General features: G+C 40.2%; 1 pseudogene; it reads left to right on the top strand.

Moving 5' to 3' along the window:
* Positions 1–40,080: 40,080 nt before the first annotated feature.
* Positions 40,081–41,456, top strand: LOC117070630 (annotated as a pseudogene).
* The last annotated feature ends 30,633 nt before the right edge of the window (positions 41,457–72,089 follow it).

Below are 72,089 nucleotides of genomic sequence, written 5' to 3' on the forward strand. Positions count from 1 at the left end.
CAGTGTGATCCTGTCTCTCACCTCTTCGCCTCTCTGCTCTGCTGCCTCCTCTGTAATAGCTCCTTTGCAGAATTTCTTCCTACAAAAGCCCTGTCCTGCTCCCCTCCCAGCTGCCACCCTCTCCACCTTATTGTCTTGCTCTCTGAGCCCCCATAACTGAAGTTTCTCCCTCACATTTTATCCTCCAAATGTCTTCCTATATTTTCATCTCCTCCCCAATATTCACGGTAACAAATTGGAATTTGTCTCTGAATAGCAGCAGACAATAGTTTCTCAAGAGAGTTAGTGAATAAACGAATCACTACGTTACTAAGTCAAGATGCTAGCAGTGCACATAGGAGAACAGGCCAGACACTGAACTGAGAATTTCATAGCAACTTTCAGTACAATTCCTGAAGAAAATTAGATAAACCCCACAGCCTTCAGGAATCAGCTGAGTTCCGATGATGTTTGCTAGTAAAATGAAGTAGAAAGCCCCTTGTAATTCTTGTGACCAAGCACTATGCAATTCCCAGAATCTTCTCCTGGCTTCAATTTCCCTAAAAGAAACTGTCTCAGTAATGTACACAGTACAGCAAGATTGCTAAGTGCACAGACATTAAAATAAAGTTCAGGGAGGGAAATATGCTTCACAGGATGTCAGTGAAAATGAGGAATTGTCTTGTGTTTCCCTCTTGGGCAAACCACAAGGATTTTGGAGGAGAAAGGTCATGCAGAAATGGATGTAAGAATTTTTTACATTCTTTTCTTTTGGGGTGGAGGTAAGGGACTCCCAATAGTTAAGAAGGGCCTATTGAGTGTAAGGAGATATTCCAAGTGCTTTACATATTAATTTATTTAATCTTACTAAAAACGTACAGATAATAAGTGGCAATATTTATTGAGGCAGTATTCTGGACACAATGCTAACCTTACTTCAGTATACAATCTTGCTCAATTCTCACAACACCACGTAAGATAGGTACAATTATTCTCTTCATTTACTCATGCATAAAGTGAGGATTTATTATGGTCTATAATCACCCCAAAATTACACATCTCACTTGGAACCGCTGGTTCAGGGATCCACATGATTGACCGACTCTGTAAGCCATTCAGTTTCTACTGTATCTCTACTGTCATGTGGGCAGCCCCGTGATCTTTCACCCAGGAATCTTCTCTGGGTGCCACCAGTGTCATGAGGTAAGGGAGAATTTGGTTACCTTCAGAGAAATCAACTTCAGAAAGTTTGGGACATAGACCACCAAAGACCTTGTTTCTTTATTAATCCATGGATCTGGCATCCATGAATATCCAAGGCTTGAAATTTTACACACCAGAAGGTCACTTCTGGTCTTCATTGTCACTTTTGCAATTCCACTAAGGTGAAGTCAGTGAGAAGAAGTATTTTCCTCTACTTCTGCAAACCATAGTCTTCTGCTGGAGGCAGGATGAGATCTGCAGAATCCGCAGAAGTAGCTTTGTGCATAGCTCTTAATACCGGGCCCAAGTCTGCAGGGACTGTGAAATGAGAGCAGCGCAAGAAGGCACAAGAGAAGGCCCAAGATGCACAGGTAGCTCAGGAGAGACATAAACATTTCTTACCTGAGGGACAGATGGCTAAGGCGGTTTTGTGTTGACCCTGAGAAAGCCCCAGCTCTAATCAACAGAGCCCACAAATGCTGTAATAGTATAGCAAACAACTTTGAAAATAAGTTGGGTCCAAAACTCAAAAACAAAGCTTTCTGGATTCTTGCTAGTCTCACGACCTCAACATGGTGGAAATTGAAAGCCCACAGCCCTAGCCATCTGAACCATTCTCTGCTTTTAATTTAAAGCATGTGCAAACTTCAAATTACAATCTGGATAGGCCTCAAAAGGTGATTTGGACTTGCATTTCCCAAGGACACAGCATTGCTAGTAAAAATTATCAGGGCTGCCAATGAAAGCCAACTTAACCATCATCTATTGCACACAACTTCCTTAATAGCAGATTTCGAGCTTCCATTTGGGACAATGAGAATATGTCTTCTGCTGACCACACCCCCAGAGCAGACATGCATAGAGCAGAGCTCCCACTGTAGACTGAGGGTTCACCAGTGGGTCCATCAACAGCACCTCCTCCCCAGCAGCCGCCAGGTTCCACATGCAAAGCAGGGAGTGGGAAGGGTGGGGAGCAACCACCCCAGCATGTGGTGAAGAGGCACCTGAGGGGTCACAGAATTGGGAGGCAAATGGTGGGAGGTGGATGATTTCACCTCTCATTTGCAAAATGTGGGTGATGTACAGGGCTCCAGTGAGGATTAAACAAGAAAGTGGATGGAAAGTTGTCTAGCATGGCATATGGCACTTGGTATACAACAAATACATGTTTATTAAGAGCATATTTGCATTGCCAAAGGAAAATTTTATATGATAATCATAATCATAATGCTTTATATTCATGCAGCATTTCTCATTTCATAAAACAGTTCTGAATATTTGAACTCCAACCTTTGCAACGGTCTTCAGGGTGAGTATTAACATGATTACTATTTTACAGATGAGGAAACAGAAGCTCAAGGTGGCAGGCACCGTGACTTGCCCAAGGCCACACACACATGGAGAAAGCCCAGGTACTTCTGAGTCTACCCTGCAAGGGAATCAATCATACATTCCTTGGCTTACTACTGTAATGACTGGAAACAGTACCATGTGACCTCTCATTGTCAAAGCAAGAATGCAATGGGCAGTCACCACCTTCCCGAGTGCCACAAATTTGCCTTGCAGAGAAAGCAGAGTTAAGTGAGAACAATGATTAAGTGGAACAAAGGCATTCGCTAGAACTCAGCCCTCTGGCTTTTTCTTCTACTCTCAATCCCTACATAGCAGTAAAGATGACTGACCCTGACACTCACCTCACTGGCCTTCTGTTTACTCCCAGAGACAACCCAGCTCGTTATCTGAACACCCACACCTCTTCCTTCAATTTCCAGGCTAGGAAAAAAAAAAAAGCTTCAGAAAATAGTTCATCTGCTAATCCAACCCTCTCCCCACTTTCTAGAAGTCAGCAAAGCCTGCAAATTTCTCCAAGAGCCTATTCCCATCTTTAATTTTCCCAGTGTTTTCCTGGCTGTGCCACAGGCAGACAAGGTTGGGGATAAGGGTCAGGGATGAACAGAGCCTCCGGTCATTATCCCAGACCACAGTACTCAGCTTGGTCACCGCCTCTAGTCTTGCACATATTTTAAAGCCGAGGCTCTTTCATCCATTTGACCTTTCTGTTCCCATCAGCCTCGGACCATTACCATGCCTGGCCACACGTTTACCGAGGAGGGAAACAGGAACCTCTTTTGTCTGTCTGCTTTATCAACCACAGTCACAAAAAAGTCTACTCAGAACAAAGATGTTCTCTATACCCTTCACCTGGCACATAATGCTGGCAAGAAAAGGTGTATTTAATGGTGAGAAAGGAAAAAACAGAGCTGAAAGAAGCAGCCGCCAAACGAACGCCATCCCACTTTCCCTTTCTGGCCCCTTACTGCAGGCCGCCCTGCAATGGTCGACAACACACACAAAGAGGGAAAAATCGTTTCTGGGGCTAAACATGAAAACAAAGGCAGTCCAAAGCTGGTTAATTCTTTGAATGAGACAAACATAAATGGTGCATGGATGTGCAGTAAGGTGTAAAAAAGGAAGTGAGATGCATTAGAACCAAGAGTGCATAATGTATTATCAACAGCTCTGCGGCTTTGATGGGCGAAGGCTTTTATACAGACGCCGTATTGATAGGTATTTCAACCAGCAGTAAAAAACCGTTCTTGACATTCATCTATAGGGAAAAATATCCATGTACTCTTGGCTGTAGGACCAATTAGTCTGTGAAAGCAGCGGGGTGGGGGGAAAGAATATAAATGCAGGATGCATCCGCACTTGATTACTCTAATGAAATGTCCATTGATTCCTATAGATTAATGTGAGAAGAACAGCAGCTGCAGAGTGGCTAACACCTCCAGGTCAGCGGCTGTGTGTGAGGGTGTGCGTGTGTGCATATGTGTGTGCACACCCCCACAAGTCTTATGCCTTAGAGAAGAGAGAAATTAGAAAAGAAGGGTGTGTGTGGGTAGGTGAGACTGATCGTACTGGACAGAATCAAGGAAAGGAAGAGTCTTGTTCCTTTTGAGGAGGGGAGAACGAGGAGTGACTGTGTGTGTCACTGGACAATAGGAACCTAGCTCGGCTACTTTCTGGGACAGGGAATGCGAGCTCCACTTCCCTCCCCTCTGCCCTCTTTCCCACCCACATTTGACTTTGCTGTAAGGGGGACACGGAGTTCACAGGTCACCTAGTTTGGTTCCATTAATTTCATATGGCCTTTAATCACCCAGAGCAAATGTGGAGTTCAAAGATGGCTCTCTGCCAACTCTCTGGTACTCACCCCCCACCCCAGTGCTGAAATCCTGCTGCTTGCCCAAGCCAATATTATGCCTTGGGTAAATGTGCCAAACTACATAATAAATACATTCGCCAAGCTCAAAGGACCCAACCCCTCCCCGGGTAATTACTGGAGCACTATTCTACCCCTCCCGGACTTGGCGTCAATTTAAATTCTAGATCGCAAGAGCAAGAATGTTTAAAGGATGCTTACCTCATCACGAAGCAAACAGCTCTCCCATGGCTACAAAGACCTCCTTTAGTAAATGCTACCTTTACCACCTTGCAACAAAAGGCCTGAGGTCTGCTCAGTGTTTTAACTAAAATCTCCCCTGGCAGCATCAGTGCACAAAAAAAAAACTTTTACATACAAATTTCAATTTGCTAGTATGTCTTTGCCTCACCTGGTTCACAACAATTTCTATTTACAGAAAAGGGAGTAGTGGAAAAGTCTGAGAACCAGGAGACCTCTGTGCCTGCAAGCATTCAGCAGCTTCAGAGGTGCTCTGAGAAAAACCAAATCTGCTGCATATTCCCCAAAAATGATTTTGAGGTTTCCGGACACACTCACAAGGTTATCTGCAGAACAGCAAAGACAGAAAAACTAGTGAGAAGCAGTCACCCTGGCAATCTTTTCACACCCAGAGAGGAACTTCTCCAGCAAGAGAATTCAAGATCCAGTGAAGATGAGTCCCATCTAAGCCCGGTAAGTTAGGAACTAGCAGGTTCAATGTTCCCAGTCATGTTCTTCTGGCTTCTTTAGAGGACTTGAAAGGCTAGTCAGAACATGCTGATCACTCTTATTTCTGTTTCTCTGAATCCTTATTTGTTAAAGATAAGAAGAAAAGAGACTCTTCACTGGGGAGTTAAGAAAATGAATGACCAGCGCAGAATGCATCAGCAAAGCTGCTAGTTCAGTACCAAGCATGGATAGTTCCTGCATGTTTTACCACAAAATGTATATATTCAACGTCTGTATAATTGCTCAGTTTATTATATTAACTTGGTTTTAGGTATGGTCGGACACAGATCCCTGAACTGGAATTTTATGGAGAGAGAGAGAGAATAAGTAGATGCCAAAACTCTGTGTGTGTACCAAATCTGATGGATTAATATATAGATAGACGCCTAGTTTAAAAAAAAAAAAAAAAAAGTCTTGTTCTGTCACTCGGGCTGGAGTGCAGTGGCACTATCTCAGCTCACAGAAATCTCTGCCTCTCAGGTTCAAGCAATTCTTGTGCCTCAGCCTCCCGAGTAGCTGGGATTTTCGTTTTTTGTTTTTTTGTTATTTGTTTTTTGTAGAGATGTTGTTTCACCATGTTATCCAGGCTGGTCTTGAACTCCTGGCCTCAAGTGATCTGCCTGCCTCTGCCTCCCAAAGTGCTGGGATTATAGGCGTGAGCCACTGCACCCGGTTTAGATGCATAATTTTAAGTGCAAATAGGCTGTAGTCATCTTCTGACTGCTCTCCAGCTGAGTCTTTCCAGTTTTCCAAGTCTCCTTCACCTGTTGGCACCATATAAGTCTGTGTTTTAAGGAGTACAGGCCTAACGCTCTTTTTTTATTGAGAAGCTGCAGAACTCTAACCGGTGGTTCAATAAATTGTATTACATCCCCCTCGCACTGAATGCCCTACATGCTATGGCTTTCCATGTGTAATTGCAAGCTGTTATTAGCCCTGAGCTGTGTCCGTTACTGGCCACACTCTTGCTGAGCGGTCAATTTTTTCCCCTGCCATTTCCTTTGCTCACACCATGCTGACCACGTTGGCCAGAGGCGGCCCGAGGTTTATAGTGCAGCATTGATTTTTCTTTTCTCTCAATACTGACAGAATCATAGATCCAAGGCAAATAAAGAAATGCATTCTGGGGTGATGAAATGTCTTTCATTCAGGCTGGATTGAATCAAAGCCCATCACAGAAATGTAGGGCTCCGAAAGGCTAGAGAAGCTCATGCCTTAAATTGTGGAAAAATAAATTTTATGTTTTCTCCACTTTCCTTTGGATTCGTAAATCACTGGGGACACAGATAGTCCAACCAGTGACCAAACTTGGGAAATGGGGGCATTGTAAACAAAGAGTCTCTGTTACCACCTTCATTAATTAGGTTATTGTCTGCAATTCTGTTTTGAAGGATAGTCATTTATTAGCTTAAGTAACACCCAGAGTCTTCCACAGAACTGTCCTACTATAAAAATATTGACTGAGGCTCAGCCTTTGCTAAGAAATGCAAGATAGCAATTCACATAGATTTGTGAAATTCAAGCTCGTTGCCTATTACGGAGGGGCAACAATGACTGACTGCAATAAATTGAGGCAATCTTCTTTCAAATAACTCAAGTTGACACTTGGTGAAGTGTAAATATGACCTTCACTAATTAATTTGGTGATATTCATACCTTGTTTATAGACATTAATCCAAGTTTGATCTTTAGCACACACCAGAGTATATGCTCAGAGAGACGGTAAGATATTCAACGGAAAGACTCCTAGAGCAGGAAGTCAGGACAGCTGAATCTTCATCTTTACTCTTTTCTATTAACAACAAACCGTTAGCCTGAACACATTACTAGACCTCTCCTGGCTTTGTTACTTCATCTGCAAAATAAAGATGGTAATATTGACTATGGGTGGTTTTGGTGGTTCACTGGAGTGATGTATGGGAAGTGACTGGTGCAGAGCCTGGCACATGTCGTTCATTTGTGTCTTGTGTGTGGCTGAGTGCTAACTGTGTGTAGGCAACAAGGTAGACACTAACCATATAACAGTAAACAAAGCTGACTTCTGCCTTTGTGGAGACTATAGGCTGGCGGACATCACACTCATATAAGGTGCTCAAAATGACTGCTAGATTATGATTATTATTATTAGTTGTAGTGGTGAGTTTTATAAATGAAGGAGGTGGGATGCATGAACTTAGGTCCTTTCCAGCTCTCAGGCCCTATAATCCATGATCAATAATAACTATCTGTGTGTGTATATTTGCATGCGTATCTGATTATATGTATAATTAGTATGCAGAAATGGTTTGCACTTAAGCAGATCTATCTGCCAAATGGCTCATTCTCGATGTCCGAGTTTGGGACCATTCAAAACTCATGTGTGTATTTATTTGTTTTCCATTCTGCCTAATTCGAAAACAAAAATAGTGCTTCATTTTAAATGCAAACTGAAGTTTCCCAGAATGCACAAAAAATAACCCACATTATTTTAATCCATCTGAACATTAAATCCAGGTCCCCAAAACCTGAAAATACTACAAGGATAGCCATTAAGTTTGACTATTAAAGGTATGTAGAGATATCAAGTATCATCTGTGGTTTCTGGTGATCTTAAAGACTAGCCACCTTTCTATGACATTTAAGGTTTTTTTCTTGACCCAATCAACATCTTGTAGACATTTAAGTTTTAGGGAGAAGAAACTTTATGTTATTTTAGATTTATCCCAGGTGGCTGGCACATAATAGGCGCTTTATCAATGTGAGTCAACCAGTCAATTAATGTCCCAATCAGTCAGGCAGTCAGGCTCTGTTTTAGGTCCTGGAAAAATCTCTATAATTCCTTGGGCTTTGGAAAACATGAATGCAGGAACCCATGGGAGAGGAGAAATTCCATAAGTCAGAAATGCCTAGTATCTTCTCTCTGTACCAACTGGGAATAAAGAAGGAAGCAAGGCTTTTCATCTTTGCTTCTGACTGACTCTGTGTCTCAAATTGTCCTCTAGGAAGAATGGCCTCTTTATTTTGTTTGGTTTTTAAATATCAAAGGAATATCTCTTTCAATGTTTATTGACACATACACTGGTTTTGAACAGCCTTTACCATTTTTCTGAATTTGGACAGTGACAGGTCACCCCTTTGAACATCTATTTGATTTTCTACATGTAACATAATTCCAATGACTGAAGTAGAATTATAAGCTTAAATTGCAATGCTTATAAAATGCTAATATGTATCAAATGCACTTCTTCTGTTTTTCAGATGATCTAGTCAATTATAAAAGCCATTACTCACACAAGGTACATATGTCAATTTAGCACTGTTCTTAATTCCAGACTCTACTATTCTTAGGTAATTTATGTAAAGTGTATGTTATAATCACTTAAGCCAGGAAATACTCTGCTCAGTTCTACCTTTGGTCCTGAGGAATGTGCATTCAACAAGCATTTTCTAAGCACTCCAGGACATGACAGGGTCTGGATCTCTGCCTTCCTGGAGATCCCTGGGGAAACAAATCCAGCAAAAGTTCAAGATTCAGCCAATGGGGGCCATGATAGAGGACGTGCCCAAGAATGTGGAGGCCTAAGGTACAGTTTGCATCTGGAGTGAGAGGCATGGGCCAGAAAAGACTTCCCAGGCATTTCTGAGATGAGATTTGAAGGAAGAATAGGACCAAGGGGCAACGGAACTTGAAGCAATCTGCAAAGGAGGAGGAAGAGTCCACAGGAGTCAAGGGAATATGTTCCTTGATTTCAAGGTGGGTATTCTTTTGTATTCACGCCCTAGAATGTCCCAGAGCTGCTCAGAAGAGCATTCAAAAATGTTACAGTGCTGGGAGGGGGAACATTCCAGGCTGCGGGATGGGAGTGTGTGAAAGAAAAGACCACACATCCTGTGATTTCTGCTGCTCAACACAGCAGGACTCTATGAGTGGGTCCCTCCAACACTTCCACATGTGGAGAGTTGCTCACCCACAGTTCAGAATTTCAGGGGTCCACGTCCCTACAAGTGTTTCCGCACAGACCCAGCCTCACCCAGCAGGCTCTCAGAATTGTGGCAATGGCCTTGTGGGGCATCCGAAAAGACAAGACCCATCTGTGACTGCTCAGGGTGAATGAGACTCAAGTGGGCGCAACAAGGCTCAGCTTCCATCCACCTCAATGGTCGGGGCTGGGAATGGGATGAAGGGAACAAGGCAAAGAGAGATAAAGTCAGCTCTGGTAAGGAGAGAAAGACAGACCTAGAGTCAACCTGAGGTCAGGAGGGCAAAGAAAATTCACCCTGAAAACTTACCCTGTCGACTCCCAGGAGCGGTCTAACAGTGCACGTTTATCATTCACCTTAATTCAAATCAATTCTGATTTGCGAGAACATCAGCTGTTTGAAGAGATAGGTGACTTCGCCGATACATTCTTGCTTATCTTTCTCACTGACTAAATTAGTAAATTTAACTACAACAGGAAGAAAAAAACTTCAGGGATTTGGCAAGTAAAAAATATTTGGGTGGATCAAAAGATTTGAACGGAATATTCATTTTGTGTGTGTGTGTGTGTCTAGGGCTGCACAGATAAAGCATTTTCCGACTCTACAGGAACCTTCAAGTCATCTAAGGCATGAATCAAGCTGGCATATTAGGTGCCAAAAACCAATGCAAAACATTAAAAGTGTATGAAGGATTGTTATTAATATTATTATGATAATACAGTAACTATTTAGGAGAAAGATGGATTTAAATTTTTTAATTGCATGGGATTATTCTTGCACTGGTCCCTTTTAGAAATTTTCAGAGTTAAGAACTTCCCAGACACTACCCAGTATCTGGAAGGGCAAACACACTCTGTTTTGGGTAAATTCATATGAATCTTAACAGACTCAGTGATCTCCCCAGTATCAAAGGAGAACATTTAAGAAAAGAGCATCTGGGCCAGGAGTGGTGGCTCCACCTGTAATCCCAACACTTTGGGAGTCTGAGCCGGGCGGATCACGAGGTCAGGAGCTCAAGACCAGCCTGACCAATGTAGTGAAACCCCGTCTCTACTAAAAATCAAAAAAATTAGCTGGGCCTGGTGGTGGGTGCCTGTAATCTCAGCTGAAGCTGAGGCAGGGGAATCGCTTGAACCCGGGAGGCAGAGGTTGCAATGAGTCCAGATCACGCCACTGCACTCCAGCCTGGGCGACAGTATGAGACTCCGTCTCAAAAAAAAAAAAAGAAAAGAAAGGAAAAGAAAAGAAAAGAAAAGAGCATCTGGTGCCTTCTTCTGGAATCAGGAATTCTACATACAGGTGAAATCAAGCCTTGAGGGACAGACTAGTGTGGAAATGATTTGTTTACTGCAATATTCACAATACCTGAAACAGTGCCTGGCACATCAGAGCTACTCAATAAATATCTGTTGAATGAATAAATGATTAATAACTGAATTAATTAATTACTGAATTAATGAACGAACGAACAAACACTTTGTTTCTGATAAACTCATACCAAACCCTTTTGGCGTTACAGCACAAGCATAAAACACTGGACAACTCCCTCATGACTGCTGTGGTGTTTCCTCTGCCTCCAACACTGTCTTTCCAGATTTCCACCTTCTTATTCAAGTTTCTGCTGATTACCATCTCCTCCAAGTTGCCCTCCCTGAACACAATATCAGAGTGGGAAAATACACCATCCCACAAATAGTTGCCAGCTATATCCTTCTCCTGTATTACCTTCTTCAGAGTAATTATGACTCTCATAAAATACATTAGTGTGATATATTAATTTTCTATGGCTGCTGTAACAATTACCACAATCTTAGTGGCTTAAAACAACACAAATTTATGATCTTATAGCTTTGTAGTTCAGCAGTCTGATACAGGTCTCACCGGGATAAAATCAAGGTGTCTGCAGGGGCTGCGTTCCTTTCTGGAGACCTTAGAGGAGAATCCGGCTCTAGGCTTTTTCCAGCTGCTAGAGCCCACCCACATTCTTTAGTGCATGACTCCCTTCCTCCAACTTCAATGCCAGCAACATTCACTTTCTCAGACCATTCTTCCATAGTCATATCTCCCTCCAACCACAGCCAAGAAACATTCCTGCCTTTAAGGATCTCTGTGATTAGATTGAGTCCACCAGGAAAATCTTTGATAATCTCCACCATCTCAAGGTCCTTAATTTAATCACATTTGCCAAATCTCTCTTGGCATGTGAGTTTACGTATTCACAAGCACCAGGAATTAGGATGTGGACATCTTTAGGGGCCATGATTCTGCCTACTATATATGACAATAACTGTTTTCTTGTTTATTGTCTGATCCCAACAGGCTATAAATGCCAGCACAGCCAGGACTTTGCCTTATTTGCTATTTATTGTATCAGCAGCACCTACAACCAGGCCCAGCACATTTTTGGCACTTCATAAATATTTGTGGAGTGAACAAATAGATGAATGATCCTCTGGGTATGACATAGATTGTTTGGTCTGATCTTTTGCTGCCTCACAATTTTCAACCAGCTATAAACTATTGATGATCCACCTAAGCCATCCTCTGTATACTTACAAGAGTGCCATAATTACTCAATTCTTCAAGACCTAATATAGGGCAAGAACCTTTTTGTTAATGTTCGAATGTCTCATATTCATTTATTTACTCTTAATGAAAAAGCAGTTTCAGAAATTATTAGACTCAAACTTTACTAGCATCCCCTTTCCTTTAGGAAATTCTTGCTATATAGAATAAGACTGGTTTGAGCAAGAATGCATATACACTGTGAGAGATGGGAAGATTTACATCTAGAACCCTTTCTTTCCAGTTAAATAGCCTATGTAATTTGGTGCAAAGGAAGATAGATTAATAAATTGAAGTACTTGCAGCCCACTGAGGGCACTGTGGTATCATACAAAGGACATCAGAGCCAAAGAGGCCTCAGTTGGAGTCCTGGCTCCACACTTTCTAATTGTCTACTTCTGAACAAGCTCCTTAATTACTAGCTTCAGCCCTCTAATCCACAAAAATGGGGGAAACAGTGCTTTTCAGGGATTAGGTAAGAAGAGGTCAAGCATGTGTGTGGTACACATCAAGTACCGGGTAAGTATTAGTTCCTATTTCCTCCCCCTCACGGATCTCATATCCTAAAATATTGGAGTATGTGGGGAGGGAAGCTAATAACACACAGAAATAGGACTAGAACAGTTGGGTAGAACTGAGGAATGAGAGCTTGCTGGCAGCAGAGCTTACTGTTTCAAAGATGAAAATAATAATGCATCACCTGGATATTAATATCCAAGGAAAACATGCTGGTTTTTCTTCTCAATGAGGTGGAGGAAGAGAACTTCAGCCTGACTTTCAAGTCTTCCATCAGCTAACCTTTTCTAATTCCATTGAACATGTGCTTACCTTCCTGCCACAGGGAGCATTCAGAACAATTGCCCATCAGAACAAATGAAACACTGAAATTATTCAATGTTTGTTGAAAGATTCATTGCGTGATACTATACATGGATTGTTATTCCAGTATAACCAGCTAGAAAATAAAGAGTTGAAGCATCTGCCCACTCACCACATTAAAAAATAAAAGCCCTAATTCATCTTTGAGGGAAAAAATTAGATGAACTATTATTTTGGTGTTTCCTTAATATCATTCATAAATGTCTCCCACCAAAATTTTCTATTTACTCCTTCCTATCCCAATCTTAACTATCGCTCAAGGCCCAGCTCAAATTCATTTATTAAGCTTTTCCTGATTTTTCTTATTCCCCAATTTTTAGAATTTGTTATCTCTACCACTGATTTGCAAATTTGGTTGATCATCAGAATCCCCTGGTTAAGGATAAGCTAGGTTATACTACAGCAACAAACACTCCAATATTTCAGTGCTTTAACACAGCACAGTCTGTTACTGATGCAAAGGCCACTGCAGGTCTGGGAAACTTACCAGCACCATTTTGTTTCATGCGATGACTCAGAGACCCAGGCTAACGGAGACTCTACCATTCAATATCTGAACTATCTGGAATATGTGGACCTCCATGACTGACACAGTAATAGAAGAAAATGCTGAATGATCTGGCACTGTCAATTAAATGCTTCAACCCAGAAGGGACATATGTAATTCCTGTTCTTGACCCACTAGCCAGAACCAGTCACACGACGCACCCAACTGGAAGTGACTGGGGAAGTATAGCTTTCCCAAGTGATGAGAAGAAAAGAACAGGATACAGATGAGTCTCCACCACACCTAAATTCTTTTTAAACGTATAGAGTTAGAGTTCCAGGAATACAACACAGACCCACTGAATCCCACAAATCTCACTTTGAGAACTGACTTTGAAGAGTCTTCATTCATATCACTCATTCTAATGTACCCTTTATTACCCAGCATTTTATCTTTTCATGTTCATATATGCAAGTTCCCTAAGGATAAGGACTATACCTTCATTTTAATTCAGGAAATATTCATTAGTCATACAGCTGGGAACCTGAACCTGACATTGAAGCTTGAACCAACATTGAACCTGAACCTGAATGTTGGCTTGGAATTGAAAAAACATACCCATTTCTGCCATGAGTAAGTCACTGGTAAAAACTTTTTTATTTTTAATTGAGATAGAATTCAAATACCATGCAATTCATTTTTAAAGTACAAAATTCAATGGCTTTTGGTATATTCACAAGATTGTGCAACCATCACCACTACCTAATTCTAAAATGTTTTAATCACCCCTAAAAAGAAATTCCATAGCTATTAATGGTCACTTCCCATATCCCCCCTCCCAGTCCCTGGCAATCACTAACCTATCTACTTTCTGCCTCTATGGATTTGCCTATTCTGAACATTTCATATAAATGTAATCAAACAAAGTGTGGTCTTTTATGTATGGTTTCTTTTACATAGCATAATCTTTTCAAGGTTCATCCATGGTAAAGCATGTATCAGTACTTTATTCCTTATTAAATATTATCCCAGTGTACAGATATACCACAATTTATTTACCAATTCATCCACTGATGGTCATTTGGATCGTTTTCACTTTTGGGCTATTATAGATAATGCTTCCAGGAGCATGCAGGCATGTGTCAGTTTTTGTGTGAACAAAGATGTTTTTAGTTTTCTTGGGCATGTACTTAGAAGTGGAATTTCTGGGTCATGTGGCAACTCTATGTTTCACAGCACTTTTTTAAATCGATATATAATAATTGTACATAATTTGGGGGTGCATGTATTTTCAGACCTTTATATAATGTGTAGTGATCAAGTCAGGGTATTTAAGATACTCATCACCTCAAAAACACTTATTTTTCTTTGCGTTGGGAGCGTTACAATTTTTCTCTTCTAGCTATTTTGAAATATACAATGTTATTGTTAATTATAATTTTCCTACTATACTATTGAATAATATTATTTCTTCCAACTAACTGTATTTTTGTACACCTTAACCAACATATCTTGATCCCTCCTACCCCAATCCCTTCCCAGCTCCTGGTAACCACCATTCTACCCTCTGCCTCCATGAGATTCACATTTTTAGCTCCTGCATGTAAGTGGGAACATGCAATATTTGTCTTTCTGTGCCTGGCTTATTTCGCTTAACATAAGGACCTTCAGTTCCATTCATGTTGCTGCAAATGACAAGATTTCATTTTTTTATGGCTGAATAGTAGTAGTCCATTGTGTATATACATCACATTTTCTTCCATTCATCTGTTAATGGACACTTATATTGGTTCCATATATTGGTTACTGTGAATAATGCTTCAATAAACATGGAAGTGTAGATATCTCTTTGATATAGTGATTTCCTTTCTTTTGGATAAATACCCAGTGGGATTGCTGGATGATATGGTAGTTCTTTTTTTTTTTTTTTTTTTTTTTTTTTTGAGGAACCTCTATACTGTTGTTCATGGTGGCTATACTACTTTATGCTCCCACCAACAGTGTGTGAGTGTTCCTTTTCTCTGCATCCTTGCCAACATTTGGTGTATTTCGGGTTTTTGTGGGGTTTTTTTGTCTGTTTGATAATAGCCATTCTAACTAGGGTAAGATGATATCCCATTATGGTTTTGCTTTGCATATCCCTAATGATTAGGGATGTTGAGCATTTTGTATATACCTGTTGGCCATTTTTATGTCTTCTTTTCAGAAATGCCTACTCGGGTCCTTTGCCCATTTTTTAGTCAGATTATTTGGTATTTTTTGCCATGGAGTTGTTCAAATTCCTTATAGAACTTTGTTAAGTTTACTTATTTATCTGTAAAATGTGGTAAGTAGTCCCCTGCCCTGTGAGCCCCAAGAGGCTCAAATATAAAAATAAGAATCAAATATAAAAAGGATCAAATATTTTGTAAGTGTTAAATGCTAATGAGCTCTAGGTATTATCACCATGCTTCAAACGCACTAAGCACAACTTCTTACCCATAGTAGGTGCTCAGTGAAGATATGTATGCTGGTTGATTCGTGTAATTTTCAAATGAAAAGAAAAGAAACAGATTATTAAGTGATATTAAATCCTGAGCATTGTTCCTAACAAGCAGAAGCACGTTACTCAGTGAATACCATAAGTCTGCATTTGATTTGTTTTCCTGAAGCAAAACGATGAATGTGTTGTTAAAATGAAATAAAATTGGCCTGGTGTCTTTAATGGGTTTCCATACGGTCAATCTGTTTCTTTAGACAAACTCAGGAGTGAATAGCCTGTGTGTACAACAATGGTGTCCACCAGGAACATGCAATATTTGGAAAACCTGCTCCACCTTAGTTCCTTTGAAGAAGGGCTCTGCCAAGTCTTTTTTTTTTTTTTTTTCCGGAGTTAAATGTAGAGTCACAACCCTCCCCACAACTCTAAGGAGGAAGCAACATTTTTTCACTAAACTGAAAATTGGCATCCATTCATAGGAGACATGTCACTACCATTTCGATAGCATGTTCATTCAGGTGTTCTAAATTGAGACTTTTAGGCACTAATAATAATTAACTACATTCTTAGCAATGAAAAAAGTCTTAAATGCCTATTTACTTAATGGTCCCCTAGGGCGTCTTTGTTTTGAATGGGATAAAAAAAAAATCTTAGCTGCAAAATAAGCAGGTGATTCTAATCAATAAAGCCAGAGGACTATATTGATTACAAGAACTCCATTCCTTAGTCATTAACCCTGTGAATTCTCTACCATTGCTGGGTAAAACTATTTCCAAACATTAGAACATAGAAAAGCTCATTGAGAAACTGGAATCTCATTTTGCTTTCCTGCCTTCCATTTAGCCTGCAGGACCCATTTTAAGGAATCCATTCCACAGGCTGCACATGCAGGAAGACGCCTCTCATGACCTTCTCTCAGTACGGTGTGTGCTTGGAGATCTTTGGACTTTTTCTCCATTGGTAGTGATGGATTTTGTGATCAAGCATTAAGCCTAGTCCAGGAATTTATTTTGCAGGAACAGGAAGCTTCCTCTCCTCTTTGGTGATTGCCAACATTTCTGCATTTTAGGGTGTTGGGATGATAAACAACATTGATTTTTTAGTGAGACACAGTAGTTAAAACAACCTGACCTATGTACAATAGGCTGGATCCCACAACCTGGCCTGAGTTTCAAAGTTTAAGTTCATTGATACATGCTGTAAGTGAACTACGGCTAGTTTACATTCACTGCTTTTCTCTGAAATCCCATAGCACCTCATAATAAGTGGTGACACAGTGTAGACATACCCCACCAAAAATCTGGGGCTCTGGGTTTAAGTCCTAACTCTCTCATTAAACCAGGCAAGTCATTTCATCCTTCAGGGCTTGTTTTCTCACCTATAAAATTATGGAGTTGGACCAATCTGTGCATCTCAAGTTTTCATGGGAATATGATTTAAAGGTAGATTCTGATTCAGTGAGTATAAAGCAGGGCTTAAAATTCCACCCAGATGAGGCTGAAGCTTCTGGTTCATAGGCACATTTTGAGAGGCAGAGACCAAATCATATCTGAGGTTCCCTCACCCTGACACCACGTCTCTATGACCTGCATGTCTCTGATGGTGTCAATCCATTTCCACCTTGCGCTGTGGATATTTCTGTAACTCCCTAATTAAACTGCAAGCTCTAGTGGTGAAATATTTTTTTTCTTGAACTCTGGGTCTTCTTTGCATCCCATAGGCTACACAATGTTTGGCATAAAAAGGTGTTCAATAAATATTTCCTAATGAACGTATGGATAAGGAGACCTGGTATATTTGCTAATTTCAAGAACATTCTATTTAGAATCAGAGCTAGAAGGATGATTTGACACCACACAATCTAACATTCTCATTTTATCCACAAGTCTAAGATCTAAATCACTCAAGATGACATAGTTTACAACATAACCAAAACCGATTCCCACATTCTTCCCCCAAAGTCTACACTCATACAGCACAGCATCTTCCATACACCTCCGTATCACCTGACAGTCATATTTCACTAGGGGTTTAATCCAGAGAAAGTAAAAAAGTTTAACTCCAGTTGGACCATAATATGTAAAACCTATCTTGCATCTTTTGACACCCGAAAGAAAGTGACAGGGAGGTTTAGGGAAAAAGTTGAGATCAAAGAATGAGGTTGGTAGGGGGTCATTTATGCTTTCAGTTCCCTCCTGTTTTGAGAGAGTGGAAGGGTTTGGGATAGGGAGCTAGAGAATACCAGGTTACCAGATTTGAAAGGTAGTAAATTTGCTTCTAGATATGACTACATTGCTGGACTGATACCAGTTGGCTTCAGCAGACTGACAATCTTCCCATTCTTCAATCTCATCTTTTCTTCCTTTCATTGCAAGTAGATGGACATGGTACTCATCTTTATTACTAATTTGCTAAATTTCCATGCTACTGTAAATAAAAATTACTGTTGTGAAAATTACAATAATTACATTAATATGTTATTCATTCAACAAAATGTACAGAAGTATGGCATATATGAAAGGGAGATTATACTAAGACTGGAGTCCTGAGGAAGGGCAGATCATAGATGGTTTGGTCTGCCCACAAAGATAGGGAGGGGAGCATCCCAGCAGGGTTTAAGCGTGGGCACATCGTGCTTCTATTTGAGCTCCATGTAGGGAACTGCAGCAGAATAGATGGAGGGAAGATGAGGCAGGAGGTTGGGAGCTCGAATATGAGGCTGCTACAGAAACCATTATGAGAGAAATGAGAACTTGAGACTTGAGCTCAGATAATACTAGTGTGGATGGAAAGACAGGAATTTCACAAAAGATTGAATGCTGTCCCTTATGAAAACATAGCAGCGTGTATGAGGGGAGAAGAAGGTTAAAAAGTTTCAGACCAGAACTAAAATACAAATAAGAGGAGAAAGCAAGACTGAGAATAGGAAGGGGATAACAAGATGCAAACCATGAAGATCTGCATAGTTGCTACAGGTGAGGCTCAAATTTGGCTCTGAGCATCCTAGAAGCCAAAGAAAAAATATAGACATGGATAGTGCTTGTTACTCTAATAGACCAAAAACATAACATGCCTAAAAATAGTTAATTAAAAGAAGCACAAAGCACTTAACAAGAAGAAAGAAAATTTTCACATGAGACTTCATCTAGGAGGCACTGCAAGATGTAGTCACAATGTTCTCAGCAGAATTCTTACTGTAAGTGGAGGAATAACTTTAACCAAGGCATTTCTGGTAGAGGTCCTCAATGAAATTATAGAGAGACTTTGTTAAGGCAATGGTACGTCCACAATGAAAGAAGAAAAGATGAAATTCAATTGTATCCCACCCAGGAGATCTTGACTAAGTGGCTGCCATTTCTTGATTACAGCTTTTGCTCAAATTCCTGACAATCTGAGTGATTTTGTTGTTGTGGTGGTGGTGGTGGTTGTTGTTGCTGCTGCTGCTGCTGCTGCTATTGTTCTTTTCACTCTCTGGCCCTTTGACAATGGGTCATTAAGACAGCCTCAAAAGCTGTGACCAGTTTTGCCCTCAAGATTCGTTGATTTCTAGGGGCTAGGAGGCATTTACCTTTCTTAGCTTCAAATGGGTATTGACTTTGTTTAAAGCAACACAGGTGCATTTATCAACTCTTTTTCAAGGTAACTGTGGTCTTTTCATATTTAGAAAAGCAGATGTGATGCCATGTCCCTTTATGTCAAGGCAGCCTTTGCTTTCCTGGAGGTCTTTAGAAAAGTTATCCTTTATATCCCCATGAAGACATTAATTTATCACAGATCCTTGCAATGATTTTCTGTTTAATTGAAGGAGGAGAAAGAGAAGGAGAAAGTAGAAAGGAAGCAGGAAGAGATAAAGAAAAAGAGAAAGAAGAAAGAAAAAGTAGGAAGAGGAAAGAGAAAGGGAAGGAAGTAAAAAAGAAGAGGAGAAAGAAGAAGATAAACTAGAAGGACTAGGAGATAAATGCTCCCAAAATACTTCAAAGGCAAAGCCCCCAAGGAAACTTAGGACATCTTCAAGGCAAGAGGAAAGAAGTACAATTTTCACCAAGGAAAGATGTTTTGCCAAGCTTCCCTGAAAGAGAGAGAATGGACATAGAGAGAATGAAAAAATATATAACTGGCCATAAATGAGACACTACTGATATCTTTGTGATATGACCAGTTTCATCTTCAGATGTAGTTATGTACATGACCATTTTATTCGCCAGCCTGATTCATCTGTCTGCCGCCACATGGCTGGTTGTGAAAATACCGCTTGGGCCTGATGCTAGTGGTCTATCTGTGAATGGTGGCATCTTATAAACACTATCAGAGAGCAGACCAATTCACAAAGGTGATGTCTCAGACCTTCCAATCATCCTCCCTTGCAAACCCAAATACGGTCATGTTTAACTTTCAAACTACTTCCTTTCGATTCTTTTATGCCATTGAGAATGACTTATCTCCTTAACATTTATATGGTTCCCTATGGAGTATCAGAGTTTATTTATCCAGGTAGTGAAAGGTATTAAACAAGGAGGAAATATGATATCTGATGGAACCACAAGAATGTAAGCTTCGTGAAGGCAAGGATTTTGTCTGCTTGCTAATTGCTCAACCCTCAGTGCCTAGAACAATGTCTGGCACTCTGTAGGCTCCTGATAAATATATGTTGAAAGAACGAATCAATAGATGAATAAACAAATGCTGGTGGTAAGAACACTATGCCTGACTTTGGAGGGCACTGCTTCTATGAAAACATATGTGCATATTTATAAGATTGTTTCTAGACCCACAGAAAATTAGAATTGGAAAAGAACATTGTGATCTTCCAGTTTAGCCTAAGGCCGTGAAAATACTGCTATGATGATGATAATAATAGTAAACATTTGGTGACTAGAGCAAAGCTAAGTGGCTTCCTGAAAGTCACAACGTAAATCTGCAGCAAAGCCAAAGCCCATCCCTGGCCGTTTGACTCCCAAGTCACCATCCTTTCCACTGCCACACAGTACCCAGGCAACTAACAAGCCTATGTCCAGGTTCCTGGCTTGACCAAGAGGCTCATGAAGCTGACTGACCTCGCAGGGAAATGAACAGAAGGTCCAAATTTGATTCCAGTCCTTGTGCACTATGGAGGGCAGGGATGGAAAAATCCATGGGCAAAGGGATGAGGATGAAAAACAGCTTGCTCCTAAGGAATATGACTACTGACACCCCCCACCCTGGACCTTAGAGGGGCTAAAATAATGACCTTTTATTCTCATTCAGCACTTTAACATTTTTACAGTACTTTTGCAGCCATTCCTTCACTGAATGTCACAAACTAGCATCTTGCTGGCCAAATGCAGTTCGCAGACACGCTTTGTGTTGGCCCACAGATAAACACATTGATCCCTCATGAGGGACTTGCATTCATTCCTGAAATACTGTCTGCAAAGAGAAAAACCATTAAATGAAAAATATTTCCATTCAATTGAATGGGAAAAAATATGAGGCATTTCATCTCAAACCAAGATATTTAAACTGTTTTCTCAGATTATAAAAAAGTTACACCAATTGAACAATGAAAATAAATGTATAGGTAATAAACAACAACTTTAAAGTCTACAAATATAGTTTTGCACATAAAATGCAATGTGATGAAAATTGATGGTACTCATTTTTTTCTTCTTTCTGTGTCATTTTCTTCATCAATTTTTCAACCTTTTGGGGACACATGGTTATTTTTGCACTCAAACGACACTTGAAAATAAAGTTATAACACAGAAGAACACCCTCAGGGCAAAATAAAAGCTAAACAAGACAGTGTCTCAAAATGTGGAGATAGCACACACATGCAATTGCAGACAGTCATGAGAAGCTACTACCTCTTCATCTCTGGTACTTGACATTCATAAACAAGCAAAACATTTGAGTTTATCCAAACATAGCACGCAATTCAAATTCTCTCTTTATAATATTTCTGACTGAAACTGCTGTTGGATACATGGGTATTTTTTTGCCTAAAACCATAATGTAACAATATCCCTTCTTTTAACACATTTATGTAGTGTGCGTAAAGGTGCAAAAAAGTCATTTACACACTCACCAAAAAAGGGAGGTGGCCAAAAGGTGGTAGAACTTTTCAAAAGCCATTAGAACAGGAAGGCTTCAACTGATCAATGGTTATGAAAGTCTGTACTATAAAATCGGAATCAGTTGGAAACGTTTAGAAATAAAGAATATCACAAAGAAATATAAAAGTGTGGCTTCTCTTAAGAAAGTGGACAATCTGACTACCCTGGTCTCAACGTTCTAATACAGCAGCAAACAGTTGGAGGAGTGGCTGCCCATCCACAGGGCCATGCACACCCCAAGACAACACAGTCCCCACCTGACCCTCTTCACTCGGTTCTATTTCTTATCTGGCCCTTGTAGACATCTTTAGTCTGGGGCCCTATTTCTGTTGGCTGTTCATTGCAATGCTCCTACATGTGCAAGCTGCCTTCCCATACAACCTGCTTTCCACAGAAAGATTCAGGCTACACTAACAGTGAGCTCCTCCAGAATAGATGCCTTCCAGAGCACCATGTCTGAGACAAAACTGGGCAATTTTGAGGCATCTGTGACCACAGGGATACTGTCTGAGCCCGATGAATGTGGAAGGTTTGGAGTATAAAAGCTCTAATTGGTCCTCTGGTTTTGTCATCACTTCCTATCTTCTACTAGGAATATTTTTGTGCATGCCTTCTCGTCTGTTAAACTCTATGTTTCTTTCATATTTATCCCCCTACACACACACACACACACACACACCACACACACACACACACAGAGCGAGAGAGAGCGCGCGCGCATGCGCGTGCTCGCGCAAGACGGAGAGAGAGAGAGAAAGCACCTCCTACTACAGTGATATCATAGGTTCCAAGTTCGTGTAGGATAATCCTTTTTTTATTTTACTTTACTTTAAGTTCTGGGATACATGTGCAGAATGCGCAGCTTTTGTTACGTAGGCATACATGTGCCGTGGTGGTTTGCTGCACCTATCAATCACTCCGCCATCTAGGCTTTAAGCCCCACATGCATAGGTATTTGTCCTAATGCTCTCCCTTCCCTTCCCCCACCCCCCAACAGTCCCCGGTATGTGATGTTGCCCTCCCTGTGTCCATGTGTTCTCATTGTTAAACTCCCAATTATAAGTGAGAACATGCAGTGTTTGGTTTTCTGTTCCTGTGTTAATTGCTGAAAATGATGGCTTCCAGCTTCATCCATGTCCCTGCAAAGGACACGAACTTATTCTTCTTCATGGCTGCCTAGTATTCCATGGTGTATATGTACCACATTTTCTTTATCCAGTTGGATAATCCTATTATTAACCCCACCTCCCCGGTTCCCTCCAGGGAAAGCTATGACACAAACAGTAGCTAAATGGAAAAGAGTACTCAAAGTCGGGATAAACTGTGCACCCCCAACTTAAGTTACTGCCTGTCAACTAGGGATGTCAGGACTGCAGAGAGGCTCACAGAGGCAAAGCCTATACCTAAGTGCTTCCTGCAGGGGAGCAGGAAGTAGTAAAGAATAGATGAAGCTTAGATTTCTGCCTCTGTAGCACAGTAACTCCCTCCTCCAGAGAAAATATGGCTCAATACAAACCCTAGACTTGGATCAATGATCTTATTAGCTATTTCTTCCTGGGGCAGAAACTAGAAAGTAGATACCAGATGAGTGTAAATATCCCCTCCCCATTGTAGAAACCCAATAAACTTGGCTAATATTTCCTTGGGCGCCCAGGCATTATTATTCTCATTTTACTAGAGAAACTGAGGCCCCAAGATGTCATATAATACGTTCAAACTTGGAAACATAGAACTGGACTAATAATCTAGCTATTTTTATTTGAATTCTTCATCCAGAGCATAGCATTGCTAAGTGGTATCACTGGATAAAATCTTTCCAAGAGATTTGGACTACCTGACTAAAAGTTCCTGGAGGTTATATTTGGAGTACCTAAAACAGCTATAACTGTTATTCTTTTCAGCCCTGTTTGGCCTCCCCTAAGTCCTACACTCCCCATGTTTGTGGGGTACAATGTTTCTGAAAGAGAGCATCTGGAATCATCACTCAGTAACTGCAAATAGCTCTCAACTTTGCACACTGGATTCACTTGGGAAGCTTTGACAGATACTAGTGCCATGGTCCCAGCCCCAGAAATCCCAGGCATCAGGAGTTTTAAAAGTTCCCAACATGATTCTATGTGGATCCAGCTTTGAGAACCACAGTTGTAAACTCTCCCTTAGACTGTCTTGGCTTTTTGCTGAGAAAATCTTGGCTTTCCTGGGGGCCAGGAACCTAATGTCTCTTTCCTACCACCTAGGTTACACAGGCAGGTTGGAGCTAAGTCCTGTTCCCAACGTTCAATCTTCACTTTCCAAGCCAAGGGCTCTATTAGCAATAATAGTAATTACTACTTAGTGAGCACTTACTTTGTGCTGGCTTGTCTGCTAAATGGTTTGTGCATTATGCATTACCTCATTTAAACCTCAGCACCACCCTGTGAGACAGGTGCTATTATTTTTCCCCACTTCCCAGACGAAGGCTCAGAGAGTTTGTGTAACTTAGCCAGGATCACCTTGCTCCTAAAGGGCCGATAGGAATCAACCGTGGCCTGACTCTAAAGCGAGGACTCTTAAAGCATCATGCTGTACTGACCAATCTAGAACTTTCAAGCAGCCCTTGCATATTTTATTTCTGTGAAACAGATAATGTAATTTCAATGACACTAGCAAAACTAGAGTTATGTTGACTAGTGGTTAAGAGCAAGGGCTCTGGAGCCAGTCAGGGCTGCAATCCTGGCATCATCACTCATGGTCTGGGTGACTTTGGGCAAGGCATTGACCTTCATCAATCTCAATTTACTTTCTCTTGAAGGATGCTAATAATAGTACCTAAACCATAAAGTTGCGGTGAGGAGTAAATGATATTAGCAAATTGAAGGCACATAGAACAGTACTTGGTTCACAATGTTTAATAGAGAGCACATTAAATGTTAGTTTTTGGTCATAATTTTTAGTACTATGCAATATCCAAAAAGACAGGGGCTTGGTCCTAAGGCCTTGTTTGTACAAATGAGTATATGCCTAGTTTCAACTTTTGTTCATGACACTTAGCCCATTAGGCCCCATGACATATCTGAAACATGCTGTTAAATACAGTCCTCCAATTCAATAGGTATACGGAGAATTAGGACAGTATCAAGAGAAAGAAGTTATGACAAATGTTCCCAAAGAACCTTGTTTTCTGACAGTTCAGTCATCTGCCATCAAATTTGCACATGCCCTGCAGCATGAAAAAGCATCAGTTCAAAGAAGCTAATTCTATTCTCTTGCTAAAATACAGAGTTGAGTACTAAGATAAACTTTCTTTGCAGGAATTTATAATTCAAGCCAGACCAAACCACCAAACAAGTCTCAACAAAGAGTTTCGATACCTAAGAGAATAAAAGAAGATGGTATCACGACTTTATAATAATAAGGAGTAAAGATATTTCCTGGAAGAGGAAAGGAGGGTAAAGGGCTATGTGAAATTCCAAGGATCTGGGCAGTCTTTCTAGAAGACATATAACACAGCATATTGATATGAGCAAGTAGGCACTTCATAAATGTTTTATTATCATAATAATTAGAAATCAGAACTACTCACTTTAGTTTGATCTTCTGAATGATTGTTTTGAGGGCCTTTCTTCAAAGGCTTTCCTATTATAATCTTACCTCTGAGTATAATTTCACCTCTGGAAAGAAACTAGGCAAGGAAAAGAAGATGTCCTGAGTGAGTATCTTTAGTGCATTCAAGAGCCCACAAATTCTACCTGGAGTGCTCTGACCTGATGCATCCAAATGGGGTGTTGGAGTAGGCTTTGCTCCCTGTGGTCTGTCAGTCGTACTCCCAGTTTGCTGCTTAATCGACCCATGCATGTAGGCAGGTGTCTGAGTGTGAAAATACTTTGCATTTTAGAGAAAAGAAAAAAGACAAGAGGTCTTTGCAATGTGTCTGATCCAATTATACGAGCCCACAGAAAAGCACACAAAGGTTTGGAGGAGCCCACAGTGAGAGAAGAGTCCAGAATAACTTTATTGGTGGTCTTGAAGAGCTGGGCTAATACACTTCAATGAGCCATTAAAGGAGGAAGGGGAAAGAGAGAGGGTGATAAATATGCATCTTCATTCAAACGTACTCATCAACAAAGCCTGCCTTTTCCATATGGACAACTACTACTGTTAGTTTTTAAGTAGTGGTAAGAGCTGCTGAAGCACATAGGACCCTTACCTGGAGCACCATTAACAAAAACTCTTAACCAGAGGTGGGCAACGGCCTCTGACCACACATTTATCTTTTCAGCTAAATGCATATGCTCAGGAAGCAATTCTGTCCAAGGGAGATCTTCAAAAAACAAATATATACATTCTGCTCTTAAGCTGAACACAGGATATGAGATGTTCAAGATGTTCATCTACAGGGCAAAGCCCACACACAAAACAACAGCCCGCTTCAGAGTAGCAGGCCTCTCTGAAAATCTATGGGCAGAACCTATTTAACCATGAAGAAATATTTTATTCAGGATGCAAATAACAACAACAAATGTAATATTACACCACTTTTGCTGCATTGAAAAATCAGCAAGTTCTTTTAATGAAGTGCATTCCTATTTGTAAGGTATTCAATAGCTGACTTTTAATTAAATAAACAAGAATTGTACAAAGTTAGGATTTGACTTCTCAGTCATTTATCTTTATTTTTAGGCATTTGGGATTATCAAGGAAGAGGCATTGTTTCTCCTCTGTTCCTCCTCTTTCAACACATGACCCCAGAAGTTTATCCAAAGTCACAAGTCAAAGAATTATATGTGTGTTACTTAAAACCCTAAGACCCTTGGGAACAGCACCCAGAGTCAATAAGCCCATCAAGGAAATTCATATTAGAAAAAAAGAAGAAAACTAGAATTAAAATTAAGGACCTGTGAGTTCTGGTCTCAGATGCTTCTTTACCTTGGCTTAGTCATTTCCTCCCACGTTGGACTGAGTTCTCCTCCAGTACTTCATACAAGTGGGACAATGATAGGAGCTAAAAGGAATATTGAGGTGGAGGAAAATGCAGCAGGTTGTAACAAAGCTGCAAAGTGGTATGGAAGAATAGAAGAAGTGATGAATTCTGATTTGAGAATAGCAAGGGCCCCGGAAGATCTCAACTTCCGTGATTTGGTGTCCAGGGTCATCAAAGAAATGGAACATTCTTTTCTAGCTATTATAGAAGGTCTCTTTAAATCTGTCCAAAATATTGGAACTACCTCATTAAAAGTGCCTGGAGGTTATATTTGGAACCAATCGTGATTTCATGGTCCTGAGTCTAAGTCTTGATTAGATCATCGATTTTTTTCACTCTTGATGGGCCCCCATTTCCTATTCAGAATCCAGTTTCAAACTCAAAGGTACAACCTCAGAAGCTGGACTTCTAAAAAGGAAGATAATATCATCCCTTGCAAGCTTGCCTCACCACTGTACCCAGAATCAACTCCACAATGCCTCTGGCACTTCCACGTCTTTTTAACACAGCCCAGGTCATAAGATGTGTTCAGTCATCTAAGAGGGAAACACACCATGGGACCTCAGTAGACCATTGGATCCCAACCATATTTACGCACGTTCTAACACACACTGAATGTGCACTATGTATAAAACACTATAAAGAAGAACGTTAGAAACTATGCCTTTTCTCAAGGAGGTCTTGATCCACTAGGGAAGAGATTAACCTGAAGCTGAAATGTCTTATGATGGAGACACGAAATGTTATCAGAGCTCAAAGATTATGGTTCCATGTGGAAGTACTAAGAATACCTCCAAGAAGCTACATTCTCATGGGAATCCCTGGGTCTCTCTACATACCCAACCACTCAGCCTACTTTGAACCCTATTGGCCTGACCTGTAGGGCCAAGCTACTGCTTGGCCTTAGACAACCCTAACAGGTAACACCTGCCTTGGTCATCACCCAAGAGTCTGTTGAAGATTTTAACTTGTCACATAGTTAAATTACTGGCAGGCCTTGAGGAGGGGCCAGTCCTACTATCTTCATTCAGATAACCAACTTGAAATGCTGGGAAAAGCTTTCAAGAGGAGGAGGTTTTTGACCTAGCTCTTGAAAAACATTTAATTTTAATTACTGTTTGTAGATCTCTGTTGGAGGCCAGAGAAAAGGAGAGAGAAAGTGCATTCTCTGCAAAAAGAAGCAGTAAGAACAAAGGCACAAATGTGGTGCATGTATTCTCTCAGGTATACAAATGGACAGAGGTTAACCTTATGTCAGTTAACCTTATTGCAGAGGTGGATACAGCAAGTTTCATGAGGCTCAAAAAACCTCTTTGCCAAATGAGGATACTCATGGATCCTAAGTTCCTACCACAGTACTAGACTCATATAATAAGTAAATGAAACAAAAACTCATGGATTAATTTAATTACCTCAGCGATCGGTATATATCATCCCAATGTTGGGTCATAAAGTACTGGAGACTCACAGTTTGCTAAAACAAATTTGAACGATAGGACTTTTGACTACTTATGTAAAGTATACTGATTCAGCTACCCTTTAATAATATCCCCCTGTTTTCATATGGAGACCAAATTTAACTGATGGATGACAGTATAATGAACTCAACAAAGTACTGGAAACTAGGTTTATATAAATATCAAGGCTAGACTCTTGAGAGGTTTTAGGGATGGGAGTAAAAGGGACAATGAGAATGCCTGCACCTACTCATCAGTGATCCCTTTGTAATGATGCCAGAGAAGGCTCATTGTGTCTGACCCCAAACTCTAGCTCAGTCTATCTGGATAAGCTAGTGAGGTGTGGGTGCACTGTAGCTGCCAGAGTCTTCCCACCCTCTCTTCCAAAGGATCCTCAACAGCTTTTACAGTCACTTAATGAGCCACGTGGCCTGACAGCTGTGGAAGCCACCAGCAAAGAACTGAGCAACCATCTACTACAACCAAACAGGGAATGAGAAGACAGGACAGAATTTGGGCAATTCCTTCCCATCTACAGCTCCATCAGATATGAATGGCAGAGAGTTGAAGTAACTTTCTCTTCAGAAACCTGCTTCTATCCAGCTTTTGTTTCCACTCCTTCCAGGCCATCCTGAGACTTCAAGTCCTCTGCATCAACCACCCATCTTGGTATGTAGTGTATAGGAAAATAGTCAGCAGTGACAATTTTTTGCTGATACTTTGTACCAGAATGACCAAAAAACGTACAAAAACTTATAATAAAAAAGAAGGTAAATCATTCATCTTCTGCAGATGCTGCTGGTGTGTGAAGACTAAGGCTAAGCTGACATTCAACTTTGCTTTCAGTGACATCCACCTCTAAAAACGACTGCACAGAGGGCTTAACTCAACAATAACTATGCATCAGTCTACTCAATGGCCACTCATTCATATTCAGAGGGGAGCCCAGGTCAAGAGGAAGGCAGAGTGCATGCCAACATCTGCACTTCCTAATGCTGCACTCTGTCACAGATGTACCCTTTTATGAATGTTAAACTTAGGCTCTGATATAGTTTGGATGTTTGTCCCCTCCAGATCTCATGTTTATTTTTTAGAGACAGGGTCTTGCTCTCTCACCCAGACTTCAGTGCAGTGTTACAATCATTGCTCACTGTAACCTTGAACTTTCAGGCTCCAGCAATCCTCTTGTCTCAATTCTGAGTAGCTGGAGCTACAGGCATGTGCCACCATGCCTGGGTAATTTTTTTATTTTATTTTTAGTTTTAGAGACAAGGTTTTGCTATGTTGCCCAGGCTGGTCTCAAACTCCTGGCCTCAAGCAATCCTTCCACCTCAGTCTCCCAGAGTTCTGAAATGACAGGCATGAGCCACTGTGCCTGGCTGCATTTTATCTCTTACACTTCTTCCTCAAGGTTGTTGTTCAGGGATGAGCAAAAAGAGCCACTTTTCAGATTCTTGGCTGAGGCCATTGTTGCCAACAGACAATTGCCACCTTCCTACATTTCTCCAGTTGCCTAGGCAACAAGTGGTCCTACCTCTTCAGAAACATCCTAAATTATACTAGGTGCTACTCAGTGCACTTGTAAGGCATGGACCCCATCCCAAGCAAATTTCTTGAAAGGAGGAAATATAAGAAAGAATGCTAAAATTGGAAAAGTTTTCTGGTTCTAACTCTGCCACCAACTCGTTCTGCATCCTTGGGAAAGTTCTAGTGTCCTCATCTGAAAATAAGATGATCATGTCCATCTATCCATTCATTCATTCCACTACATTTTAAAAAGCATGTTTCACAGTCTAAGCCCCTGTCCAAAGTACTGATAATTAAAAAGATGAATACAATTTGGTCACTGTTCTCAACGGACTTCCAATAAATTGAGACAAATGGCTCTGATAATCACATATAATATGATGTGATGATTGCAATAAAGAAAGAGAACAAAAACTGCGGGGAACACAGAAGAGGAAACCTCACCTAAGTATCTTTGCAGCTCCAGTACTCCATGACCCATGAATCTACTTTGGGGTGTCTGTCACTCAATGGTCTTAGAAAAGGCTTCTCCTAGGTGAGTGACAATGCCTCAACTTTGGCTCATTGAAGTCAGTTCTTCAATAGAAGTGCTAACTTCACTTCTTACCAGCCAATAGGGAAGAGTCATCAAGAACGTTGGGCTCTTCTGCTAAATGTAGAAAAGCCAACACTAATCTCAATTTTATATATATTTGAAAAATTATCTTCTAAAACTTGGTGAAGTGCTTCAAGGTGCCTGGAACAGCCAGGATAGGCCGTCCTGGGGGCATGTTGACCTTGGCTTAACAGTCCAAGGAGATGACAACACCTTTAGAGTGTAAAGAGGTTGAGCTGGCACCACTGGCTTCTCCACCAGGTTGGCACCAGTCCCTAGAACCATACCTTGAAACTTCATTCATTTGCCCTCTAACTGATAATAGGCCTAACTTGAATCACAGAGGGACTCTGACCGAGATAGCTTTCTCCGTTCACCCAAAGATATATTCCTTAAAAATATGTATCTCTGCAGTAGTCAGTATATGCTCATCTCTACGCCAGGTGCTTAAGAATGCCGCTGTCCCTCAGAAAGCCAGTTACACTTAAACCAATCTCAGTTTCATGCCTCCTGGCGTCCTGAGCTCTCCCTGTGGCCTTCTGGAGTTCCCAAGCCTTTTTGCCAAGCATCACTCTGCCTCCATGCACCAGCAGCACGCACTTCCTCAGTTCTTACTTTGTGTCAATTTCACTGCCAATCTCAGCCCAGAAATAAGTTTTCACAAAGCCAGTGTATGCATACGCACACAATTCACTCAAAGCCAAGCATTTAGTGAGTTCCTCTTACTGGAGATTTTGGGGTGGGGTCAGAGGAAGAGGTCACATCAGAGAACTTACAGCCTACCAGCCAGTCTCTCATGGCCTCCACTCCCTTCCATTCTCTTACTCCGTTATCTTCCTAGAGCAACAAACAACCTATTCCTCTCTTCTCATGCGGAACAGATGAGCTGCCTTCAGCAGGCTCCTGGAGGTCTCCTCTTTACCCCAAGCACCCATCAGAGTTTCCTCCTCAACGCTTTCTTTTCCTTTTATAATCAAGAATGATATAATGAACACTGGGGAATTAGGGGGAAGAGTGGGAGGGGGCGAGGGATGAAAGACTACAAATATGGTGCAGTGTATACCAAAATCTCATAAATCACCCCACTGAAGAATGTACTCATGTAACCAAATACCACCTGTATGCCAATAACGTATGGAAAAATTAAAATTTTTAAAAAATTAAAAAACACAATAAACAACCACTTCATACCCCCCCAAAAAAAATCAAATAAAAAAAAAAGAAAATCTGTAAAGCCCCTCATCCCGAGTCCTTGAAGAGATTTACCAACAACTCTTTGTTAACATTAAAGGAAAGTCACATTTCTTACATTTGTATGGATTTCATAGGTAGCAATTAAACACACACATAGCTTAGAGGCTAAGAATGCAGTTTATAAGCCTGTGTAGCATAAGCCTAAAGTCTGTCCCTTAAAGATTAAATTTGGAGTAATTTCCAGTATAGTCACTGAGTGTTCTCCATTGTTGGTGTGCTAGCTCTAATACAAGAGTGGCCAGTTTAACATGGGCCAGGGATGTGGCTAAAGGCATCTGGATCATAGCAAGGCCAAGGTCAGCCTGAGACATCAAGACACATAAGCAGAAGAACAAAGACAAGTTCTCTGGATGTTCATGTCTAGAAATCCCACTGATACTCTGGTGAGGTGGTCTGAGCGTTAATACCAAGTGCACACCAAGGTTCTACCCATATCTGTATGTGCATGTAGAGCTGAAGCCCTCTCAGCATTACAGTAACCCCACAGTTGATTAACTATTTGAAAGAGTTGGTTAGAAATGAAATAAAAATAGTAATAGAGTTATACCTTAAACTTTGCTATTTCATCTTGAAACATACACAACCATATATTCATTTGTTAATCTTTTGATGTAAATAAAGTCAAGGCCTAAGTGTGGGTCCTCTAATTGGGATTCTGTAAAGTCTTGTTTATGTATACAAGGCCCACATAATGCCTCAACAAATCTGAGTTTCCATTTCTTTAAAGCAGAATGAAAACTTAAAAGTACTGACAAGGCATCTAATTTGTAGACTTTTATAGCTTTTCCCAATTATTTACAGTCATCTCATCCATATCTTATATAATAGCAAAAATTCTAGAGACTTGATTTTATCCAGCCTTTTCAGAGAATTCAAATTAGTTTTAGCAGAACCAATTTTCTTTCATTTTTAAATTCATGTTTCCTCAATTTATGTAATATTTAATTAAATTATATAATTACAATAGCAAGTACAAGTGTCATAAACAGCTTGGGAACAAACCCAACTGGTTTTGTAAGCATCAATTCACCTGGTACACATGCCCTGGGTGCCAGAAAGTAGCCTCCTGACTGTGGGTGTTCAATGGCCTTGAGCCCAGTCAGTATGTTTTTTAGACGGAATGGAGAAGTAGGTTAAATGGAAGTTGGATAAGAGAGGTTCCATGGTATATGCATGTGCATGTCCACATATATTAGAAATCAGAATAATCCCTTCTTGTCAAATGGTCTACCTCTTCCTTATCCTTTCAACTCAGAAAGTATGCCTTCTTACTCCCTTCTTTGCTGAACTTCATGCATAAAGAGGAAAAAGTCATAGGATAGTCCAGTATCACTTTGCTGCAACTCCTAAATCTTTGGCTAAGTAAAATAGTGAGGTGAGAAATTCAGTTGGAATAGTTTAGATATTGAAGAAGCAGGTGGGGCTTTCAGCTTAGTGGAGCAGGGGTCTCTATCACAACGCTCTCCTGCCTCAAAATATCACTTCCACAAGTACTGAAAACATTTACATCCACATTTATTGACTGAGGCTTATTGGGAGACAATAAGGGCTAATTTGCTCTACGTAATAAAGTAATTGAGTTTTTCCTTTCCAATTTGTCTGGAGCATCCCAAGAGACAGGGGGATGGAGGGCCCTGGACCTCGGAAAAGAGGAGCAAGGACACGAGTGGCCTGAATGGAAAATTGTCTAGCAGTAGGCAGGGGCTAAAAGAAAAAATGGCCAAAGAAAAGTTCCTGGTATGAAGAAGACTGGAGAATTCCAGGTCAGTAATGCTGGCCATATTTACTTAATGCTTATACTTGTCCATGCAGCGATGCCCCTCTCCTTAGAGTCCTCAAAACCATCAGTCCAAGTCTCTGATATGTAATATCTTCCATGATAGTGCTTTTGGCAACGGCACTTTTATTGCCAGGTAGAGCAATGTGGGCCTAACAGAAGACAGAAGCTTCAGGATGCAAAACACTGAGTGGGGACGGAGAGACAAGCAGAGGCAGGAGTTGAAGCAAAAGGTGACAGGAGTCCTTTGGAAGATCCACAGAAACATGAAGCTCTGTTTATAACACCATAAGCAGGCTGTGCCATCGAGAAGTTTTCAGTCTTATCAAAGGAAATAGTATGTGTACCCATGAAACATTAACATAAGCAAAGAAGGTATCATGGACTATTGTGAATGGCAAGTCATTTGTGTAGTAGAAGTTACACACCAAGCAGACTGCAGTGCTGACTAAAAAGTATTTCATGGGTTAGAAAAGAGAGGACATGCTTTAATCTCATGATATCTGATATGGTTTAGCTGTATCTCCACCCAAATCTCATCTTGGTTTATAGCTTCTATAATTCCCATGTGTTGTGGGAGGCGCCCAGTGGGAGACAATTGAATCATGGGGCAGTTTTCCCCATACTGTTCTGGTGGTAGTAAATAAGTCTCACGAGATCTGATGGTTTTATAAGGGGAAACCCCTTTTGCTTGGTTCTCATTCTCTTTCTTGCCTGCCACCTTGTAAGATGTTCCTTTTGCCTTCCACCATGATTTTGAGGCTTCCCCAGCCATGTGAAACTGTGAGTCCATTAAACCTCTTTTTCTTTGCAAGTTATCCAGTCTTTGGTACGTCTTTATCAGAAGGGTGAAAATGAACTAATACAATATCCTTATCAGAAACCACTGTTTACATTCAAAAGAGAACACAAGCACCGCAAAAGCAGGATACTTCCTCAGACCTTGCCCCCATCACTGTTCTCTCTATGAGACACATGATGTGCATGGGTAATCTCCACTGTCGCAAATTGGGACATATTTTTGCATTGATTTTTGCTCTAAAAGTTTAATTTACCAGTATTTGAAATGGACTTCCATAAAGAAACGGAACCTTTCTACGCCAATAGGCAAATGTTCCACTAGGCGTGGATGTGGAAACTCCATTTCCCTGGGCCCAGGCGGCGCGTGGTCATTACTCATGTTCCTCAGATCCTCTGATGCATGTACTGACAGGGAGCACAGCTTCCTTTGTCACTGTCCACTCTCCCTGCAGTGGCCCACGGTGGCCCTTTCCATGGTGCTATGGCTGCAGTGCCCAGCAGGGCAGAGAAACACATAAAATGGATATACACAGAGCTCAACTGGGCCCAAGTCAGTCTGGTTCAGAGAATCCCTGAAAGATAAGTGAAAATATCTGTGGAATCAAAGAGTTCCCAAGCGTCACAGATTTCTAAAGAGAAAATTTAACATTCTATTCTGCACAAGTGTACTGACAGAATAAAAGGAGAGCTAGAATCAAAGGAAGTTTCCAGTATGGGTCCTTGGGTAAGCCTGGCCACTCCATCGTTGTCATACACTTCAAGTAATTATTGCTTGCTGCATGAAAGGAAAATGGTTTCCTCAAACCATTTTTCCCCCACCCATCTGCTGTCAGAAAGGTCATCATGATGGAAGATCTGTCTACAGAATTGCACAGGGCAAAACAAAACACACCACTGCTGCCAAAAGGTAATAATGCCTCCACGTAACAGAATATGAAGTCCCTGTTTTCCATCCCAGGAGTATGCATTAGGTTATTACACACATGTTTGTAAGAAGGAATGCGAGATAAACTATGCGGACTCATACCGTGTCCTTCATGTACACCCACACATTTGGTTTTAAATGGAAAAATCTTAAAAGTCCTGTTTTAGCCCCTATTTCCCTACCTCCTTCATAACCCTGGTTTTAAATTTTACCTTCAACATGCTGTGTTTATCATTCTTAAAAGGTAGGGGATATAGAGCTGGCAATAACACTAAGTCATTTGGAGCATGCATTATAAGTTACAGAGAAAACACAGGTTCTGGTTTATTATGCTGAAGCTGTAAAGCCATGAATACAAAATATGGCTAGCAGTCACCTTGCTTTATTCTTCTTTTAACAACTTACTAACAGTGTGTAAATATAAAAGCAAACTTTGATTTTTCCATCAGAGTTCTCTGAAACGGACACTGGAGCGCATTTAACATTGTGACCAGAAATATTGAAATTTGACAGCTGAGAGGTGAAAGGTCTCAAATTTATACATTGAGGTGTTTGTTCCTGTCATCGTCCCAGCAGCTTGCTCAGAATAACCCCTTTTGCTTACTGAACCTTTGAGAAACAGAGAACATTAAGTAATACATCTTGGCAGACACCCTGGGATTCTACTCCCACCAGGAAGGAAGTCATCCTTAAGCATCACTAAAAGAATTCTGTGGCTGTTAAAAAGAGATCCGTGCAACCCGGGTGTTTAACTATATTGTGCAGAAAAATTTCTTGTTTGGGCCCCCACTCCAAAAACGTCAGCCTGTAATTCTGGACTTTGTGCTTGGTTTTACACAAACCTGTCATCTGACACTGCCTTCTACCAAAACTTTATTTGCTGATAACACGGAAAATGGCCACTTGAGCTCTTCCTGGAAAAAATGGGAATACTACCTCACTCTGGCAAAATTTCTCTTCAGCACACACACTCCCTTCGTTTCACTGCCCATTTCAGTACTTCCCCTCCCGTCTGGCAACTCCCCACCCCTCTCCCACTCCCCAGGTACCCAGACTGCCCTGTCCTCCCCCGGCCTGTTCAAACTAGCAGCCAGTCAGAATCCACAGTGGATTTTGAGAAGATATGGGGCCACCTCAAAGCCTGGACTCTTTAAATGTATACATCTAATAGCTAATTTGAAAATTCCATTTTCTCAAATAAGACAGTGGTAAACTATAACAAGAGTTAATTCTAAAGGAACAAGGAGGCAATTGTCATCATCATATCTCACATATATGATGTACTTATCTGGTCTTATGTAAAATGGAGTACGTGGATTAATTTATTTAATCTTCATAACAACTCCATTAGGCCTATGCCATTTTATCCTCTCTCCCTTTTTTAACAACAAAATGACAAAGATTTTTTTAAGCTGCCTTAAGATAAAGTTTCTGGGTCATCTCTTAGGCTCACCCACCAGGGATATGATTGGTTTCCACAGCAAACGGTACACTTTCTAAATGTCATAAATTTTTTAGATTACTTGCAAATCATCGAAGCTTAGAATAGTAAATCCTGGAATACCAGGGGTTTGCCTCAAACCCATTCTTAATAAAAGTATACTTCACCGATAGGTTAATGTGTTACCCCTCCCAGGGATATTTTTCATCTAACGCTATCTTAAACCAGGGGGATTCATCGTCAAAGACTGAACGTCAGGCAGCACCTTTCTGCAAGAAAAGAGAAATACTTTTGTGGCTTTTCGAATTATGTTATATCAAATAACCACTTCTCTTTGTACAAGGCCCTACCTGGTTGAAGTAAAACAAAACAAGCAAGCCAGACTGAATACTTACACCTGCTTCCAGGATTTTTTAGAAGGAAAGGACATGAAAATCATAATTGAACATTAAGAAAATGAAACACACTTATTTTTAATGCATAGATGCTACTTAAGAGTTGTCCCATTAATGCTGTGAGGGCAAGAAAAACTTCAAACATTCCCTGCAGCTAGTGGCTCTCAAACTAGAGCTTGCATTGCAATGACCTGGAGCGACTGTTCAAACACAGGTTGCTGGGCCCTAAATCAGAGTTACTGATTTTGCTTTTCTAGCAAGTTCCCAAGTAACGCTGATGCTGCTGATCTAGAGACCACACTTTGAGAACCACTGCTTCTTGTTAGGTCATGGAAAGAATGCTCTGGTTTCCCTAGGTGTTTGAGGATTGGTGAGGGAGCTACCTGAGGTTTATTTCTAGCAGTGATTCTTCTAGTAGCTCAAGGTGAGGCTTCAGCTGAGATTTGTAGGATGGGTGGGAGTCAACATAGCCAAGAGGACTTGAGAAGAGCTGCCAACCAGTGAAAGATCAGAGTGACTGGCACTGCAGACTCAAACCAGGCAAGCCTCAGCTGGACGGCTAAGCTGGATCTCCCTCAGGGAGGTAGGCAGTCAGATAAGCACCAGGACAGGGAGAGTATTCTGCTGCTCAGAAACACGACCTCCAAAACAGTACTCAAGGCTGGACAGAGGGCAATGCCCACGGGCACATGTGCACACACACACACGCATGCATCCACCTCAGGAACTGCACCAGAGGAGGTAGATGGAAATGTTCCCTTGGGTGAGCGAAAACCCAGGTTGGTCAATTTATTGCCCTCCAAAGAAACTGAAATTGACATGAACTCCCCCAAACCTAAGCAGAAGCATAAGGTGAAAGGAAAATAAAATGCTACAAATTAGGTATTTTATGTGTCTGCCATGAAACACCTGCATAAAAGAGAAAAGGGAAGAAAATCTATTTTACACCTCAAATCTAAAGATTTTACATTCCTTTCAAGTTTTTATATTAGGATCTAGAGTCAGAATTTTATATATGTTGCCCACTCTTTACAGCTCTCTGATAGAACAAATGCAAGGGGAAAAAACAGGATAGATGAGTTGCCACCTTGCCCCTTCCTCATATTTTGTGAAAATTATCTTTTCTAAGACTTACAAAAGCCTCAATCTCTGCATGAGTTATTAGGGAGGCTTTAGAAGCCACAGCTTTTGTGGGCCTTTCAGCATGGCATTCGGGCTCAAGGATTTTTTAGCTCATCCACAGGTACCGGATTTATGACTGCTCATGGCCAGAAAAGCATGGCTGTGCTACGTGAAGTTTAGAATGATCTTGGATGACTCTTTCACCTCCATCGTGTCCTCTAAATGTTGAAGAATAGTGCATGAATACTTTCAGCAGTCATAAAAGTTATTTCCTAGTTCCCATCTAAGAACAACAAGCTAATAAGATAATTGACGCCTTAACATCAGCTGTCCCCTATTCGTGGAATGACAGCCCATCTGTCAGGTCCCTTCCCAAAAAGGCACACTGTCTGTTGATGCTCACACATCACAGCTTCTTTGGGCAGCACATTTTTCCTCAAGCCTTAAAACCTGTTATTAAGGCAGACGTCACCACCATTTAAGTGACTTGCAAGCAAGCCTCTTGCTAATGAATATTAAACCCTGTGGGTCAGTGAGGTCCTCCTGCTTTCCCCACAGATAGGGTAAGACAAGATGCCATTTTTTCCTTTGGCGACCTAATAAATCTCTAACTGCTGATTTGTTTCCGTTTTCAATCTAGAATAAACAAAAAGGCTTACAGCCTCCTTCCATGGTCGCCTGAGCTCACCAACCACCATGCAAAGGCAGCAATTTTTCATTATTGATAAAATGTAATGTCATAATGTCACGGCCTTTCAGGTCATCATCTTTGTAAGTCAGCAATGACATTATCACATTTTACAATGATAACAAATGGCCATAATGTTTGCATGTTATTTTCATTGGCTCCTCCAGAATTCTAATTCAACACCGTCAACAGAAGGAACCAACAGCAACTTCAAAGGTTTACCTCCTTAGATCTGCTCAAGGCTAATAGTAAAATTTGCATGAATCAAAGCTAATTAAAACCATAAGGGCCATTTCCCCCCATTGACTAAATGCCTCACTTTTAGAAAGAAATTTTGCAGAATGTATTTTTACTGTTGGATTTTGGCACATAAATGCATTAAATATATCTACTTGCTATTCATTCGTGAACTCTCACTAACCCCTTTCTGTCCCATTCATGCCTGTGCTTCTCTAATCTGTCTAGTGATTTTTGAGTGCTGCATTCTGCCAGTTCCTTGATAATCATAGAACACTAATTGGTCTAAATGATAAGAATCATTCATGGGGCACTTATTTCCACATATTAGCCTTCTGACTCCCCTTCTTGCTGAACAAGTAGAAATATATATATTTCATTGTTTAACCCCAGAACTCAAACAGGCATTCTTCAGAAAGCAATTTTTTTGGTTCCTCAACAATACAGAGTAACAGAGAAATAAAGTCAAGTCAGAATAAATTCATACTCTAGTCCTAAATACACTCCTAAAATAGACTTCAGAGACTTCAGGAAATGTTCTACAACCTGTAGCTCTTCACAAAGAAAGAAAAGGAGCAAGACTCCATCTAAAAAGGAAAGAAAGAAAGAAAGAAAGAAAGAGAGAGAGAGAGAGAGAGAGAGAGAAAGAAAGAAAGAAGAAAGAAAGAAAGAAGAAAAGAAAAGAGAAAAGAAAGAAAGAAAAGGAGAGGGAGAGAAGGAAGGAAATTATCATTTGCTGAGCTCTGCATTGGTGTATCTCATCTAATCTTCAATGATACCTGAAAGTCAAGGAGAGTAGGCAGCTGATGGGTCACAAAAGCAGTGATCAAACTTCACAGTTGTAACTTCAAAGCTCATGAATGTTCCATTGCACAAAACTCCTAAATTAGGCATTCCACTACTATAGAAGGAAGAATCAGATCTTCTGATCAGCATCAAAAAAAAAAGCATATATTTAGAAAAACAACAGATATGAGTAGATTTCAGATGCAGAAAATATTTATCTTGCCATTAATACATCCAGATAGACTGCTGTGATACCATATTCTCAGAGCAGGCACATCTTAATTGAGTTAATGACTTCCATTCATCTGTGTGATTCCTCAATGATGTATTTTCCATATTATTCAGTATGTTTCACTATTGTCATTGAAAACTGAGCCAAATTAGGCAGTTTCATCAGATTTGGAGATCAGCAGCCCCTTAGCTGATACAATAAAACTATGTAAAAGATCATATAGGGCTTTTTTGCAACAGGTTTGCCACCAGAACACAGGTGTCATGAAAACTACCCCAAAAGCCGAAATGGGAAAGGCAAAGACCTATATCAACATTGTCATCATTGGACACATAGGTTTGGGCAAGTCCACCACTACTGGCCATCTGATCTATAAATGCAGTGGCATCGACAAAAGAACCATTGAAAATTTGAGGAGGCTGCTGAGATGGGAAAGGGCTCCTTCAAGTATGCCTGGGTCTTGGATAAACTGAAAGCTGAGCATGAACGTGGTATCACCATTCATATCTCCTTGTGGAAATCTGAGACCAGCGAGTACTATGGGACTATCACTGATGGCCCAGGACACAGAGATTTCATCAAAAATATGATTCCAGGAACATCTCAGGCTGACTGTACTGTCCTGATAGTTGCTGCTGGTGTTGGTGAGTTTGAGGCTGGTATCTCCAAGAATGGGCAGACCTGAGAGCCTGCCCTTCTGGCTTATGCACTGGGTGTGAAAGAACTAATTGTTGGTGTTAACAAAATGGATTCCACTGAGCCACCCTACAGCCAGTAGAGATATGAGGAAATCATTAAGGAAGTCAGCACTTACATTAAGAAAATTGGCTACAACCTGACACAGTAGCATTTGTGCCAGTTTCTGATTAGAATGGTGACAACATGCTGGAGTCAAGTACTAACACGCCTTGGTTCAAGGGATGGAAAGCCACCTGTAAGGATGGCAATGCCAGTGGAACCACGCTGCTTGAGGCTCTGGACTGCATCCTACCACCAACTCATCCAGCTGACAAGCCCTGCTTCTCCAGGATGTCTACAAAATTGGTGGTATTGGTACTGTTCCTATTGGCCAAGTGGAGACTGGTGTTCTCAAACCTGGTATGGTGGTCACCTTTGTTCCAGTCAACATTACAACTGAAGCAAAATCTGTCGAAATGCATCACAAAGCTTTGAGTGAAGCTCTTCTTGGGGATAATGTGGGCTTCAATGTCAAGAATGTGTCTGTCAAGGATCTTTGTTGTGGCAACGTTGCTGGTGACAGCAAAAAAGACCCGCCAATGGAAGCAGCTGGCTTCACTGCTCAGACGATTATCCTGAACTATCCAGGCCAAATCAGTCCTGGTTATGTCCCTGTACTGGATTGCCACATGCTCACATTGCTTGCAAGTTTGCTGAGCTGAAGGAAAAGATTGATTGCCATTCTGGTAAAAAGCTAGAAGATGGCCCCAAATTCTTGAAGTCTGGTGATGTTGCCATCGTTGATATGGTTTCTGCCAAGCCCATGTTTGTTAAGAGCTTCTCAGACTATTCACCTCTGTGTCACTTTGCTGTTTGTGATATGAGACAGACAGTTGTCGTGGGTATCATAAAAGCAGTGGACAAGAAGGCTGCTGGAGCTGGCAAGGTTGCCAAGTCTGCCTAGAAAGCTTAGAAGGCTAAATGAACATTAACCCTAGCACCTGCCACCCCAGTCTTAACCAGTAGTGGAAGAATGGTCTCAGAACTGTTTGTTTCAATTGGACACTTAAGCTTAGTAGTAAAAGACTGGTTAAAGATAACAATGCATCGTAAAACATTCAGAAGGAAAGGAGAATGTTTTGTGGACCACTTTGGCTTTCTTTTTTGTGAGTGACAGTTTTAAGTTATTAGTTTTTAAAATCAGTACTTTTTATTGGAAACAACTTGGCCAAAGCTTTGTCACAGAATTTTGAGACCCATTTAAAAAGTTTAATGAGAAAAAAAAAGAGTATATAATGGTGTCGATATGAGAGCTTCCCAAACCTGTTCTAGTCAATCAAAGGAGATACTTTTACCACTTCCACGTAAAATCACAAACTTTTCTACAAGGATTTCACTGCTCTCAAAGCACTGTTCCTTATGCTATTGCATTTATCCTCACAGCAAACTCAAGTTCAGTTAAGAAAACAGATTGCTTAAATAGTCCAAGTTCATACACACCAAATGACAAAAATAAAATTCCAATGGAGGTCTCTTCCAGCTCAACTGCCTATACTCTTTCCATTCTACCAAAGCCTTTAGTATATTTAGGGCAAGTGATTTCTAAGAGCAAGCATCAATATTCAGGGAAAGATTGGCCCTCCCTTGAAGGCGCTGACCAGGCAAACATCCAGACCTCATAACAATTGAAGGTTTCTGGAAATGGAAAGCTGGTATGGAGGAAGGTGGAGAAAGGATTTTCAGAGAGTGGGGTTTAACAACCTATTCTATCCATTAACTCACAAGCACATGTTGAGGAAGGAAACAGGCTACTCCTCCTCATTCCTCCATTTGTTCATTCATTCAACACATATTTCTGAACACCCCCTCTAGGACAATATTATGCAAGCACGAAGGATACAACAGTGAATGAGACACACATAGACCTGCCCTTGTGGGGCTTACATTTATGAAGATGAGTTGGATGTTGAATAGCTAGCATCATGAGCAATCATCTCACTACCAGCAATATAAGTGAAAATTAGTTGTAAGAATGCAGTGCTACAGGAGGATTTGACCAGTGCCAGGAGACTAAAAAAGCCCTCTCTGAGACTGAGACATGTACATTAATATTTGAGGCAAGAGTAAATAAAAATCACAAAGCAAAACATTAGGAAATCAAGGGAATTTTCCATTCTTGCCTCCATCCTCAAGGCTCCTTCCTGCTTGGTTTCCCACGCTTTATTAGCCAAATGCCATGGCTAACAAAGCAGATGGCTACCATAATGGTTACTAGCTGAACCATCATTCAGCATTTGCCTGGTCTAACTCACAGCCTCTTTGGAGAGCTGTAAACATATAATCTTGACAGGTTACAGGCAGCCTTACTGACATGCCTGATGGTTTTCTTCCAAGTCAGATTTTAAATCATAGCTCATCTGGCAGGTGCTGCAGTGACCACCCCTTTCCCTTTCCTGTGTCTTTGTACAATTCCTCACACTGAGCCAGACGTGGCCTCTACACATGAAGCCACACAAGACTCCACATCCCCTGACTTCTGTGTCCTCTCTTTTTTTTTTTTTTTTTTAACTATTTCCTGTGCTTGGGTATTGCTATAGACTGAATTGTGCCCCCTAAACTTTCTGTGTTAAAGCCCTAACTCCAAATGTGACTATATTTCATGATGGGACCTTTAGGGAGGTAATTAGGTTAAAATGAGGCCATAGGGGTGGGGCTCTGATCTAATAGAATTAGTGTCCTGATAAGGAGAGACACCAAAGAGCAATCTCTCTCCACACCCTTACAGAGGAAGGGCTTTGTGAGGACAGCGAGAAGGCACCCATCTGCAAGCCAGGAAGAGATACTTCACTAGAACGAACTCTGTTGACACCTTGATCTTGGACTTCCAGCCTCCAGAACTGTAAGAAAAAAATGTCTGTTGTTTAAGCCACCCAGTCTCTGATGTTTTTTATGGAAGCCTCAGCTGACAAGAATACAAACATGAAAAGAGAAACCTGCCAGGTATAGCACATCCATAAAAAGTGTTAATGGGGCTGTATATGAGTATTACAAAGGTAGTAATTGCACAACTTGTGCTCCCGGCTCTAGAGGCTGGGAGGAGAAAATGGCAGTAGCTGGGGGAAAAACATCATTGAGGGGATTGTCCAGACAGGAAGACTATAACCTTCACAGTTCCCACTGCATCACTGCAGGCAAATGACAGCAATTTTAGATATCTGCTCCTAAACCTTGTTTTTAAGTTATCTTCACCATATTCTATAATTATATATTCCAGGAATGCCCTTTCTGAATAATTTTGGGATGGTTTATATCAGAAAGAGCTGCAACCATCTAGATCCTGGGAGCACGCTCCTCACCAGAAGACAGACAGTAGAGTCATCATTTGCTAATAAGGAATTAATCTGGAGAGAGAAGCTTTAAAGAAAATATTTTGATAAGGCTTTTAGGATTTGGTAAGCCAAATTTCATGGAACTTGATATTCTTGGTAGTCACAGAAATACCAGATGTAGCTATTTTCTCATCCTCAATTGTAGGAGCATTTGAGGGAAAGGGTCCAAATCATACAAGTTTATCTGTAGCTGTAGAACAAAAATTAGTCTTTCCTTGAGATAAATTGGAAGCAGACAGAATGCTTTACTTAGGATTAGGTATTCTTCTTGCAGGATATCTAATACTGAGTAACCTGAAGGAACAGGGCATTGTACCTGTCAGTTATATTCAATAATTCTGTATAATAAACCACCCTAAAACTCAGTGACATTCAACAATAAGTATTTTTATTTCTCACTCATAAATCAGCAGGTTAGCAATGGCTTGGCTGATTTAGGCTGGACTCGGCTGCAGGTTGGATTCAGGTCTGCTCCACCTCTCTCCATCCTCCTTGGACACAGTAGCCACCCAGACATATTATTCTCATCAAAAAATTGGAAGCACAAGAAGACAAGCACAACTCCAGCAAGACACTTTAAGCCTTTTCTTTAAGTCTTGGTCAAAGCAAATCACACAACTAGGCCCAAGATCCAAGTGCAGGCAGGGAAGGACACCTCACCCACCATGAGGCCAAAGCAAGTTATAGGGCCAAGCCCAACATCAACAGGTTGGGAAAATTTACTTCTCCAGTGTGGGAAAAGTAGGGAGGAGAGTGAATATTTGCTTAACTATAATCTAACTAACCACAGGGATATTATTATCTCTATTTTACAACTAGGAAAACAGATCACTCACCCAGACTGCAGAGCTAGGATATGAACCCAAGCTTATATTTTTTCCAAAGTTCATATTCTTTCCATCCTGCTACCCTTTATGTAATGGAAGGGAAAATATAGCGAAACATTGTTATGGTGGCAATAGGCAGCAATGGATTGAAGGGACATGGTTATAAACTAGTACAGGGATTGGGGCTTGGGGTGCCCAGTGGTGGAAACAACAGATAGAAGCTAGTCTATCAAACACATGTTTATTTCATCCATTAAAAAAATATATTTACTGAGCACCCACAATGTACTAGGTACTGTGGTAGGCATTGGGATTTGTCATCCCAGACAGGCATCTGTCAATGCTTGATGAAAATTGGTTCAGTGAAACCAGGTTTTACAGGCTGTGCCAATGTCCTTCCAGATCCTTTGGAGAGCATGTTCCGTTCTGCACACCTTGCCATCTAATCCCACACTGCCAGACCTAACCCCCACCAAGACCTCCTCTACCCCCCAATCCCTCCTCCACCACAAGCTAGCTCAGCACCTTTAAGCTGCCTGATAATATTTGGTGTTATTATTTGTGCCAAATGATAAATAAAAGCTTTATCACATCTTAAATATAAATAGTTCATGCAAATCTATAAGAAATACATAAGTACCCTATAGAAAAATATCAATAAGATCATGACTACTCAATAAACAACAGAAAAAGAAAATCATGAAAAAAATGTTTAACTGTAAGTGTCCATCAGCCAAGACCAAGCACCACAAGACCATTCTGACATGTAGCCCATACTGGAATAACTTCTTAAGCCAGTTGGCATTTTCTACCCCAGAACTGACCCTCCCTACTACAGTTTTTGTACCATCTCTCTTATCACCACACTCTCACCCTTACAAATATACACATCCTCAGCTCTCCTGACTACAATCTCTGCTGGTCCAAAAATTGTCTCATTAATAAATTATTCGATTACTTCATACAGCCCATATGGTGCTCAGCTACCTTGCAGTCTAGTCTTGCCTGAAGTAATTTAAATATTTCCTGAAGTCACTCAAGATTTTACTCATAAGACACAGCAAAGCTTTTTAAAATCCCTTTTACCATCATTTCTCCTTATCCCACTTGTCTCTAATATTTCTTTCTTCTCTCTTCCTCTAAACTCCCCACACAATTCTCTGGAATCCAGCCTCCATGGATTCCATTTTTCTGATCTTCCCCTGCACTCCATCCTTTTATTCTATCAGTGACCTAGGACCTATTCAATGAGCCAGATGCTGTTGGCCTCATGGTCTTGGTTGCTCGCACTGCCCTAAAATGCTCTTCACCTGGATGCCCACTGTTCCTCCTTCAGGCCTTTATGCAAATGCCACCTTTGCTCTGAGGCCTTTTCAGCCCATCCCAGGGAAAACGGCATGTTCCCATCCCACACTTGCTACTCCCTCTCCTCCTTCCCTGCTTTCTCTATAATTGTAGCATGTATTTGCATCTAACATGCTATCCATTTTATTTCTTTGTTTACCTTTTATCTCCCCTCAGTGGAGTGCAAGACACATGAAGGTGGGGGGATGTCGTCTGTTTTGCTCACTGCTGTGTCCCCAGTAAAGTGCCTGGCACTTAGGGCGCCTTCAAAAAGATGTATTCACCTATTATGTTTGTTCTGCATAATAAAGGACCAAGAAGAAACTGGCAAAATTGATGATGATGGAGGCGATGAAAGGGAGGGAAACTGTGGAAACTCCGCGTGTAATATCTTCTCTCTTTGTTTACTTTATTGCACTGTAGCACTGTCCTTGGGCTGACCCAGCCTGCAGGATACTCCTACCAATACAGGCACCTGCCCACCTGTCTCTTCTGAACCACCCTAAAATCACTCCGTGTTCCTTTGTTCTCGCCATGTTCCTTAGTGATCTGAACCTGCTCTGTTTCATCCTCTCGGGAAGAGGTTATACCTTTGTTCATTTTTGATACGTTAGGCCTACGATTCCAGTGACCCTTTATAGTGCAGTGTGGTGTGCCTGGGGTTATTCTTAAAGGACTTCCCACAGAGACAGGGCTTTACCCATAGGAATAAGTCTCTAAAGGTTAGAAATTATGGCCTCCAAGCCAAGATATACACCTGAGACACCATCAGCCATAACTCCTCTGGAGAAAAGCAGCTCATTTTTATGCCATATGAGAGGACTTTCTCTGTCATGGAAACAAGGTCATCCAAATAGACAATAAGATCACTGATCTCTGTGACGTGACCATGGAGAAACACCAAAGTGCTCTGCCCTCAATGTAATGCCATTAGAATGTTTCTGAGCACAGACATGTCCTGAAATATAGTTGAGAGATTATCAACAGATATATATTTTACCCTTGTTCTTCCTAGCTCTCATTTACCATAGATAATTGGGAATTGACTGAATCAGATGGACAGTAAATAGAATGTCAATTTATTTATACTAAAATCCAATCAACTGCGTATACTCCTCTCTTTGGTCGTCCATTTGTTTACACTATTAGGTAAAAAAAAAAAATAAGGTATATATGTATAAAAATATATAATTTACATAACTAGAAGTCTAATGTTAAGTTTTAAAGCACCAAGAAAAAATTACAGGTGAATACTTACCTGACCTATGTGAAGGAAAAAATATGTAATCATAAAAAGAAAGAAATAAACAGCATTGGAAAAGATGTTTTCTTTCAAAATATAAAACTTCATAACTATTATTTATACCAAATGGTGAAAAGCTTTAATGCATTTTATATATAAACAGTTCCTATAAATAAATAAGAAATACATCAGCACCCTGTAGAAAAAAAATAAGAAAAAATAATAGTCAATTAAAAAATGAATAAATAATAAAAAATGTTTAACTTCAGCAATAATCAAGAATGTGCACACATAAGCAAGACAGGTCCTCAACAAAATACTAGCAAACCAAATTCAACGGTGCACGGAAAAGATCACACACCATAATCAAGCAAGATTTATCCCTGGGGTGCAAGGATAGCTCTGCATACACAAATCAATCAATGTCATATACAACATTAACATAATGAGTGATTTTTTAAAATCACATAATCATCTGAATAAATGCAGGAAGAGCATTTGACAAAACTCAGCACCTTTTTATGATTAAAAACACTCAACAAACTAAGTATTGAAGGAATGCATCTTACATAATAAAAGCTATATATAAAAAGCCCATAAACTAAAAGCTCTTCCTCTAAGATCAGGAATAAGGCTAGGCTATCATCTCTTACTACTTCTGCTCAACATAGTATTAAAAGTCAACCAGAGTAATAAGGCAAGAAAAAGAAATTAAAAGCTTCCAAATTGAAGAAAAGATGTAAAATTGTCTCTGTCTATAGATGACATGATCCTATACACAGCAAACCCTAAAGGTTCCACAGAAAAACTCTTAGAACTAATAAATGAATTCGGTAATGCTGCAGGATACAAAGTTGAGATTTTAAAAAATCAATCACATTTTTATTTTTATATACTAACAAATGACCCAAAAGAAAATTAAGAAAACAATCTCATTTATAGTAGCATTTAAAAGAATGAGATACATATAAATAAATTTAACCAAGGATGTGAAAGACTTGTACACTGAAAACTACAACACATTGATGAAAGAAATTTAAAAAGAGACAAAGAAATGGAAAAAAACCTCATGTTCATCGATTGGAAGAATTAATATTGTAAAAACGTTAAAAGCAATCTACACATTCAACTACATTCCCAAGAGAATCCTAATGGCATTTCTCACAGAAACAGAAAAAAGAATTCTAAAATTCATGTGAAAAAACAAAAGGCCCAGAGTAATCATCATAATCAAAGCTGGAGGCATCATATTTCCCGACTCAAAGACATATTACAAAGCTACAGTAATTCAAACAGCATGGTACTGGCATAAATACAGACATACAAACTAATGAAACAGAATGGAGAGTCCAGAAATAAATCCATGAATATACTGTCAACTGATGTTCAATAAAGAATACATGATGGAGGAAAATGATCTCTTTAACAAATGGTGATGGAATAAGAGTAGCCCAGAGGCAAAAGGATGAAATTGGATCCCTAACTTGTACTATACACAAAAATCAATTCAAAATAGGTTAAAGACTTAAACATAAACCTGAAACTGTAAAACTTCTAGAAGAAAAAATACAGGAAAATCTTCATGAAATTGGTGTTGAGAATGTTTTGCAAATGATACCAAAAACATAGACAACGAAAGCAAAAACAGACAAACGAGCACAACAGCAAACTAAAACTCTTCTTCCCAGTAAAAATAAATTAATAAATAAATAAACCAAGTGAAAAGGCAACCCATGGAATGGGAGAAAATACATATACCTAATAAGGGGTAATTCTCAAATATGTAAAGAACTCCTCCTACAATTCAATAGCAAAATAATAATAATAACCTAACTAAAAAGTAGGAAATTGACCTGAATAAATATTTCTCCAAAGAAGACATACAAATATTCAATAGATACATGGAAAGTGTCAACACCATTAATCATCAGGGAAATGGAAATCAAAACCACAATGAGATATCACTGCACACATGTTAAGATGGCTATTATCAAAAAGAACAAAACAAGTGTTGGCAAGAATGTGGAAAAATTGGAATCCTTGTACATTGTTGTGGGAATGGAAAATGGTGCAACCACTATAGAACTACTGTATGATCCAGCAATCCCACTTCTGGGTATGTATCCAAAGGAAATGAAATCAGTATATCAAAGAGATATCTGCAATCCCATGTTCGCTGCAACATTATTCAGAATACCCAAGGTATGAAAACAACCCTAATGTCCACCAACAGACAAATGGGTAAAGAAAATGTAGTATACACATATAATGAAATATTATTCAGCCTTAAAAAAAGAGGAAGTCCTACCACTTGCAACAACATGGAGAGACCTGGAAAACATTACGCAAAGTGAGATAAATCTATCATAGAAGGACAAATACTGCATGATTCCACCTACATGAGGTATCTAAAATAGTCAAATTTCTAGAAGCTAAAAACAGAGTGACAGTTTCCAGGGAATAGGGTGAAGGTGAAATGGGAAGTCATTCAATGGGTACAAAGTTACAGTTATACAAAATAAATAAATTCTAGATATCTACTGTATGACGTACCTGCAGTTAACAATATAGTGTTGTGCATTTAAAAATTTGCTAAGAGGTAGATCTCGTGTTAAATTCTTGCTCATATCACAAAAAAAGTATTGGGACAAGACCCGTGCCAAGATGGCCAAATAGAAACAGCTCTAGCCTCCAGCTCTCAGAGTGAGCCACAGAGAAGATGGGTGATTTCTGCATTTCCAACTGAGGTACCGGGTTCATTTCACTGGGGCGTGTCAGACAGTGAGTGCAGCCCAACCAGTGAGAGCCTAAGCAGGGCGAGGCATCACCTCACCCAAGATATGCAAGGGGGAAGACAATTCCCTTTCCTAGCCAAGGGAAGCCGTGACACACAACACCTGGAAAATCGGGTCACTCCCACCCTAATACTGCACTTTACCAAGAGTCTTAGCAAACGGCACATCAGGAGATTATATCCCGCACTTGGCTCAGAGGGTCTCACGCCCACGGAGCCTCCCTCATTGCTAGCACAGCAGTCTGAGATCTAACTGCAAGGCAGCAGTGAGGCTGGGGAGGGGTGCCTGCCATTGCTGAGGCTTAAGTAGGTAAACAAAGCAGCCAGGAAATTCAAAGTGGGTGGAGCCCACCACAGCTCAAGGAGGCCTGCCTGCCTCTGTAGACTCCACTTCTGGGGACAGGACATAGCCAAACAAAAGGCAGCAGAAACCTCTGCAGATATAAATGTCCCTGTCTGACAGCTTTGAAGAGAGTAGTGATTTTCCCAGCATGGAGTTTGAGATCTGAGAATGGACAGACTGTCTGCTCAAGTGGGTCCCTGATCCCTGAGTAGCCTAACTGGGAGACATCCCACACTAGGGGTAGACTGACACCTCACACCTCACACAGCCAGGTACACCTCTGAGACAAAGCTTCCAGAGGAAAGATCAGACAGCAACATTTGCTGTTCAGCAATATTCACTCTTCTGCAGCCTCCCCTGCTGATACCCAGGCAAACAGGGTCTGGAGTGGACCTCGAGCAAACTCCAACAGACCTGCAGCTGAGGGTCCTGACTGTTAGAAGGAAAACTAACAAACAGAAAGGACATCCACACCAAAACCCTATATGTATGTCACCATCATCAAAGACCAAAGGTAGATAAAACCACAAAGATGGGGAAAAAGCAGTACAGAAAAGCTGGAAATTCCAAAAGTCAGAGTGCCTCCCCACTCCAAAGGAACTCAGCTCCTCGCCAGCAACGGAACAAAGCTGGATGGAGAATGACTTAGACGAGTTGAGAGAAGAAGATTTCAGACAATCAAACTTCTCCAAGCTAACAGAGGAATTACAAACCCTGCGCAAAGAAACTAAAAACCTTGAAAAAAGCATTGATGAATGGCTAACTAGAATAACCAATGCAGAGAAGTCCTTAAACGAACTGATTCAGATGAAAACCATCACACGAGAACTACGTGACAAATACACAATAGATCAATAACAGGCTCTGAAACTGAGGCAATAATTAATAGCCTACCAACCAAAAAAAGTCCAGGACCAGACGGAGTCACAGCCTAATTCTACCAGAGGCACAAGGAGGAGCTGGTACCATTCCTTCTGAAATTGTTCCAATCAATAGAAACAGAGGGAATCCTCCCTAACTCATTTTATGAGGCCAGCATCATCCTGATACCAAAGCCTTGCAGAGACACAACAAAAAAAGGAGAATTTTAGACCAATATCCCTGATGAACATTGATGCAAAAGTCCTCAGTAAACTACTGGCAAACCGAATCCAGCAGCACATCAAAAAGCTTATCCACCATGATCAAGTTGGTTTCATCCCTGGGATGCAAGGCTGGTTCAACATATGCAAATCAATAAACGTAATCCAGCATATAAACAGAACCGAAGACAAAAACCACATGATTATCTCAATAGATGCAGAAGAGGCCTTTGACAAAATTCAACAGCCCTTCATGCTAAAAACTCTCAATAAATTCAGTATTGATGGAACATATCTCAAAATAATAAGAGTTATTTATGACAAACCCACAGCCAATATCATACTGAATGGGCAAAAACTGGAAGCATTCCCCTTGAAAACTGGCACAAGACAGCGATGCCCTTTCTCACCACTCCTATTCAACATAGTGTTGGAAGTTCTGGCCAGGGTAATCAGGCAAGAGAAAGAAATAAAGGGTATTCAATTAGGAAAACAGGAAGTCAAATTGTCCCTGTTTGCAGATGACATGATAGTATATTTAGAAAACTCCATTGTCTCGGCCCAAAATCTCCTTAAGCTGATAAGCAACCTCAGCAAAGTCTCAGGATACAAAATCAATGTGCAAAAGTCACTATCATTCTTATACACCAATAACAGACAAACAGAGAGCCAAATAATAAGTGAACTCCCATTCACGATTGCTTCAAAGAGAATAAAATACCTAGGAATCCAACTTACAAGGCATGTGAAGGACCTCTTCAAGAACTACAAACCACTACTCAATGAAATAAAAGAGGACACAAACAAATGGAAGAACATTCCATGCTCATGGATAGGAAGAATCAATATCATGAAAATGGCCATACTGCCCAAGGTAATTGATAGATTCAATGACATCCCCATCAAGCTACCAATGACTTTCTTCACAGAATTGGAAAAAACTACTTTAAAGTTCATATGGAACAAAAAAGGAGCCTGCATTGCCAAGACAGTCCTAAGCCAAAAGAACAAAGCTGGAGGCATCACGCTACCTGACTTTAAACTATACTACAAGGCTACAGTAACCAAAACAGTCTGGTACTGATACCAAACCAGAGATACAGACCAATGGAACAGAACAGAGCCCACAGAAATAATACCACACATCTACAACCATTTGATCTTTGACAAACATGACAAAAACAAGAAATGGGGAAAGGATTCCCGATTTAATAAATGGTGCTGGGAAAACTGGTTAGCCATAAGTAGAAAGCTGAAATTGGATCCCTTCCTTACACCTTATATAAAAATTAATTCAAGATGGATTAGAGACTTAAATGTTAGGCCTAAAACCATAAAAACCCTAGAAGAAAATCTAGGCAATACCATTCAGGACATAGGCATGGGCAAGGACTTCATGATTAAAACCCAAAAGCAATGGCAACAAAAGCCAAAATTGACAAATGGGATCTAATTAAATGAAAGAGCTTCTGCACAGCAAAAGAAACTACCATCAGAGTGAACAGGCAACCTACAGAATGGGAGAAAATTTTTGCAATCTACTTATCTGACAAAGGGCTAATATCCAGAACCTACATAGAACTCAAACAAATTTACAAGAAAAAAACAAACAACCCCATGAAAAAGTGGGCAAAGGATATGAACAGACACTTCCAAAAGAAGACATGTATGCAGCCAACAGACACATGAAAAAATGCTCATCATCAGTAGCCATCACAGAAATGCAAATCAAAACCACAATGAGATACCATCTCACACCAGTTAGAATGGTAATCACTAAAAAGTCAGGAAACAACGGTGCTGGAGAGGATGTGGAGAAATAGGAACACTTTTACACTGTTGGTGGGACTGTAAACTAGTTCAACCATTGTGGAAGACAGTGTGGTGATTCCTCAAGGATCTAGAACTAGAAATACCATTGGACCCAGCCATCCCATTACTGGGTATATACCCAAAGGATTATAAATCATGCTGCTATAAAGACACATGCACACATGTTTATTGTGGCACTATTCACAATAGCAAAGACTTGGAACCAACCCAAATGTCCATCAATGACAGACTGGATAAAGAAAATGTGGCACATATACACCATGGAATACTATCCAACCATAAAGAAAGGATGAGTTCATGTCCTTCGTAGGGACATGGATGCACCTGGAAACCATCATTCTCAGCAAACTATCACAAGAACAGAAAACCAAACACCACATGTTCTCACTCATAGGTGGGAACTGAACAATGAGATCACTTGGACACAGGAAGGGAAACATCACACCCTTGGGCCTGTCGTGGGGTGGGGGGAGGGAGGAGGGATAGTATTAGGAGATATACCTAATTTAAATAACAAGTTAATGGGTGCAGCACACCAACATGGCACGTGTATACATATGTAACAAACCTGCATGTAGTGTACATGTACCCTAGAACTTAAAGTATAATAAAAAAAATAAATAAATTTAGAAAAAGTATTGGGACACAAAGTAACTTTTGGAGACGACAGATATGTTTACTACCTTGGTTATGGTGATGGTAGCCCAGGTGTATGCACATGTTCAAATTCATAAAATTGTATACATTAAATATATCCAGTTTTGTATAGCAATTAAAATATCAATAAAGCTACAAAAAAAAAAAGATGGTGTTTTCTGCCTATTCAACCTGTAAGGTTTTTTCATAATTATACTCAATATCAACGATGATACAGCAAAATAAATATTTTTATACAATGTTACTGAAAAACTAACATTACCTTTCTGAGAGGGTGATTTAGTAATCTATGAGTATTCATATTTTTATATAATAATATCCCTACTAATTTATTCTAAGGAAATAATTGGAGATTTGCATAAAGATTTATTTATAGCAATGTTTGTTTACTATAGTGTTCTTTATGTTTGAAACACCCTAAATAGAAACACTGTTATTTATATCAGAAACACCTAAAATTAACAATAAAGGAAGGCTAAGCAAATGGTGACAGTCATACTGTGCAATCACTGAATATATTTAATTATGACAGACTGTACTTTGCAAAAATGATTGCAGCAACATTTCTGGCCCATGTGCCCTTCCAAAGCCTTGCCACTTCCAATTTGTAGCAGGTTAAGTAATAGCTCACATTTGGAGAGACATTTGAAGATGCAAGGCTGCTGGCCTTAAAGATGGAGGACGGGGCCCAAAACAAGGACTGAGGGCAGCCTCTAGAAGCTGGAAAAGCAAGGAAATGGATTCCTCTCTCGAGCCTCCAGAGGAGGCAGCCCTGCCAACACCTTGATTTGGCCCAGTAAAACCCATTTCAGATTTCTGACCTTCAAAACTGTAAGATAATAAATCCCTGTTGCTTTCAATTTGTAGTAATATTTTAAATCAGTGATAGGAAACTAACATAGTACTTGAGAGGTCCATGTCTCAAAGTGAAACATGTCTCTCCTTGAAACTGCGTGGGCTTTTGAGACTGCCTTGGTGAACAGCATGTGGTAAGGAAATGCTATGTAACTTCCAAGACAAGGTCACCACATAAAAGGTGAGTTGGCATCACCCTGGCCTTTCTTTACAGATACGCACTTTTGGACCTGGGCTGTCATGTAAGGAACATGGCCATCCTGAAGCCACCATGCAGGAGAGAGCACATCACAGAAAGAAATGTTCAAAAACTTAGGTGTTCCAACCTTCTGCTGTTTAAGCTTTTCCAGCCTAGACAGCAGACCTGTGAGTAAGCAACCTTCGGACAACTAGCGCAAGCTACCACCTGACTGCAACTGCATGAAAGGTTCTGAGCAAGAACTATTTAACGGAGCCTGGTTAACTTCCAGAACCATGACAGACAATAAAAACATGATTCTGTTGTTCTATGCCATTAGGTTTTGGGGCGGTTTATTGAGCATCAATAGGTAACCAATACATTAATGATAAAGAGAAATGCTCAGAATATAATACCAAGTTCAAAAGTACAGAAAACCAGATACTGTATGTTCTCACTTATAAGTGGGAGCTAAATGAGAACACATTAACACGTAGAGGGGAAACAACAGACACTGGGGCCTGTCAGAGGGTGGAGGATGGGAGGAGGCAGAGGATCAGGAAAAATAACTAAGGAGTACTAGGCTCAATACCGGGGTGATGAAATAATGTGTACAACAAACCCCCATGACACATGTTTACCCATGTAACAACCCTGTACATGTATCCCTGAACTTAAAATAAAAGTTAAAAAAAAAAACAACATTTTTAAGTAGGCTACATGCTAAAGTAAGAGTGTGTGTGTATGTGTGTGTGTGTGTGTGTGTGTGTGTATACAGAAAAAAACTTGGAGTTGCCAATATGCATTTAGTGGTTATCTGTTTGTCCTGAGTGAAGACATTAATATCTTTATAGCTTTCTATATGTCCAAACAAATATTTATCTATATAGCAAACAAGCATTACTTTGGTAACCAGGGAAAAATATTTTTAAGCTCTTTAAATACTATTACTTCTAAATCTATCACAAATGTAGAAAACATGTGAGCACATCCTCTGTGTGAACACATGTATGTGCATCTCCAAGATAAAATCAAGAGGGGAAGGGGCTACTTGATTAATCTGAGCAAGAACATGAACCTTTAAACCCTGCTTTTATTCTTCCTTTTCCTACAGAGGAGATGGCAGCAAATACCTTCTAATGTGAAGTCCAATTCCTAATCCTTTTAGCCACTCCCAATTCAACTATAATTGACTGATGCAACTAGGCTTGGATTCTGTTCTGTGACACAGATAAGAGATTGTCTATAGCTTCTCCTGGACAGAGGAATGTCAGCCACTCCCTTTAGAATTACCCCCTTTCTCTGTGCATAGTGCCTAAAAAGCACCCCGTTTTTGCTGTCCCCGATCAGTATCTCAGAAAGATGAGTCCTTGGAGAAGGGTCAGGGGTGAGATGAGAGAATGGAAAGGAGGTGGAGATCCTTGGTCCTAGGATGCTACAGTGTCCCATTTAATTATCATGGAAACCCCGTGGGGCATAATTAACAATCCCCTTTTTACATATGAGAGCATTTAGGCTCAGAAAGATTAAGCAATTTACTCAAGTCAAAGAGCTAGTAAGTGGCATAGCTAAACTTCTAATACAAAGTTCCTTATCATGGTAAAACGACACCTCTTTTCCTTCACCTCAATTTCCTAGTACCTACTTCAGAGTTGTAGTGTGTGTTACATTATTGAGTATACACATGGAATCTTATCATTTCATATTAAGCAGAACAATGTCCCCTGTACTATAGGATAAAGACCCTATAGTAGTGTTAGCTGTCATCTGAGTTGTTATGAATCAAGATCATACAGAGGGCAGAGGTAGGCACTGGAGACTGTCAACTGTCCTCCCTGCAGAGATCCCGCACTCTGCATCCCACCATTGCAAGGTGGGGCACAACCTACCCAGTGCTGGTTGTTTCCCCATGAAAACTAAAGCCGGGTCCGGCGCTCACAAAGCAGCAGCCTAGCGACCCACCCCAGACACACATTCTCCTTGCTGTTATTCAAAGAGCACAATAGCTCTCACACAGTCCAAGGACTATCATTAAAAGTCAGCCTCTCCGGAACGTGCCGATTCTGGTGGCGCTGACAAGTGATGGCGGGAGGAGGGGCTCCCCGACCCCAAACCCCCCGCACGAACTGGCTGTTTCTATAAAATAAATGAGGAAGGAAATGGTGTTGCGTTGGGATCTGCCTTCTAAATGCACTGAAAACTGAGGCTCCCGTCTTTTGGCATTTCCTAAAAGGCCTCTGGAGCTTTCCTTGCCAAGCCTCGATATTAAGAGTACTTTTAGCTGTTTAAGCCTTCCTCTTCTAACAGGGGTCAAAGGGCTGGAAAGATCTTCTCAAAAGGATAGAGAAGGAATCATTAAAAGGGAGGAGAAGGAAAGTGACAGAAGGTCAGCCTCTTTTTTCCTAATGGGTGCGTCCCTGAGGGGTCAGGCCCAGTGGCCGCCTGCTGCACAGGCACCTGGCTTCCGAAAACCTGCAGCAATTTGATTAACACTGCCCTGAGAGTGGAACCAGAGGAAGCTCAAAGGAGCAGCCCACGGAGGGTGTGGGGAAGACAGTAAACACAATAGAAATCTGATTGTGATAAGTAAATTTCATTGATCGCATTAACATAAAACAATAGTGTTTCGGTAAACCAGAGAGAGCAAGCACTTGAAATCATTGTGCTTTGAGTCTGTCATAAAGCTTATTTCCTTCACATATAAATTTAACCCAAAAATGTGGCATTGCATAGCAAGAAGCTTTGTATAAGGACTGGTTTGGGATTAAAATTCATCTTTGCATGCAACGCAAGCACACAAATAGTGAAGGTTTTCACTGATTTTTAGTCAACAAGCAATAAACTGCATCTGCACCCACACACCTACTCCTAACACCCCATCTGGTAACATTTCCACGTTTCAAGGAAAGAAATCAATAGCAATAATCCTTGAGGGACTCACAGGGTATCTATTTTTTTTTTATCACACTGCCATTTGAAAAAAATTTTCACCTGTCTACTTAAAGCAAAATATTGTTATTTTTGTATGTTCACATGGAAATCTCAACATTATTACCGGGGAAAAAGAATTAGAGGGGAAAGGGAGACGAGTCAATTAAAACAAATGTGAGAAAATATGTTCAAAACACACGTTTTTAACAGTACAGGTTCTATTTGAACAACTCAAGCAATAATCAGTGCACAAGCTGAAAATCCCCAATTAACCCACATATTCAAAATTGTATTTTGACTCTGTTTCTATGGAAAGAACAGCTAAAATGCATGTTGATGTCACTTCTCAGAGGAAAAAGCCATCCTGCTTTCAACTTGCAGTGCAGGGAGAAGACACCATCCCCAAACCCTGAAATTTAGAACTATGTCATTGCTGATTTTCTGTGCAAGAAGGAAATATGATTCTTTGCTACTGCTCTTATTTATTGCAGGCCTTGTCTGGAATCTGGTACTGAAGCCGTGCTTGATGAGTTGCCGCCTTGAACTTTCCCACTGATCAATGCCGGTGCTACTGCTGCATGAAAGAATAGCTTTCCAGAGGAGCCACTATCACCGGAAACCAGCTACCCAACACGCTTTTTGAAAAATGGGCCAGAGCCTTGTATGCCTAAGCTTCGAAACATGTTCCTACCCCCACCCCCAAAAAATGGCAAATGGTGACTGACCATCTGAAAATTGGAATGTTACAAGAGCAAGAGGTAAGGTCAAAAGCAGAAATCCTCCTTTCTGTAAAATGATCAGACACCATGGGATGAAAACATGTGGGGAAAAGGAAAGCTAATATGAAGTGAGAGGACAGGAATCATATTTCTTCTCAGCAGGGTGACAAATAAAAAGTTGCCTTTTCTTTTCTGTGCAAATAAACTTTACTTTAGGAATTGTGGCAGCAGGTTGGTCTCCCATAAAATAGGTTTTATCTGCTGTGGTGACAACCTAAGGCAAGGAGGGGTTAGAGGCAGGGTAATTGCCATCGTTTCCATTATTTTTATCAATATCTTTGTTATTTTGTGGAGAGACTGCAGAAGAAGTCTTGACAAATGCTATTAGGAATGGGGCTAAGAGAAAGGGTTTAATCCAATTCTTGGGCAGTTCATGTGGAAAGTATGTGTCACTGGAGTAAGCTGGGACAAAATCCTCAAATATACCCAGGTTGGTCTCTGTTAAAACCCCAGGCTGTCTACACCCTCTACACTTTAGGGGCTTCCTGAGTGGGATGCCCGTGATGAAAACATCCACCAGGAAGAAAGTGGCCTTTGAAAAAGAAGTACAATAAGCCATCTATGGCTGTTGAAAACCAGTGCTTTCTGGAGGGCCACAACCAACCACCAAAACCTATGAGCAATCGGACCCACAAACCATGAAACTCCATCTATCTTAAGAAATGAAACAAGAATAAGATCTGAGCTTCACTAAGGTTAACCCAACTACCTTCACCAACTATCCATCTTTCTGGGTTTTTCCCAGGCAATAAGTACTTTAAACAATTATTAATCCTGGCTGGGCATGGTGGCTCACGTCCACAGTTCCAGCATTTTGGGAGGCCAAGGCAGGAGGGTAGCTTGAGCCCAGGAGTTCAAGATCAGCCTGGGCAACATAGGGAGATCCCTATCTCTACAAACAAAATTAAAAATTAGCCAGGTGTGGTGGCATCCACCTGTAGTCCTAGCCACTAGGAAGGCTGAGGCAAGAGGATCTTTTGAGCCTGAGAGGTCTAGTCTGTAGTGAGCTATGATTGTGCTACTGCACTGCAGCCTAAGTGATTGAACAAGACCTTATTTCTAAAAAATAATTAAATAATAAGTAGACAAAAATAAAAAATATTACTAATCCCATTATGAGCCACTTCCATGCCTTACATGGTTTGTCTCCCTCCTCCAGACACTCCTGACACTTGCTGTGTCCTATGATCATGATTTGTGAGTATGCTGCTCCTTCCTCTCTAGACTTCCAGCTGCTCTATCTATATCTTTTCCCTCTTTGTATCTGCTGTGGCTCCCAGCTCTGAGCTTCATATAGAGTAGACACTCAAATGTTTGTTGAATGACTGATTGAATGAATGAATATAAAAGGCCTCATCCTTGAGTATTATTATCAAAAAGTCATAGCACTATAAAGACACATGCACATGTATGTTTATTACAGCACTATTTACAATAGCAAAGACTTGGAACCAACCAAAATGTCCATCAGTGATAGATCAGATAAAGAAAATGTGGTACATATACACTATGGACTACTATGCAGCCATGAAAAGGAATGAGATCATGTCCTTTGCAGGAACATGGGTGAAGCTGGAAGCCATCATTCTCAGCAAAGTAACACAGGAACAGAAAACCAAATACCACATGTTCTCACTCATAAGTGGGAGATGAACATTGAGAACACATGGACACAGAGAGGGGAACTACACACACCAGAGCCTATTGGGGGTGGGGATTGAGGGGAAGGAACTTAGAGGATGGGTCAATACATGAAGCAAATCACCATGCACATGTATACCTATGTAACAAACCTGCACGTTCAGAACATGTATCCTGTTTTTTTTCTTTTTTTTTTAGAAGAAGAGATAAAATAAGAAAAAAATAGTCACAGTAGAAAATTTCCTCCAGTTCCCATTCCTGTTCCAGACTTCCTGGCCCATCTCTAGTCCCCTGGACATACACACTCAGGCAGGCAGCACCCAGCAAGAGGCGCTTTGGATTTCTGTCCCTATTCACTAAAACCAGCCAGAAGCTTCTTGCTCCTCCACTCTGCCTGGCTCTTCCTCAAGCTCTGCTTTTCTGAACTTGGAATAATATTGCCACAGCCGCCACGGCTGCTAGACCCAAGAGAGAATGGATGGTTAAATTGTGTGGTTCCATGCTTGCCATGAGCACAATTTTGTACTTACCTTCCAGCTCCCCCGACATCTAGCTGCCACCCCGCATCTCCCCTGGAATTACATTCCCCCTAGATGCAGTTCAGGCAGCAGCCCCCTTGACTGATGCTTCCCAGGTCAGATCTGGTCCTGCACAGCATACAGTGCCTACCACAACCAAAGCCTTCATTTATACCCACAGGCTCAATCCTAGTCAGCAATCCCAGTCCCCAGTCACACCACCCACCGTGGACTACTGAAGCTCACAGTCACTGTCAGAGAGAACTGCTATATATACCCCAATTCTTACTCCAAGGCTGGGAAGGCAGGTGCTCTGGGAGCAAAGGTAGGGAGTCATAAGTTACAAGAAGATCACATCCCATCTTTCTTGCAAAATCACCATAATCAGCATTTGCTGAAGTGGTAAGACTTGGCACCTGCCCATATGGTACCCAGAACTGAAGAGAATGCATCCATGATGCAATCCCTGACTTCAATGACTTCAATGCATAACACCTGTGCATAGTTTGTTCTTGTGTTTGCAAAATTCCATCAGGCACATTTCCACACTTAATCCAAAGCCCCAAGAGACAGGTAGGGCAGCTCTAGTTGTAGTCCCATGTTACCCCTGAGAATATGAGGTACCTCCCAGAGAGCACCATACATTACACACACATATTTTCACATGCACATGCTTAGACTGAAACCAACATATATGTACCAAAAGTAGAATATCTCACTAAATACTGTTGAATGAACAAACTTATTTGATATGTTCTCAGGTTCAGACTGAGGCAGTCGGCCCATTTCATGCTAAGCCATTGAAACCTCAGAGCAAGTAATCAAGGATTGCTGCTCCCTCCATGCCAGGAATTCTCAGCAACAGGGGCAATTTCGGCCCTCACCCCCACCCCCAGGGATATTTGACAGTGTCTGGAGAGGCATTTTTGGTTGTCACAGCCATGGGAAATGCTACTGATATCTAGTGGGTCGAGGCCAGAGATGCTGCTAAACATCCCACAATGCACAGGACAGTCCCTCACACCCACCACAAAGAATCATCCTGCCCAAAATGGCAGTCATGTTTTTTTTGTTTTGTTTTGTTTTGTTTGTTTTTGTTTTTTGTTTTTTTTTCCTGAGACAGAGTCTGGCTCTGTAGCCCAGACTGGAGTGCGGTGGCCGGATCTCAGCTCACTGCAAGCTCCGCCTCTCAGGTTCACGCCATTCTCCTGCCTCCGCCTCCCAAGTAGCTGGGACTACAGGCGCCCGCCTCGTCACCCGGCTAGTTTTTTGTATTCTTTAGTAGAGACGGGGTTTCACCGTATTAGCCAGGATGGTCTCGATCTCCTGACCTTGTGATCCGCCCGTCTCGGCCTCCCAAAGTGCTGGGATTACAGGCTTGAGCCACCGCGCCCGGCCTGTCATGTTGAGGTAGAGAAGCCCTGCTCTATACTCTGCATTTGAGCAACCACCTCTAATGAACCTCAGTTCACTAGAGGTCCTCACCAATGCACAAAAGAAGGCTCCAGGCCATCCTTAGAAAGTATTCTGAAATCTTTGAATAGTATCTCTTTACCCCCAGGTTATGTTGTCTTTATCCTCTCTCCCATCTTCGGAGACAGAAAAGGTGGCACACACTAGGCCCTTTCCTTTCCAAAAAAAGTAGCCAAACGACTATGCAGAGGATCTTCAATGCCTGATCCATGGAATAGAGGAAAGCCTCAATAAAGGGTCCTGGGAAAGAAGAGTGGCAGCCCAGGGTCTTCCTGGAAAGGTAAATGCACTCCCTCCCTCTCACAAACTTCCCTGGCCCTGCCAAAAAAGCATTCTGGTTCCTGCCAGATCTACTTTCTAAACTTTGCAAGGCAAAGTCAATTCATAAAGAATAGAAGATACTGTGATTGAGGCCCTTCCCTATCAATGCATAAATGTGAATCCATTCGTGAAGACACAGAGTGATTCTCACTTCACCCCTCCACCCTCATGACCATAGTACACTCTTCTGGAAAGCAATTGCTCACATCCTCACACCTTCTCCTGACCACCCTCTATAAGCCCCAGCTTCCATGAGCAAGGTGCCTATGGACCCAACGCAGGGAGAGTTCAAGCAAATAGACAAATGATATCCTGGACAAGATGGAGAGTAACACGAAAAAATAAGCCAAAATTTTTTTAATTGACAGATAATAATTGTACATATTCATGGGGTAGTGGTATTTTGATGCAGATAATGTATGGTGATCAGTTCAAGGTAATTAGCATATCCATCATCTCAGACATCAGTCATTTCTTTGTGTTGGGAATATTCAATATCCTCCTTCTAGCTATTTGAAGATATGTAATATACCGTTGTTAACTACAGTCATCCTTCTGTGGTATGGAACACTAGAACTTTTCCTATCTAGCTGTAATTTTGCATCCTTTAGCAAATCTCTCCCAAACCTCCCTCTTCCCTACCCTTCCCAGCCTCTCGTAGCCTCTGTTCTACTTTTTACTTCCATGAGATCAATATTTTTAGTTTTCACATATAAGTGAAAATGTGGTGCTTAACTGTCTGTTCCTGGCTTATTTCACTTAGCATAATGTCCTCTAGCTCCATCCATGTTGCCACAGATGGCAGGATTTTATACTTTTTATGGCTGAATAGTATTCTATGGTGTATATATGCCACATTTTCATTTATTCATTCATCTGTTGTTGAACACCTAGTTTGATTCCATATGCTGGCTATTGTAAATAGCGCTGCAATAAACATGCGGGTCCAGACATCTCTCTAATACACTGATTTCCTTTCCTTTGGATAACTTTCCAGTGCTGGTATTGCTGCGTCATATGGTACTCGTATTCATAGCTTTCCGAAACACCTCCATACTATTCTCCATAGTGGCTGTGCTAGTTTACAATCCCACCAACAGTGTCTGAGTTCCTTTTCTCTGCATTTGTTGGTTTTTGCCTTTTTGATAATAGAAGAGGAAGGATATGTAGCCCTCTTTCACATCCCACTTCAGGTGTACAGTGCACTCTTGCCCTTCCACATCAATTCAGACCCATCCAATACCAATTATTCACTGTTTAGCATAATAAATGTCCAAGTCCACTTGAAACTACTGGGAGCCAATTCCAGAAGCTATCTTCTTCAGTCTTACCGAGTGCTATTTTACCAGTAGCTAACATTTATTGGACACGTCTCATATACTAGATTATTGACAATTCACAACTGTTTTCTCAGTTAAATCTCTTAGTTATCTTAAGAGGTAAAATTATTATGTTAATTAGTCACATTTTACAGATAAGGAAACTGAAACACAAAACATTTAAGTAACTTTTCCAGCTAGTAAGTAACTAAGACAAGATTTCCATCCAGGCAATCTGGATCCAAAGTCTGAGCTTCTAACTGCTCTGCTATTTGGCTTTAAGCTGTACCTTACCCAGAAGTAGGGAAGCAAGAGTACTGTAACCAGGGATCAGTGTAGCATATTATTACGTGTGGGCTGTAAGCCTACTTTTTCTGGTCTATAAAATGGGAATAATTAAAGGACCCACCTCATAGTCATCATGCGCAATAAATTAAATAATACATGAAACACTTATCCCAGGTCCTGGCACAAAAGCTCACTAGAAATGTCAGTCATTATTATAATTCTTATTATTACCATCACCACAAAGTTGATGAGTGGTGGAGTTAGAAAGCAAACTCAGTTTTCTCTAGCTTCAAAGTCTAGACTCAAGAACTATCAAAGGAGAAAAATGAAATCTTTCAAAAATTAGCTTATCTATTTAGAAAGCTGAGCTTCCTCTGAATTAAAGATAACTACCCAACACACAAATCATTTGATACACCACAATAATTTGATGGCTTTACTTTTTCTAATACTAAACTGGGCTTCATGAGCTCCTAGCTTATAATTCAGGTGAAAAGATTGTCTGCACTTTAAGAACTCAAAGAAAGGATGATAATGACTCCATAAGTCTGTGCTAAATTTAAAGCTAACATTGGAGGCTTATGGTCTGAACATTATGTGACTTTGGTCCTGAGCCAAAGAATCATTAAGCTATAGCGCTTAACCGAAGGGACTTCCAGAGGTCACACAGCCATCCCTCTGTATCCAGAGGAACAGAAGCTCACTTTACTTCACTCAGCAACTTGGCACCTACTGGTAATAGAAAGCATTATACTGCAGCTTAATGCTTTTTTCAGAACGTGTGGAAAAGATAAATAGAAATTATAATCCTTAAGAAACTAATTGCCATTGATATAAATGAAGCTATTTTAAATTCAATTCTTATATCTTAATATAATTCCTTATTTTTTCTTTTTTGTTTTTAGAGATAAGGTTTTACTCTCTCGTCCGCTCTGGAGTGTAGTGGTGTGGTCATAGCTCTCTGCAGCCTCAAATGCCTGGGCTCAAGTGATCTTTCTGCCTTAGCCTTCCAAGTAGCTAAGACTACAAGCATGTGCCATCACACTCAGCTAATTTTTTTTTCTTTTTTTTTCTTTTTTTTTTTGTAGAGATGGTGTCAAACTCTCAAGCATTTGAGTTCGGCTTAACCTAGGCTGGTCTCAAATGCCTGGTCTCATGCGATCCTACTGCTTTGGCCTCCCAAACTACTAGGATTACAGGCATGAGTTAGTGTACTCTAATTCTTGTATTTTTCTGGTCATTCTTCTACTACAGTTTTCCAATTCTTGAAGCAATCAAACTTGCTCAGGTTTAGTACAGTGTCACTGCAGTGAGAAATCTCAGAGTGCCTAACACAGTATTTGGCACACAATAAATGATCACTAAAGAAATGATGATGACCATGACACCTGGGAGCTCATTTAAAGTCAGACTTTGAAGATAATTCCCTGTCCTCCTCACTTGAGCTAATAAGGAACACCCACATCAAGTTGATAATGGGTTCTTGAAACACTTCTACATGACAATTAAAATCTTATTAGCAGTTATCATGATCTGAACTTTGTTTTACACTTATATATAGCAGCCCACCTCGAAGAAGCCTATCCGCCATTTGAATCTTCACTGCATACCATTTGCAGAGCTACCATATTGTATTAATTACATGATCTATGTAGTTAGATCATGGAGTTGTTCAACCTTCTTGGCCATGTCCAGTGTACAACCTGCACAGCTGTACACAATGGCTCTGATCTTACAGTCCAGGAAACATTTTAGCAAAAGCAGTAAGTATTTTCTAAGAAGAGGCCAGTTGTATTTTTCTGAACCACCTGGGCAAGAAGGAGAGAAGTTATTTTTGGTAAAATTCTGAACAGACATGGAAAAGTGAAAGCAAATCCCAACAAATCTCAAAGAAGATGATGCAGTGGAAACCATGAGTTAAGAGCCCTACTAGTTTCAGCATGTAATTCACCTGTAATTCTGTTATTCTGGCATGGGAGCTCTCTCCAGGGACCATGTCCTGGCAGCAGTACTTCTGGTCTTGAAAAACACAAAGTGATGTTCTTTAGAGCTCAAAAAGCATATACATGTTTTTGTTGGAAAGTGATCCAAGCAGCTTTCACTTCCTCCTCTTACCTTCACCCTATAATTTGGCAAATGCAAATTCTATGTCTTTGCTTGTGAAAACTTCTACCATCAACACTAATTAACTTATAAGAATTTCCATTTTTCAAGTTCTTTAATTTAATTATGTAATTGCAAATGTCTTAAACCAGCAACACTTCTGTTAAACCTCTTTATGTCTAGAGAATAATGATTTCCAGTTAAATTAGGTGTGTCTCTTCTGAATGCCCAATTTAGGAGTAATATTCTAACTAGAAAATTAGAACAACAGGAAGGTTTTGATTTTTAGAAATTTTATATTTTAATATGTATGACTACTTGTTGCTACCTAAGTGGGGATTTGTTCCTAAAAGCCATTTTCTATCCAAATAGCTCATTGAATTTTATAAATATATTAGGTTGTAAAGTTTAAACATCCCTGAGAGGTTTATTTAGTCCGGTAATTTTTCTTCACTCAAATAAATCACCTAAATAGATGAGGTCTTCTGCTCCTTGGCTCTCTTGCTTTAAAATAGTGAAGGCATTGCATCTAGGGCACTTCTAGGAATCTGACTGGGTAGGGGACCAAAGAAAGAAAAGATATGGAGGAGATCTGAAGACCAAGATGGTTGGGCTTTTGTTTTAGAGGTGGGAAAAACACGAGCATGCTGGAACTTGAGAGAAAAAACCAACAAAGCTAGAGAGATTGCAGGCGCAAGAAAGGGAGAATAACCACTAGAATGAGTCCCTGAGGAGGTGGCGGGGGACAGAAACCAGGAACAGTAGAAGAATTAGTTTTATACAGGAGAAGAAATGTTTTACCTGGTGGCATTTTGTTAGTGTGTAGTGAGAAACTGAAGGGGTTCTGAAAAGTTGCTCTCAATTTCCTCTGACTACAGTATTATCTTAGGTCAAATCATTATAAAGTAGAGAAAATTCTCAGGTTTAAATTGCCTCTAGAAACCATTTTAATCTTTACACTATATCTCACTTAACACTAACTAGCAGGGCACATTCTCTTCTTCCACAATTACACATTAGTATTCATTTGCAAATATTTTTCCTAATTGCTCATAACATATCAAAAAATTTTATGTTCTCTGGGATTTTATTAAAGAGAAATTTGCAAGCCATTAGTATTTTTAATTGCTGCACTTTCAATATAAATGTGAACATTTTTTGCTTTAGTGGAAAGGTTGAGTTGATACGATTCAAAGCAGTGACCGCATCTCTACGGTTTCTAAAACAATTGAACTGGAACAAAACCAGAACTTCAGAACAGTCTCTATCACTGTCCTGAAACTGCTCCCTTAAAAATGCATTCACTTCCTTCTTGTCAAACCCAAAACTTTTTCACTTGACTCTTGCCAGATGTCATTTTTCATTCAATTTCACAAGCATTACTTAAGTATAGATGGTGTGTCAAAAAAATGTGATTCAGTGGTGAAAAGTGTTGAATAAGACACAGCCCAAAGCCAAAAGTGATTTACAAAATAAGAGTCCAATACACACAGATGCACACACACACATACACCACTAACTATAATATAATATAATAAGTGCTATACATAGTTTGAACAAAGGGCTGGGGAACCAAGGGGAGAAAACAATGTATTCTGCCCAAAGAAGATCTGAAAAGTCACAGCGGAAAGAAGGATTGTCTTGGGCTTGAAGTATGAGTAGGTGTCTGAGATATCAGCTGTTGTGTAGTCATCATAGCTTTGCCTCCATTACCAGCAATTCCTCTTCCCCTTCCTAAGAGCAGTACTCCCCACTCCACCAACCCCAAGTTCTCACTTTTTCCTTCTCCTTTATACACACTTGCTCCCTCAGTCAGCTCATGTCCTCTCACTGCTTTTAATTATCAATTGTCTGATGATGATGTCAGCCCAGCATTCCTCCTGTGGTCTTTCCCCCTACAGAGAACATTTCTACTTGTAAGATATGGGCTAAATGCTCCAATTAAAAGACACAGACTGGAAAATTGGATAAAAAGTCAAGACCCATCAGTGTGCTGTATTCAGGAGACCCATCTCATGTGCAGAGACACACATAGGCTCAAAATAAAGCAATGGAGGAAGATCTACCAAGCAAATGGAAAACAAAAAAAGGGAGGGGTTGCAATCCTAGTCTCTGATAAAAGAGACTTTAAACCAACAAAGATCAAAAGAGACAAAGAAAGCCATTACATAATGGTAAAGGGATCAATTCAACAAGAAGAGCTAACTATCCTAAATACATATGCATCCAATACAGGAGCACTCAGATTCATAAAGCAAGTCCTTAGAGACCTACAGAGAGACTTAGACTCCCAAACAATAATAATGGGAGACTTCGACACCCCACTGTCAACATTAGACAGATCAACAAGACAGAAAGTTAACAAGGATATCCAGGAATTGAACTCAACTCTTCACCAAGTGGACCTAATAGACATCTACAGAACTCTCCACCCGAAAACAACAGAATATATACTCTTCTCAGCACCACATCACACTTATTCCAAAATTGACCACATAGTTGGAAGTAAAGCACTCCTCAGCAAATGTACAAGAACAGAAATTATAACAAACTGTCTCTCAGACCACAGTGCAATCAAACTAGAACTCGGGATTAAGAAACTCCATCAAAACCACTTAACTACATGGAAACTGAACAACCTGCTCCTGAATGACTACTGGGTACATAACAAAATGAAGGCAGAAATAAAGATGTTTTTTGAAACCAGTGAGAACAAAGACACAACATACCAGAATATCTGGGACACATTTAAAGCAGTATGTAGAGGGAAATTTATAGTACTAAATGCCCACAACAGAAAGCAGGAAAGATCTAAAATTGACACCCTAACATCACAATTAAAAGAACTAGAGAAACAAAAGCAAACACATTCAAAAGCTAGCAGAAGGCAAGAAACAACTAAGATCAGAGCAGAAATGAAGGCAATAGAGACACAAAAAAAAACCTTCAAAAATTCAGTGAATCCAGCAGCTGGCATTCTGAAAAGATCAACAAAATTGATAGACTGCTAGCAAGACTAATAAAGAACAGAGAGAAGAATCAAATAGACACAATAAAAAATGATAAAGGGGATATAACCACCAATCCCACAGAAATACAAACTACCATCAGAGAATACTATAAACACCTCTAAACAAATAAACTAGAAATCTAGAAGAAATGGATAAATTCCTGGACACGTACACCCCTACCCCAAGACTAAACCAGGAAGAGGTTGAATCCCTGAATAGACCAACAATAACAGGCTCTGAAATTTAGGCATTAATTAATAGCCTACCAATCAAAAAAATTCCAGGACCAGACGGATTCACAGCCAAATTCTATCAGAGGTACAAGGAGGAGCTGGTACAATTCCTTCTGAAACGATTCCAATCAATAGAAAAAGAGAGAATCCTCCCTAACTCACTTTATGAAACCAGTATCATCCTGATACCAAAGCCTGGCAGAGACACAACAAAAAAAAGAGAATTTTAGGCCAATATCCCTGATGAACATCAATGCAAAAATCCTTAATAAAACACTGGCAAACTGAATCCAGCAGCACATCAATAAGCTTATCCACCATGATCAAGTGGGCTTCTTCCTTGGGATGCAAGGCTGGTGCAATATATGCAAATCAATAAACATAATCCAGCATATAAACAGAACCAAAGACAAAAGCCACATGATTATCTCAATAGGTGCAGAAAACGCCTTTGACAAAATTCAACAGCCCTTCATGCTAAAAACTCTCAATGAATTAGGTATTGATGGGATGTATCTCAAAATAATAAGAGCTATTTATGACAAACCCACAGCCAATATCATATGGAAACTATTTTGAAAAATAGAGAAGGAGGGAATACTTCCAAACTCATTCTATTAGGCCAGTATTACCCTGATACCAAGACCAGACAAAGACACATCAAACAAGAAAGCTACATGCCAAAAATCCCTGATGAACATTGATGCAAGAATCCTCAACAAAATACTAGCAAACAGAATTCAACAACACACTACAAAGATCATTCATCATGACCAAGTGTGATTTATGGCAGGAATGCATGGATGGTTCAACATACACAAATTGATCAAATGTAATAACATCGCATCAACAGAATGAACGACAAAAACCATATGATCATTTCAATTGATGCTGAAAAAGCATTTAATAAAATTCAACAACGCTTCATGATTAAAAAAAAAAAGCCTAAAAACCTCAGCATAATAAGAGATGTATATGACAGCCAACAGCTAGTGTCATACAAAATGGGAGAAAACTGGGAGCCTTTCCTCCAAGATCTGAAACAAGACAAAGATGCCCACTTTCACCACTATTATACAACACAGTACTGAAAAGTCCTGGCTAGAGCAATTAGACAAGAGAAAGAGATAAAAAGCATTCAAACTGAAAAGGAAGAAGTCAAATTATCCTTGTTTGCAAATGATATGATCTTATATTTGGAAAATTGAAACAAAGAAAAACCCAAAGACTCCATCAAAAAACTATTCGAACTGATAAAAAATTCAATAAAGTTGCAGGGTACAAAATCAACATACAAAAGTCAGTAGCATTTCTGTATGCCAACAGTGAACAATTCTGAAAAAGAAATTTTTAAAAATCCCCATTTATTAATATAATAGCTACAAATAGTATAAAACTACTTAGGAATTAACCAAAGAAGTAAAAGATCTCTACAATAAAAGCTATAAAACATTTATGACAGAAATTGAAGAGGACACAAAACAATGAAAAGATATTCCATGTTTATGGATTGGAAGAAGGAATATTGTTAAAATGTTCATACTACCCAAAGCAATCTACAGATTCAATGCAATCCCTATCAAAATACCAATAACATTCTTCACAGAAATAGAAAAAAAATCTAAAATTTATATAGAATCACAAAAGAGCCATAATAGCCAAAGCAATCTTGAGTAAAAAGAACAAAACCAGTATAGTTGTATTACAGAGCTATAGTAACCAAGACAATATGGTATTGGCATAAAAACAGACACATACACCAACTGAACAGCATAGAGAACCCAGAAACAAATCCATACAATTACAGTGAACTCATTTTTGACAAAGATGTGAAGAACATGCATTGCAGAAAGGATGGTCTCTTCAACAAATGGTCCTGGGAAAACTATTAATAGATATCTATATGCAGAAGAATGAAACTAGACTCCTGTCTTGTCATATGCAAAAATTAAAACAAAATTGATTAAAGGCTTAAATCTAAATCCTGAAACAATGAAACTACTACAAGAAAACATTGAGGAGGCTCTCCCGGACATTGGACTAGGCAAAGATTTCTTGAGTAATGTGGGTATTCCCCACAGGTACAGGCAACCAAAGCCAAAATAAACAAATGGGATCACATCAAGTTAAATAACTTCTGCACACTAAAGGAAACAATCAAAAAACTGAAAAGATGACCCTTGGCACAGGAGAAAATATTTGCAAACTAACAAGGGATTAATAACCTAGAATATATAAGGAGTTCAAATAGCACTATAGGAAAAAATCTAATAATCTGATTTTTAAATGAGCAAAAATCTGAATAGACATTTCTCAAAAGAAGATATACAAATGGTAAACAGGTACATGAAAAGATGTTCTACATTACTGATCATCAGAGAAATGTAAACCAAAACTACAATGAGATATCTTCTCACCCTTGTTAAAATGGCTTTTATCCAAAAGACAGGTGATAA

This window comes from Trachypithecus francoisi, unplaced genomic scaffold (genome assembly GCF_009764315.1).
Source record: "Trachypithecus francoisi isolate TF-2019V2 unplaced genomic scaffold, Tfra_2.0 Lachesis_group3, whole genome shotgun sequence".
NCBI lineage: Eukaryota > Metazoa > Chordata > Mammalia > Primates > Cercopithecidae > Trachypithecus > Trachypithecus francoisi.